Here is a 72,089-nt window from a genome sequence, read left to right as displayed (position 1 = left end):
GTCCGCGGATACCCTTTGGTCCGCCTTAGGGAGATATGGGGCGTCACACTCCAACCTTCCATCCGAGAGAAGCTTGAGAGAAAATAAAGAAATTTCTCTTGTTTGGCTTCCACTTCAGCCAAGAGCAACGAGAGAGAGAAAACTGAAAGGAAGCTTGTATCTTACTTCCATTTCCAGCTTGCTTGATCGAGTGGAAGGACCAAAACTAGGGAGTTAACTTCTAGCTTGTTTTAAAGGTAACATGATTTGGAACTTCAATTTCTTTCACATACTTTAGAGGGCTTTTGATGTATGTTAAATTTAAGCCAAAAGGTAGGAGTTTAGTGGAAGAAAAATATACTTTTCTAAGTTATAGGTTGCTGGAATTTTAATTTAGTGACATATGCTGATAGTTTTTATTTGCAGCTTTGTATTTGGAACTCTGATGGGTTACCTTACTGAGAACTCAGGTCATATGTTTCATCTTACGTTAAAATGATATATGGTGTATTATCCATGAAAATGAGTGAGAAATTAGTGGCTTGGATGAAAGAAAGTTTGAAGGAACCTGGTTGGAAAAAAATCTGTGGGCTGACTGATTGCATAAAGTTGGATATATCAGTTTTACTTTAAAGTTGGAGTAAAGTTTTGCAAAGATTTCATGTTTTATATCATGACAACCGTGTATATAGAACTTAGTATGCTTACATGGTTGAATAATAGTTGTATGTTCATTGATTTGGCTGAAAATTTGTCTAAGAGAGCTTGAGAAAAATTGGAGGAACTTTGTTCCATCCTTGTCACAGCTTGCTATCTCATCCCTTTGAGAAGTTTCTACTAGGAAGTCATGCTCTAAATGTTATATTTCTTATTTAGTATGCTATAGTATGTTGTTTTTGAATTGGGTAGCAAATTGCTAGCTTAAATGTGAGTTATTGGCAGCAATAAAGTTGGAATAACTCAAGTGAAAGGTTGAAATTTCGGGTGACAGTCACCCCTGGGCAGTTTTACTAAACGAATCATAATTTAGTGTAGAAAAATCAAAATTGAGTACCGTCAATTGCATTTGAAACTAGACTCATAGATCTTTCCAATGGTATAAAATTGGAGCTGTGGTTCGTTTTATATATGCACCAGAAAATCAGCAATTTTGCCTGAAAAATGGGTCCTGAACAAGTAAAAATTGGGATGCTGTGGTAACTTGTGACTCAATTTGGATTAACTTATGAACCAAATCTCCTTGAGATGTCTGCTAAAGATTGTTAGTATTTCAAGTCTAGTTTTAAACGAGATAATTTGTAAGAGTTTTTGACATTTATAACTTAAGTTATGATTTTTCTAAAGAAAGACTGCTTGCTGGAATTTTAGCTTTGATCGCTAAATTTTCAAGATGATTTTAAGCTCAATTTGTTCAAAACACCCTAGAAGACTTTAAACTACAAGTATGTGTTGGAAATGAACCAAAACCAGGGACCTTAAGTGGTTTAAACTCCATTTATTTCACTGTTATCAAGGCTGGAATTCTCCTTGAGGCTGACCGAAAGAGAGAGTGATTTTGTTTAGCTTTATTCTTGGTTTTGTGTGGTGAAATCAACTTGTTAATGTCCTAAACACGTGATTAAGCATTAACTTTGGTATGAGTAGTGAATTGGAGTAGAAAATGAAAAGTTTTGAGAGGTGAAAACTTCACTTTGACATGTTTCATGTCCCAAGCAATAAATTTCCCGTTTTAGTTAAGGAAAATGAAAATGAGTGTTAAAATTCTAACATCATGTTTACTATATATTTTAGCCATGTCATGTAATTTTTCCAACTTGCATATGTTCCATTAGTTTGCTTGTGGAAATTTAAGCTTGTGGAGTTGAACTTGCTTGACGGTCAGCCTTGGTATGGAGATATGTGAGCTGAATACTTGTCTATTTTTGGTGGATTTACGGTCTGAAATTAGTAGCTTGTATACCCTATCATTTGTGCTCTTGATTTGGATGGTTTGGCCATGAAATTTTGTATTGAATTTGGAAAGGAAAAAATAGGACAAAATAGGGGTTATGCTGTCCAAAATTTGGGACAGCTTACCACCTAGATTTTGGGCTGAATTAAGAAAAATAATGAAACCATAAATGACTGGAAAATAGCTAAATACAAAAGGCATGCTGCCTAAATTTTCACTCGAGTGTTAGGCATATGTACTCGCGATTTGAGCGACGATTTGAGGTCAAGTTGGACTCGGATCGCCTATGGTATTCGAGTTTTCTTTAGTCAAGATATATAAGCTAAATTTTGCCGGAACTCGTACCCTTGAAAGTGAAAGTAATGACCCTTTCAAAATATGATTTTTCCGGTCTTTGATACCAAGAACAACTTCTAAAGTCGAAATCACTTCGTGATCATAACTAAACGAGTGAGCATGAATTTTTCGAAATGTGTTAAGTATCGTGAATACTATTTAAATGAGTTGCATTTACTTGATTTTCTTGAAACGAAACCCCTATGTTTCGAACTCTAGAGAGTTTTACATTCGTAAATGATATTTTATCGCAAATTTGGACTCCAACCAAAGAGTTGGACCTGAATGTGATTTTTGAGAGGCACTAGACCTTTGGTGAGTACTTCCAAATACTTGATTGAACTGGACACTTGTTTTCAATACTTGACCAATGTGATTTAATGATGTGTAATTTGTTTGATCGGGTAAGAGTGTACTTTATCGCACTTACCCTAATATGATATATACTTGTTTATTGTTGCAATTGACTTGATATACTTGTACTTGACTTATAAGTGTTGAGCAGCAGCATGTACCACACTCAATGTGAGTGGGAGGTGCCTCTCATTCTTGTCTCCGTACTTTTATTTTGATTCAGTTGATTGGAGATGTTATCTCATCGACTTCTTATGGACTCAAATCCTACTAGCTAGTTAATCGAGTCAAGGCGACAAGGATTTGGTCGATTAGATAACGAACCATGGGTATCTAGTGTTGTCGAGTGGAGTGTTATCCCCTCGACTAATCAGTATACTCGAGTATTACCACCAATATTTTATCGTGGAGTTCGGGCCCAGTTAGGGGTTTGGTTGGTGGACGGAGATTGGAGTTAAGTGGTGTACTACTGAACTAGTTACTTTACTTGAAAGTTGACGGAGTGTCAACTAATACTTGATCAAGCTCTGGTGAAGAAATGGGAATTTTGCTCCTGATAGCCATCTGTATCCTTATACATTGATTGTAATTCGAAGTATTATTGTTCTTTTGGAAAACAAAAAGAGTTCTCACTCGCTCATTTTGATATTTGTTATTTGAAGTATTATTGCTCACTTTAATAAACTTGTTATGCTCGCTATTTTGCTACGTGATATTTGTACTTTTCAATAATGGTCAACTTGCTATATGGAACCTCATTGGATTTTTAGCTTATTCCATGCCATTTGCTTTCCTTACAGGGAGTACGAGCGAGGCGTGAGACTGGAACAGACTAGCGTAGTCTAGTAGATTTTGAATTTTACGATTGTACTCGCGCTAGTGCTCAATTAGGACTTAATGTATTTGAAACTCACATTTTTTGATATATGTGGGATTGTACGAATGTTTGAAATAGAAATGAATGTACATGTATGTTACAAGTTTGGAAACTGGTATTTCTTTTACTCTTGAGGTTACAACCTATTATATTTGAAGTGAATGGGTGAGTCCTGGCGAGAGTTGGGCAGGCGGTCCACTAAACCCTGGGGTACGCCCTAGGGAAAGGTGGGGTCACCACAGATGGTATCAGAGTTGCCTCGCATGGTCTCTGCGTGGGGTGAGTTTGGGCCAAGTTGTGTTATGGTCCTGATCTCGTGAATAAACGTAAAGGACTAAGTGCTCTTTTTGAGCATAAATTATGAATCATAAATGTTATAGGTGTCAAGCCTTTATCATGGTATTTGGAGACAATAGATATATATATCAGGTAGGAATCTGAAATATATATGATTTACTCTTGGGACTAGCCAGCTTGAGTTGTGAATTATTTTATTTTGGATTCTTGTACCCGAATACTAAAAAGATAAGAGCATTAGGATGAGAGTCGATTTCTTGATCAAATTTGAGTTAGGTTTGATGACAAAAGTCAAGGCACGGAGGATATTAATAGTTTGGACCTAGGGATGTATTGAAACTATTGGTGAGGCTTAGGATCCTTATCATTCAGTGTACATAACTAGTTGTACTTCTTTGAGTTTTAATTAAGTGTAGTTCTTGAAGGATTCCTTGTATTAGTGTCTAATAAGGTTATTTTCTTAGTTGTGTTAAGTAACTATAGTAGCCGATATGCGAGATACGAGAGTTCAATGATGAAGGGCCAATGGTGTATTTAGGTCATGATTACAGGAATTGTTTTTAGACTAGGAAGAGTAGATTGGCGAATTACTACATGATGTTTGCTACCTTGGATTGGCTTTACTAATGATAGATTTGAATTTGTCCACGTATTTGAAGAGTTTTGTACCTCGACTAATTTGAGAGGCCGATGATATATGATTTATGTGAGAAAGGATGAACATTAGGTGTTGCTCATTGGATTTTGGTTTGTAGATAGTAGCATAATAAGGGGAACTGTATATATTGCTAGAGCATGGGTTGACGCTAGATGATGAATCGAGTGGCATATTTTTATGGTTTAGGTTGTGCAACACAGATAAGGTACACTCAAGTACATGAGATGACTAGATGTGAGCCATGTTAATTTGGTAGTAATTCTTAGTTTGATCCAACTTGTGTCCTAGTGCAGACTAGTTTTTATGAATAAATTGGTGCCCTTGCACCGACAGAAAAAAAAAACTTAGAGATTACATGGCTTGACAGGAGATTGTATGGTTAGAGTGGTAATTTGTAATTTGATGGTCATTTATATTGTAGACACCAAATTTTTGGTGTAATTTCTTTTACTTTTTATTCTCATTTATCGTGGTTGCTTTTAGTTTTTTTTAGTTTCTAGTTTCTATTTTTATTTTTAAGTTTTAGCGTAGAAAAATCATGAAAAAAGAGAAAAAGGAAAATTGTTCACAAAATAGGTTTATTTCTTTTTAAATTCAATCTTTTGACTTTATTTATTTTTTGGTTAGGTTATTTCGAAAACAAAAGAAAAGTGAAAAATGAAAATGAAAAATGGAAATTTGCATTTTTTGTTGTTTTTAGTTTATTTTTATCTAATGTTAATTAAGTTGTTTTCATCATTAATTATTATTGTTTTATTATTATCATTTTTGTTGTTTAATTAATTAATTAAAAAATAAAAATAAAAATAACATTTCCATCTCTGCCGGAGTGCATTCCCTTCCCTCTACACACACACTCAACCTCCACTACCGCGAATCACTCCACTACCTCAGCCTCAACCACAAACACTCCATCTCCATTCTCCACCTCGTGATCATCGACGAGAGCAAGAGAGGGAGAACTCCTCGGATTGAGCAGGAGAAAGGTGAAGAGAGAGCGAGCCGCGAGCTGTATTTCTGTTCTGTCCGAGGAAGTCAAGCGAGAGAGAGAGCAAGAGGCAGTCGAGTGAGCTACTGATCATCACCATCTTCACCAGTTCCAATCGAAACACCACAGCTTCAACCATCCGCAACCAGGACCAACACATCCAACCGCGAGCGAGCCGAGAGGAGAGAAACATCAGCTTTCTGTCGTCTGAGTGAGCTTTCGGTGAGCTACAACAACACCCTCTACCTTGGAATCATCGAAGTGAGGAAACCAGCGAGGGAGAGGGAGCTGCCATTCCATTTTTCACCCTCAACTAGCCGTGATCAATTCAGTCACAACCATTACAGCTGCAACCACTGAATTCAGACTAACCATCCTCGCGTGCGTGAGCTGCCGAGAGGAAAAATTGCAGCTGCTGTCCGTGTGAGCTTTTCATCCATTTCCTTTCGTCTGTAAACTAGAAAGAGATTGGGAGCCATATTGTCTTCATACTGGTCGCAAGCTAGAGCAAGGGAGAAGGAGAGTTGCGGACTGAAATTCTGGACAGCCGAGAGTAGAGGATTTTTGCAGCTGCTAGTTGCGTGATTTGAGCCTTAAGCTGAGCTTGAGCTTGAGAAGAAAGTGCAGCAGTCTTCGGTTGCTAGAGTATGTGAAGTAATTGCAGAAACTTGTTTCATGGCTATTGCATAGAACTTGCATGTTTTTTCCTTCTAAATTTTCTACCTGTTGAGGCGATGGTAATGACATAGTTTGCAGCTTAGTTAAAGCTATGTATGTGAGCTTGAGATCTGTTTTTTTTTGGAAAATAAGATGTGAGTTTGAATTGGGTTTCGTTTGAGCAAACATGAGAGAAAATATTGCAGAAACTCACTTTGAATTTGATTTACCTGTTTGTTTGGTTGTTAGATTCATGCTTTAATGTGTTGGTTAGAAGATTTTTCGATCAAAATGGTGTTAAGGTTGAGAAAATGAAAGTCACGGTTGTCTTCTGGGTTGCCGAAAGCTTTCAGCAGAAATTTCTGCTGCAGAATGTTGTTTCTCATGTTGATTTTCACGTAGCTTGCATGGGTTTTGCATGAAATAATTTCTAAAAATTACATTTTTAACCCCCAAGTCCCCTCTTGACTCACTAGGGCCCAAGTAATTGGAACATTTAATCAATTTGATCCTTTTAAGTTTCTTTTTGTTCCACAAGAGCCCAAGCATGTTCTAGTATCTTGTAATTAAGTCCTAAAATCATTGCAACTTCAATCTTTGTTTGACTTTTCCTTTATTTTTAAGATCTTTGAAGTGCTTAAACGATTTATTTGGACTTGAATGTTCGAGTAATGCTTGTTTTGGGTCTTTAGTAGATGCTATATTTGGAAATTGAACGGGTTATTCCGTTTTCTTGGTCTTTAAGCATTTTTTGAGCTCATTCAAGTTGCAATTAGGTGGTTTTTGATGTTTTTGCTTATACTTTACTTTTAAATTGATGCCTTGACCCCTTTATTGTTTTGAAGCCATTTTCCTTCATTTGCTTACCATTAGGGGAAGGTATAACTTTCTTTTATCCTCTTTACTTCTCTCTTACGTGCTCCTACGTGTTACGTGAATTGCATGTCTACTTGGCTTTCTTAAGTTTTCTTTAATTCCTTTCATTTTTAAGTCTTTCTTTTATTTTATTTATGGGGTATGTGTACACCTCTTGGCTTGTAATAGATAGGGCATTGGAGAGCACTTTGTCCATTTTTCCCCCTTCCCCCATTTGTTTTAGTTAGCCCATGTAATAGTTTCATTTGCTTTTGGGGTATTATTTGGTTTGCTATGTGTTTAATTTGCTTTATTAAGCTATTGCATCTAGTCGAGCATGCTAAGTGTTATGTGCTACGTGTTATAAGTGATTTTGCATGTCTACTTGCTTTCTATATTTATAAATGAATGTGATGGATGAATGTACGTTTCCACTAGTCCAACGCTAGTCGGAATTCATAGAATGGGCTAGTCCAACGCTAGACCCTTAGGGACTTCCCCTCGTTAGTACATGTTTGCATGTTCATTACATGTCATGCATTTTTTTTTAATTTTATCATTTTGCATGCCCCTCGAACCCCTTTTCCCTCCATTTTAGGATTTTTGCATTTCATGCTAGTTATAGGGTTCATCTGCTTGAGGGTCCCCTTAAATATGGGATATAGACGAGTGTGGCTTTTTCTAAGCCTTAGCACGCTTGTATTCCCTCTATAAAAGGGCAAATTGAGTCACGATTTAGGTCTCCCCGTACCCAATATGCATGAATTCCCTAGGCTCATGCATTTTCAAATCCACTCTACCATTTTATACCCTCATCACACTTTCATTTTTCCTCCCATTTTGCACACGTGCACCTTTATTTTTCTTCACTTGCACACGAACACTTTTATCATCACTTGCACACATGCACTTCATATTATCATTTCACATACCGTACCTTGCCCACTCACGTGCACATTTTCATTTACATATTTATTGTTTTTTATTATTTTTTCAAACTCATGTCCTCACATTGCATACATGCATTTCATTCATTTGCATCTCACTCGCATTATTCGTGACCTCTCCAAAGGGTCATTATTGGGCTTCACAATTAATGTGATTGGCACCATTCAACCTTTGAAGAGAAATTTCCCCCAATACCCCTAGGTCTAGGGTTTGCATTCATATAGTACATCCAAATGTAATAAATTCTTTGGTTAAAATAAGAAAATATTTGATTAAATCACGCAACTAGCCTTGGCTAGGTCGAAGGGGTGCCTTGGATTTTTATCCTTGCCTTCCCCTTCGTCAAATGTGACTCCCGAACCTTTTTCGTTGGTTTACGTGGACTAGGAGTCGTTTAAAAGGGGTTTCTTAATATTTTTTCCTATTTTTCTTTAAAAATTCATTTTTAGGTGACTTGGTACACCTTAACTCATTACCAAGTGGCGACTCCGATTTTTTACTTCAAAAACCCTTTTTAAACTATAATTTTGGGTCAAATCGTCGCATTCTCAAGCCCCCATTTAGACCCATTTTTCTTTTAAATAACAATTCATTTTCCAATCACAAATTGAATCAAAAAATACATTTTCTCAAACCATTTATTTATTTATCAAAAAATGGGGCGCGACAGTTGGCGACTCCACTGGGGACTTGAGAGTCCGAGCAATCGATTTAGTCAAATTCTTTTCTTCTTTTAAACCTTTTTATTTATCACATTGGATGTTTAGGGTTGCATTTTTCCCTTTTCTAGGATTTTTGCATTTCGCGTATCAACTCACTTCCTCACACGTTTGCCTACGATTGTTTTGATGAATGGATGTTTGTATGTGATTCCGCGCTTTGCATTACATTTGGGAGGGGATTCTACCTTAGAGCCTCACGTGGGTTCTCGATCCCTCCCCTCCAAAACGTGCACTATCATACGTGCATACGCTTTGTTATTCATCCCTCTTTATTTTCTTTTTAGTGGCTTGTCACGCCACTCCACCCTTTTAGGATTAGGAGACCCACTTGGACGTGTGATCGTGTCACGACGTGTGCGTAGCACGATCCAATGGGTCACTCAATCTTCCGCTTTAAACTTTGGGTTACTAACCTTTAGTTTTTAGTCGAAGGTTGAGGATTTTTATAGATTCACTCAAACATGCGGCCGTGACACGACGTGTGCGTAGCGGTGTTTGAGGAATCGCTCGAGCCACCGACAAAGGGCCTTGGGAGTGATGACCTTTGGCCACAAGTCGGAAGGCTCGGGGACCTATGACTTATCGAGTCTAGATGCATTAGTGAACCCTAACCTCATGCATCCATTGTAGCTTGCCTAGGGTAGAGTCGGCCTTATCCTGAGCTAGGGACACTATTCACGAGGGGAGGGATCCCACCCCCTTTCCTTATATATCTTTGTTGCTTTTTAATTGTCCAACGTGTTATGTGATTATGTGTTATGAACTAACGTTTCCTTGTTTCTTATCTTTTGCATTCACAAACGTTAGGAAATAAGAGGTCTGGCATGACCTCCTTTTAGGACCTACCCTTGTAGATAGGCTATTGCACGTTTGAAAATTGTGGTATATTTTGTTCATAAATTAATAATGCCATACCATTTTAGGCCTACCCTGGCAAATAAAGGGTTCCTTAGGTCACGTTTCATTTCGAATTGCATATTTACATCGCTTTAATAAATGGCATCATGCATAAACCCTAGAAAGGGAATGCCACTTAGGGAATCCCGCGTTTAGGAATAAACCACCTTTGTGTCTCGGATACTTAATCCAGTGAGACTTGCACGTTTACATTTTGTACCATCCAAAGGGGTAGTGCACAAGGTAAGGTAGGATCCGATCATTTTCATAGAGTGATCTTTGGAATATGAGCATCTAATAATCACTTTTTGGCCATTTTATCAAAAATTGGTAAAAATCCCTTGCGTGAAGGACATTAATTTGAAGAAATTCACAAATGATTCCTCCTTTTGAGACGATAAATAAATTAAGACCAAAATTTGATTTTTAGAAGGTCATAGACTAATGCACTTCAATGATTTTGAAATAACCAATGGCCGGGCAATTCAACCAATCCATTTTGCCGATTCATTCAATAAATTGTCAATTCATTTGACCAATTTACCCTTTTTAGGGTCATCCGGTCAATTTTGAGTAAATCATCAATTCATTTGACCAATTTACCCTTTTTAGGGTCACCTGGTCGATTTTGAATAAATTGTCAATTTATTTGATCAATTTACCCTTTTTAGGGTCATTTGACCAATCTACCCTTTTTAGGGTCATCCGGTCGATTTTGAATAAATCGTCAATTCATTTGACCAATTTACCCTTTTTAGGGTCATTCGACCAATTTTTGAATAAATCACTAATTCAATTTCATTCATTTTGCCAATTTACCCATTTTTAGGGCAACCGAGCCGATTTTGAATAAATCAAGTTTCGTTCAATCTATTTGATCAATTTACCCTTTTTAGGGTGATCTGATTAATTTTGGATAAATTAAATTTCATTCAATTCATTTGACATGTTCCCCTTTTTAGGGTAATCTGGTCGATTTTAAATAAATGATCAATTTCATTCAACCCATTTGACCAATTAAGGTTTCAAGATCGAATTTCAAATTGGGAAACCTAGTCGGTTTTAAGAAAACCGTCCACTGCATCCAGCCATTTGATCAGTTGGGGTTTTGACCCGCGCTTTACTGAGGAAATTTTGTCAAACGAATTCCGGTCTCTTCGATAGGAAGTTTGTCAAGGTCAAACCTGTGCGTTTTTACAAATTCTTGTATCGATCAAAAGTGATCAATCCATTCGGACGTTGACCTCATTTTGACAAAGTGTCTCTCGTCACTCCAATTGGCCAAAATTTTCAAATTATTTTTCACTCCATAAGCTGATTGGATCCATCAGGTATGGTATACTGCCTACTCTAGAGGATTGCATCCTCATTCTAGGCCTACCCTTGGCGCAAAAAGGGTTCCCCCATAGGACATGCATCCGAATTTTCTGGATATCTACTAACTCTTGTTTTTTTTTCTTTTCTTTTTCTTTGTTTTTATTGGAATAACTAAGCAAGGGTTAAATCTAAAGGCAATTCCTTTCAAAATTCTCAGGTAATATTTAAATATAACTTCTCGTCGAAGCCCCATCATAACGCGATCCCGTAGTCAAGCCCAGAGGAGTCGTGTAAACATGAGTTCACAACCGGAACAGTCAGATAGGTCTGCTACTACCGCTCAACCCGAGACTGCAAGTTTGGGGATTCAGTTGACTGAGATGCTTACCAAGTTTGGAGAGATGGCGTCTGAGATGGCCGCCCAAAAGAAGTTGAATGATGAGCTAATTAGCAGCGGAGTTCAACCCGAACCTGTACCCGCCAGACAGCCTGAGCAAGAGCCGTTTGTCCTACCTTCGGCCCATGCCACTGTTACTCCATCATTTCCTATTGCACCCGAAGAAACTTTCACCTATCCCACCACAAATTTGCCATACACTTACCCTCCTCATCCTTCATTTTTTCTTACTCACACGCGAGGTCCACCACCCCAAATCACTTCAAATATACCACCTGAGCCACATACCTTTTATCACCCTGTTGCTGAGCCATTCCTACCAGACCATATTGTTCAAACCAAGGCAGAAATGGGGGAATCTTCTGCTCCCGTTGATATAAAGCTGCTCAAACGCCTTGACCGTTTTGATGAATTTATGAGGAAGAGTCAGGGGTTGAACAAGCAAGAAGTCCTAGATTACGATAAGCTTTGTTTCTTCCCAAATGTGCAATTGCCTGAGGGATTCAAAACCCCTAAGTTTAACAAGTACGATGGGACGGGTAATCCCAAGACACACCTCCGACTATTTGCTAACAAGTTGGGAAGGCCCATAGATGATGAGAACCTGCCTCTAAGGTTGTTCCCGGAAAGTCTGGAGGGGGATGCCCTCGACTGGTACTCAAATTTGAAGTCCGAAGAAGTAAAAACCTGGATTGACTTGTCCAATGCTTTTGTAAGGCAATACGAGTATAATTGCGAGCTGGCTCCAACACGAACCACATTGGAAGGGACAAAGAGGAAGCCATCTGAAGATCACAAGACTTATGCCAAGAGATGGAGAAAAATAGCTGCCAAAGTCGAGCCACCGATGACTGAGGACGAAATCATACGCACTTTCATTAAGGCACATGATCCTCCATATTTCGAAGAAATTTTTCGCATGACTGGATGCTCGTTCGCTGCTATTGTTAATAAGCTTGAGGAATTTGATGATTTCGTGAAAGCTGGGAAGATTGTTAATGTCTCTACCCTCAAGTCACAGTTGGATGCTTTGCAAGGTCAGGGGACTAGTGGGAAGAACCCGCAATTCCAAAAGAAAGAGGGAGAAACTGCCTTCACATGGAATCAAAACCCTGTCCCAAGACCCAGACCTCGACAATACCCTACCTACTCAAACCCTTACCATTCAAACCATCATCCCGTTTATCACACCAATATCACTCATCCTCGATCTCGCCCAAATTATGCCAACCCGCCTACAACCCCTTCCCAAATATCTCAACCAAGCTTTCAACAAGCTCGTCCTCGGCCTCCTTACCACCAAAGATTTTCCCCACCAAATAGACCCACCTACAACTATCCCCGACCCACTGAAACCTACAATCAAAGCCGTACCCGAACCTTCGCCAACCTAGGCAGACCTTTGGACCAATTGTATGAGCAATTGAAGGTTGCCAACAAAATAGGCGTGATTCCCCCTCCAACTTACCTTCATGGTATGCCTGTTGGGTACAATCCACATGCTATTTGTGCCTATCATTCGGGAGTACCTGGTCACTCAACCGTCGATTGCAGGGCACTCAAGCACAAAGTCCAAGACATGATCGAGGCAGGGGAAATAATGCTAAGGAAAAGAGGTGAACAAGGGCCGAGCATAAGTACAAATCCTTTCCCTGAACACAAGGACACCTTCGAAGCATCCACCTCCAATGACGAAATTTGAAAATCCTGAAGGAACTTTGCATAATTTGAATGGCCGAGTATCTTCCCTCTCGAAGGGAATTTCGGTAAATCTAGGGGTTGTTATTTACTAAGGTTCACGAAAACCATTTCTTGCATATGTGAATAGCTTAATGAAAACATCTTTTGCAACTAAGTTTTTGTCTTGTTTCCGTTTTGACTAGTTTTTCCATCAAATGCATAATTTGTTTTTTCTGTTTATTTGATTATTGTCCCGAATTTTTAATTCTTTTAGATGGCCAAAGATGGAATTATTTGACCATTTGAATATCACTGTTCTGGATTCCGATAATACCATTCATTCAAAAATTTCTTCGTGAAAAATTCCTTTGTTGAAAAGGGCAAAAATTCCTTTGTTGAAAAGGCCAAAAATCCCTTCGTTTGAAAAGGCCACAAATCCCTTCGTTTGAAAATGCCAAAAATCCCTTCGTTGAAAAATCCCTTCTTTGAGAAGGACAAAAACCTCTTCTTTGAGAGACCCCTTCATGAAAAATCCCTTCATTGAGAAAGTGTTCATTGAGAAATTCCTTCATTGAGAAAGTCTTCATTGAGGAATTCCTTCATTGAGAAAGCCTTCATTGAGAAATCCCTTTATTAAGAATTCGTTCATTGAGGAAGCCTTCATTGAAAAATCTCTTCATTGAGAAAATCCCTTCTTTGCCAAGTTCGAAGCTGATTGATTAAAGCAGCGTCACCGACAATTGATTTTGATGGATGAAAAGCAGCTGAACGCCATGTGCCATGGCTAATGTTATCAAAGTGCGTGGCCTGTGTTCATAACAAAAAGGTCCGCCTCCGAGCCTTTAGAGAAGGAGGACAAAGAGTTAAAGCGAGTTTTGCCAATGCAAGATGAAGTCAAAGACGAATTTGATCTAAACTGGTAAGGACATTTGTCATTCAAAAAGGTGCCACCGAGTGGAGCACTTATCCTTGAAGAGATGGATGGGTAAACATTCTCTCAACCTATCAAATCAGACATGTGTAAGAAGTCTTTATTTTTGATTATGCAAATTTCTTTTGGAAATCATGCAAGGGACGAGGTAAAAGTCAGGCCATCTTCCTTTTCAATCAAAACATTTCATCCCTAGTTATCCCTTTTGAGCCATCAGAGCAGTAATTTTCGTTTGGCAGCCCCTGAGAGTTGCAAACCCCACACTGGGGCCAAGTTATTTTGGAAAAGAGATGATCAAAAGAAAAGAAAACCCTACACTGGGGCAAATTTATTTTGAAAGAGAAAGAAAAAGCAGAAAACCCTACACTGGGGCAAATTTTTGAAAAAGTTCAAAAGAATGGCAAAAGGCCAAAAGACAAAAAAAAAAAAGATGAAAAGGAAAAGAGAACCCCATACTGGGGCAAATTTAGTTTTGAAGAAAAATGCAAAAAGTGAGGAAGATGCAATGGAAAAAGCAAAGAGAGAAAATTCAATCAAACTGGGGCAAATTTCCCTCAGTTTCGTTCGAAATTGAAGATGATTTCAAATGATGCAATCTCAGGTTATTTCACCTCTCATAAGAGCAAATTGTTTTTAAGCCTTAACTTTTCTTGACATATCCCACCTGACTCCATTACAAAAGCCCAAAGTCCTGACTTTCGTCACTTGCTATATTTCTATTGGAAAGTTTGCTAATCAACTGACAAGTGATGTCCATAATGCCTTCGCTTAATCTTACAAGGGAAGTGCATTTTACTGATGTCAGAAATCTTTAACTCATACTTCTGAGGCGATTATGGTTGAGCTCTTCCATTGCTTTCTTACGTAAAAACCCGAAAGGGCACCTCAAAAAGAAAAAAAAAAGGAAAAAAAGAAAAAAAGAAAAAAAGAGAAAAGACAAAACAAAACAAAAAAAAAAGGGGGTGGGGGCAACCTTGATGAAAACCCGAAAGGGCGCTAGGTAGGTTTCTTCAATGAGCAAACACGAGGAAGAACAGTTGATGACTTGGTTCATTTGGAATTTCTCTTCATAATACTTCTGCCAGTGTCGAATTGCAGAACAAAGATATTCAGGAACTCGAATATGACATCCGTTGGCCAAAACTGTGTCGTTTTGTAAAAATATTTCTTTAGCAAATTCATTCTTAGGAAGCTCATTTTTTCTCAATTGCTTGTATTCATGGCATTTTTGTAGGCTTTAAGCACAAATGGTTTGTGTTTGCATTCTTTCACATATTCATTTCTGCATGATAGGTGAAATTACTTTTTAATCATCGAATTTTGGTGAATGATAACCCCATGGTTTATTCAAAGCATACTTGGGTTCAGTCATCTTGCGAAAATGGTTGAAATTCAGCAAGGTCGGTTACGCAAGCTTCACAATATGGCAAAATGCACGCTCGGTTAGTCGGGAAAAATCAGAGACGTTTAGAAATGACAAATCCAACCAAGTCAGATGCCACGGTCAACTTTGACGAAGGCATCCAAAGACTCATGTTTACACGATTCTCAAGGACAAACGGATCAAATAATGGTGGCAATTCCTTTGTTTTTTCTCTTTTGCAGGAAATTTCATGCATGGATGAAAACAATCACACCTCGCACTGAAATCGGTGTCGGAAAGAGTTCTAATGAACAAAGGCAGATTGAAAATGTCGCAAGCAAATTTCATCAAAAAATGCAACAGCATGGCGATACAGAATCAACTCTGGACTCACATTGCAAAAATTCATCATACTGGGGCAAATTAATTTTTTGTAAAGATTTTGAAAAGTCAAAAAGAAGCAAAAATCATCAATCAAAAACCAAAATCGAATCAAATTTCGTCACGGCAGGATCGGGTTTAATCCCACTGACCGACGATCAAAAACATTTTCGGGTCAGTCCCTCGATCAAAAGCATTTTCGGGTCAGTCCCTCGATCAAAAGCTCATTCGGGTCAGTCCCTCGATCAAAAACATTTTCGGGTCAGTCCCTCGATCAAAAGCATTTTCGGGTCAGTCCCTCGATCAAAAGCTCATTCGGGTCAGTCCCTCGATCAAAAACATTTTCGGGTCAGTCCCTCGATCAAAAGCATTTTCGGGTCAGTCCCGTGATCAAGAGTTTATTCGGGTCAGTCCCATGATCAAAAGCATTTTCGGGTCAGTCCCGTGATCAAGAGTTTATTCGGGTCAGTCCCATGATCAAAAGCATATTCGGGTCAGTCCCGCGATCAAAAGCATTTTCGGGTCAGTCCCGCGATCAAGAGCATTTTCGGGTCAGTCCCACGATCAAGAGCTTTTCCGGGTCAGTCCCACGATCAAGAGCTTTTCCGGGTCAGTCCCATGATCAAAAACATTTTCGGGTTAGTCCCATGATCAAAAGCATTTTCGGATCAGTCCCATGATCAAAAGCTTATTCGGGTCAGTCCCACGATTCAAAGCTTATGCGGGTCAGTCCCACAATTCAAAGCCTGTTCGGGTCAGTCCCGCGATTCAAAGCTTATTCGGGTCAGTCCCGCGATTAAAGCTTGTTCGGGCCAGTCCCATGATTTGAATTTCCTTCTCTAATCAGTCCCTGTTTTAAATTCCTGTTCGGGTCAGTCCCGCTTTAAGTTCCTGTTTGGGCCAGTCCCGTCTTTAAATTCCGTTCGGGTCAATCCCGCTTTAAATCTCCTGTCTAAGTCAATTCCATTTCAAAAGTTTTGCCAAAAGAGGTCAGTCCTTATTTCTAAAACATCCACCGTTCGTGACGTTTGCCACAGAATAAAGCAGGTAAGTATTTGGTGTCTACTTCTTTGTCTCAAGTTTTTCCAAAACTTAGACAAAGAGGGGCAAACTGTAGACACCAAATTTTTGGTGTAATTTCTTTTACTTTTTATTCTCATTTATCGTGGTTGCTTTTAGTTTTTTTTAGTTTCTAGTTTCTATTTTTATTTTTAAGTTTTAGCGTAGAAAAATCATGAAAAAAGAGAAAAAGGAAAATTGTTCACAAAATAGGTTTATTTCTTTTTAAATTCAATCTTTTGACTTTATTTATTTTTTGGTTAGGTTATTTCGAAAACAAAAGAAAAGTGAAAAATGAAAATGAAAAATGGAAATTTGCATTTTTTGTTGTTTTTAGTTTATTTTTATCTAATGTTAATTAACTTGTTTTCATCATTAATTATTATTGTTTTATTATTATCATTTTTGTTGTTTAATTAATTAATTAAAAAATAAAAATAAAAATAACATTTCCATCTCTGCCGGAGTGCATTCCCTTCCCTCTACACACACACTCAACCTCCACTACCGCGAATCACTCCACTACCTCAGCCTCAACCACAAACACTCCATCTCCATTCTCCACCTCGTGATCATCGACGAGAGCAAGAGAGGGAGAACTCCTCGGATTGAGCAGGAGAAAGGTGAAGAGAGAGCGAGCCGCGAGCTGTATTTCTGTTCTGTCCGAGGAAGTCAAGCGAGAGAGAGAGCAAGAGGCAGTCGAGTGAGCTACTGATCATCACCATCTTCACCAGTTCCAATCGAAACACCACAGCTTCAACCATCCGCAACCAGGACCAACACATCCAACCGCGAGCGAGCCGAGAGGAGAGAAACATCAGCTTTCTGTCGTCTGAGTGAGCTTTCGGTGAGCTACAACAACACCCTCTACCTTGGAATCATCGAAGTGAGGAAACCAGCGAGGGAGAGGGAGCTGCCATTCCATTTTTCACCCTCAACTAGCCGTGATCAATTCAGTCACAACCATTACAGCTGCAACCACTGAATTCAGACTAACCATCCTCGCGTGCGTGAGCTGCCGAGAGGAAAAATTGCAGCTGCTGTCCGTGTGAGCTTTTCATCCATTTCCTTTCGTCTGTAAACTAGAAAGAGATTGGGAGCCATATTGTCTTCATACTGGTCGCAAGCTAGAGCAAGGGAGAAGGAGAGTTGCGGACTGAAATTCTGGACAGCCGAGAGTAGAGGATTTTTGCAGCTGCTAGTTGCGTGATTTGAGCCTTAAGCTGAGCTTGAGCTTGAGAAGAAAGTGCAGCAGTCTTCGGTTGCTAGAGTATGTGAAGTAATTGCAGAAACTTGTTTCATGGCTATTGCATAGAACTTGCATGTTTTTTCCTTCTAAATTTTCTACCTGTTGAGGCGATGGTAATGACATAGTTTGCAGCTTAGTTAAAGCTATGTATGTGAGCTTGAGATCTGTTTTTTTTTTTGGAAAATAAGATGTGAGTTTGAATTGGGTTTCGTTTGAGCAAACATGAGAGAAAATATTGCAGAAACTCACTTTGAATTTGATTTACCTGTTTGTTTGGTTGTTAGATTCATGCTTTAATGTGTTGGTTAGAAGATTTTTCGATCAAAATGGTGTTAAGGTTGAGAAAATGAAAGTCACGGTTGTCTTCTGGGTTGCCGAAAGCTTTCAGCAGAAATTTCTGCTGCAGAATGTTGTTTCTCATGTTGATTTTCACGTAGCTTGCATGGGTTTTGCATGAAATAATTTCTGAAAATTACATTTTTAACCCCCAAGTCCCCTCTTGACTCACTAGGGCCCAAGTAATTGGAACATTTAATCAATTTGATCCTTTTAAGTTTCTTTTTGTTCCACAAGAGCCCAAGCATGTTCTAGTATCTTGTAATTAAGTCCTAAAATCATTGCAACTTCAATCTTTGTTTGACTTTTCCTTTATTTTTAAGATCTTTGAAGTGCTTAAACGATTTATTTGGACTTGAATGTTCGAGTAATGCTTGTTTTGGGTCTTTAGTAGATGCTATATTTGGAAATTGAACGGGTTATTCCGTTTTCTTGGTCTTTAAGCATTTTTTGAGCTCATTCAAGTTGCAATTAGGTGGTTTTTGATGTTTTTGCTTATACTTTACTTTTAAATTGATGCCTTGACCCCTTTATTGTTTTGAAGCCATTTTCCTTCATTTGCTTACCATTAGGGGAAGGTATAACTTTCTTTTATCCTCTTTACTTCTCTCTTACGTGCTCCTACGTGTTACGTGAATTGCATGTCTACTTGGCTTTCTTAAGTTTTCTTTAATTCCTTTCATTTTTAAGTCTTTCTTTTATTTTATTTATGGGGTATGTGTACACCTCTTGGCTTGTAATAGATAGGGCACTGGAGAGCACTTTGTCCATTTTTCCCCCTTCCCCCATTTGTTTTAGTTAGCCCATGTAATAGTTTCATTTGCTTTTGGGGTATTATTTGGTTTGCTATGTGTTTAATTTGCTTTATTAAGCTATTGCATCTAGTCGAGCATGCTAAGTGTTATGTGCTACGTGTTATAAGTGATTTTGCATGTCTACTTGCTTTCTATATTTATAAATGAATGTGATGGATGAATGTACGTTTCCACTAGTCCAACGCTAGTCGGAATTCATAGAATGGGCTAGTCCAACGCTAGACCCTTAGGGACTTCCCCTCGTTAGTACATGTTTGCATGTTCATTACATGTCATGCATTTTTTTTAATTTTATCATTTTGCATGCCCCTCGAACCCCTTTTCCCTCCATTTTAGGATTTTTGCATTTCATGCTAGTTATAGGGTTCATCTGCTTGAGGGTCCCCTTAAATATGGGATATAGACGAGTGTGGCTTTTTCTAAGCCTTAGCACGCTTGTATTCCCTCTATAAAAGGGCAAATTGAGTCACGATTTAGGTCTCCCCGTACCCAATATGCATGAATTCCCTAGGCTCATGCATTTTCAAATCCACTCTACCATTTTATACCCTCATCACACTTTCATTTTTCCTCCCATTTTGCACACGTGCACCTTTATTTTTCTTCACTTGCACACGAACACTTTTATCATCACTTGCACACATGCACTTCATATTATCATTTCACATACCGTACCTTGCCCACTCACGTGCACATTTTCATTTACATATTTATTGTTTTTTATTACTTTTTCAAACTCATGTCCTCACATTGCATACATGCATTTCATTCATTTGCATCTCACTCGCATTATTCGTGACCTCTCCAAAGGGTCATTATTGGGCTTCACAATTAATGTGATTGGCACCATTCAACCTTTGAAGAGAAATTTCCCCCAATACCCCTAGGTCTAGGGTTTGCATTCATATAGTACATCCAAATGTAATAAATTCTTTGGTTAAAATAAGAAAATATTTGATTAAATCACGCAACTAGCCTTGGCTAGGTCGAAGGGGTGCCTTGGATTTTTATCCTTGCCTTCCCCTTCGTCAAATGTGACTCCCGAACCTTTTTCGTTGGTTTACGTGGACTAGGAGTCGTTTAAAAGGGGTTTCTTAATATTTTTTCCTATTTTTCTTTAAAAATTCATTTTTAGGTGACTTGGTACACCTTAACTCATTACTAAGTGGCGACTCCGATTTTTTACTTCAAAAACCCTTTTTAAACTATAATTTTGGGTCAAATCGTCGCATTCTCAAGCCCCCATTTAGACCCATTTTTCTTTTAAATAACAATTCATTTTCCAATCACAAATTGAATCAAAAAATACATTTTCTCAAACCATTTATTTATTTATCAAAAAATGGGGCGCGACATATATGGTTAAGTGAATCAATGAAATGAAGAATTTGGAAGTTATACATGAGGAAACAGGGATTTTTCGAAGGGCGGTAGAGCTCCCAAAAGAAATCAATTGAAACACGAAGATGTGGAAATAGCTGAACAAGTACATGGAAATGAAAAGGGAAGATGAAAAGATATTAATGGTGTGGTAATAGCAATTTGAAAGGGGTGCACTCGAACAAGACCCTCTTGGCAAGAAAGTTCAACATGGTAAAGAAAGTTTCATGATGCAAAAAGGAAATGCAAAGAGATGGATGGAGTCAAATTGGCAATTAAGGAGGAAGAAAAGAAAGAAGAGGTATATATCTTCTACTTGTGAATGTTGTAACTAAGATTGGAACGTGTTAGCAGATAACTGGTGTATATTATAGAAGTGGCAAGCTTAAACACCAAGTGAGGAGCTATTCAAAAACATTAGTTAGGCTATGATGATTCTACTATATTAGTTGCAGTGAACAACTAGCTGTGTCCTTGAAGGTGTATCGTGAATGCTTTACGTAATAGGATGTATCTACTTGATGAACACGGGACTTGATACTTGATGTTTTTCCCTAGTGATAGTCAATATTTGTCTTTGATTGGAGTTACATCTTGATATCTGATTAGATGTGTTGTGCATTACTATTCTTGAGTTTAAGTGAGGATTCTTTCTTTGTGGTCCGTAATGAATGAAATTCAATTAGAAAGGGGTAGTACACACATAGGGATTTAATTGTAGACATGATCAAAGATTTACATAACAAACTAGTTGCCAGTGTATAGTGTATGAAGCTAACATTTAGTAAACGTAGCAAACAAGTTTCGTAGCTATGGTTCCTTTTCATCGAGTTCTAATTTTATATCCTCGTAAATATTCTAAGCCATCTTAGCACTCCCTTAGAGCAATAGTTTAGCCATTACGTTCATATGACTATCCCACAAGTAAACTTTAGTAGAAGCATCTAGGGTAGTAGGAAGCTACTTTGGAGTTGAGAAAAAACCCTGTAGAACCAAGCTTTGTATAAGCAAAGGTTGGAATTTTGAGGACGAAATTCTTTTAAGGGGGGAAGATTGTGAGAACCCAAAAATTATATTTATGTTGATATTCTCAAAAATTGTATATATATAAATATATATATATATATATTTGTATTCTAATCTAATTGCCTTGAATCTTTGGTTAATCTAACGGTTGAATCGTGATTTTACTCTTATTGCCTCATTCAATTTATTGCATGTTGGTTTTCCTGGGGTGATATACCAATTCGTCCAACTAGCGAGGTAGGTGCAATAAATTTTGTGAACTAGAGGGAGATTTGTAAAAAAGGGGTTATTGTGCTGCAAGGTGTTTTCAAATCGTATTTGTTTTGAAATCTTCTACTTTGAATGAATTATATTTCTTAGTAATTGGAAAATGATTTATATATGATTTTATACCTTCTTGTTTCCGTCCAATAATTTTGAAAACATTTGCAAGGGTTTAATTGAAGTAGTCAAACTTATTTGGTTGTGCAAACTCTATTTGAGTGGAAATGAAGGGTTAATCTTGGCTAATTACTTTTAGAATTATTAGATTTTTTACTTTGATCAAGACTAGTTTTAGTCTTCACCTTGGAAGCAAAATGGACCAAGACATTTCATTTTTTTCTTACCTCTTGGCCGACCATGGAATGGAAATATTAAGCATAATCTTCTTCTCTTGGCCGAAAATTTTGACTAAGCAAGAGAGTAGAAAAAAAAATTAAGGGAAAGCTGCAGGATTGTTTTTTTTCTTGTCCTGCTCCAATTTTCCAATCGAGAGAGACATATTTCTCCATTGCCTCCATTTTTGACCAAGAAGCATGCAAGTTGACTAAGCCAAATTTACTTCCTCTTGTTTCTTTTCTTTAGCTCAACCACTGAGAGAGAAAAACAAAGACAAACAAGGATGGTCACTTATTTTGTCCTACTTTAGCCGAGAGAGAGAGTAGAGAGAGTTGAGAGGAAAGATTTGTGTCCTACTCCAACCTTCCATCCGAGAGAAGCTTTAGAGAAAATAAAGAAATTTCTCTTGTTTTGCTTCCACTTCAGCCAAGAGCAACGAGAGAGAGAAAACTGAAAGGAAGCTTGTGTCTTACTTCCATTTCCAGCTTGCTTGATCGAGTAGAAGGACCAAAACTAGGGAGTTAACTTCTAGCTTGTTTTAAAGGTAACATGATTTGGAACTTCAATTTCTTTCACATACTTTAGAGGGCTTTTGATGTATGTTAAATTTAAGCCAAAAGGTAGGAGTTTAGTGGAAGAAAAATATACTTTTCTAAGTTATAGGTTGCTGGAATTTTAATTTAGTGACTTATGCTGATAGTTTTTATTTGCAGCTTTGTATTTGGATCTCTGATGGGTTACCTTACTGAGAACTCAGGTCATATGTTTCATCTTACGTTAAAAATGATATATGGTGTGTTTTCCATGAAAATGAGTGAGAAATTAGTGGCTTGGATGAAAGAAAGTTTGAAGGAACCTGGTTGGAAAAAAATCTGTGGGCTAACCGATTGCATAAAGTTGGATATATCAGTTTTACTTTAAAGTTGGAGTGAAGTTTTGCTAAGATTTCATGTTTTCTATCATGACAACCGTGTATATAGAAGTTAGTATGTTTATATGGTTGAATAATAGTTGTATGTTCATTGATTTGGCTGTAAATTTGTCTAAGAGAGCTTGAGAAAAATTGGAGGAGCTTTGTTCCATCCTTGTCACAGCCTGCTATCTCATCCCTTTGAGAAGTTTCTACTAGGAAGTCATGCTCTAAATGTTATATTTCTTGTTTAGTATGCTATAGTATGTTGTCTTTGAATTGGGTAGCAAATTGCTATCTTAAATGTGAGTTATTGGCAGCAATAAAGTTGGAATAACTCAAGTGAAAGGTTGAAATTTCGGGTGACAGTCACCCCTGGGCGGTTTTAGTAAACGAATCATAACTTAGTGTAGAAAAATCGAAATTGAGTACCGTCAATTGCGTTTGAAACTAGACTCATAGATCTTTCCAATGGTATAAAATTGGAGCTGTGGTTCGTTTTATATATGCACCAGAAAATCAGCAATTTTACCTGAAAAATCGGTCCTGAACAAGTAAAAATTGGGATGCTGTGGTAACTTGTTACTCAATTTGGATTAACTTATGAACCAAATCACCTTGAGATGTCTGCTAAAGATTATTAGTATTTCAAGTCTAGTTTTAAACGAGATAATTTGGATGAGTTTTCGACATTTATAACTTAAGTTATGATTTTTCAAAAGAAAGAATGCTTGCTGGAATTTTAGCTTTGATCGCTAAATTTTCAAGATGATTTTAAGCTCAATTTGTTCAAAACACCCTAGAAGACTTTAAACTACAAGTATGTGTTGGAAATGAACCAAAACCATGGACCTTGAGTGGTTTAAACTCCATTTATTTCACTATTTTCTTGGCTGGAATTCTCCTTGAGGCTGACCGAAAGAGAGAGTGATTTTGTTTAGCTTTATTCATGGTTTTGTGTGATGAAATCAACTTGTTAATGTCCTAAACACGTGATTAAACATTAACTTTGGTATGAGTAGTGAATTGGAGTAGAAAATGAAAAGTTTTGGGAGGTGAAAACTTCACTTTGACATGTTTCATGTCCCAAGCAATAAATTTACCGTTTCAGTTAAGGAAAATGAAAATGAGTGTTAAAATGCTAACATCATGTTTACTATATATTTTAGCCATGTCATGTAATTTTTTCAGCTCGCATATGTTCCATTAGTTTGCTTATGGAAATTTAAGCTTGTGGAGTTAAACTTGCTTGACGGCCAGCCTTGGTATGGAGATATGTGAGCTGAATACTTGTCTATTTTTGGTGGATTTGCGGTCTGAAATTAGTAGCTTATCATTTGTGCTCTTGATTTGGATGGTTTGGCCATGAAATTTTGTATTGAATTTGGAAAGAAAAAAATAGGACAAAATAGGGGTTATGCTGTCCAAAATTTGGGACAGCTTACCACCTTGATTTTGGGCTAAATTAAGAAAAATAATGAAGCCATAAATGGCTGGAAAATAGCTAAATACAAAGGGCATGATGCCTAAATTTTCACTCGAGTGTTAGGCATATGTACTCACGATTTGAGCGACGATTTGAGGTCAAATTGGACTCGGATCGCGTATGGTATTCGAGTTTTCTTTAGTCAAGATATATAAGCTAAATTTTGCCGGAACTCGTACCCTTGAAAAGTGAAAGTAATGACCCTTTCAAAATATGATTTTTCCGGTCTTTGATACCAAGTACAACTTCTAAAGTCGAAACCACTTCGTGATCATAACTAAACGAGCGAGCATGAATTTTTTGAAATTTGTTAAGTATCTTGACTACTACTTAAACGAGTTGCATTTATTTGATTTTTTTGAAGCAAAACCCCTATGTTTCAAACTCTAGAGAGTTTTACATTCCTAAATGATATTTTATGGCAAATTTGGACCCCAACCAAAGAGTTGGACCTGAACGTGACTTTTGAGAGGCACTAAATCTTTGGTGAGTGCTTCCAAATGCCTGATTGAATTGGACACTTGTTTTCAATACTTGACCAATGTGATTTAATGATGTGTAATTTATTTGATCGGGTAAGAGTCTACTTTATCGCACTTGCTCTAATATGATATATATTTGTTTATTGTTGCAATTGACTTGATATACTTGTACTTGACTTATAAGTGCTAAGCGGCAGCATGTACCACACTCAATGTGAGTGGGAGGTGCCTCTCATTCCCGTCTCCGTACTTTTTTTTTTATTCAGTTGATTGGAGATGTTATCTCATCGACTTCTGTTGGATCCAAACCCCACTAGATAATTAATCGAGTCGAGCCGGCAAGGGTTTGGTCGATTAGATAATGAACCATGGGTATCTAGTGTTGTTGAGTGGAGTATTATCTCCTCGACTAATCGGTATAATTGAGTATTACCACCAGTGTTTATCGTGGAGTTCGGGCCCGGTAAGGGGTTTGGTTGGTGGACGGAGATTGGAGTTAAGTGGTGTACTACTGGACTAGTTACTTTACTCGAAAGTTGACGGAGTGTCAACTAATACTTGATCAAGTTCTGATGAAGAAATGAGAATTTGGCTCATGAGAGCCATCTGTATCCTTATACGTTGATTGTAATTCGAAGTGTTATTGTTCTTTTGGAAAACAAAAAGAGTTCTCACTCACTCGTTTTGACATATGCTATTTGAAGTATTATTACTCACTTTCATGAACTTGTTATACTCGCTATTTTGCTACGTGATATTTGTACTTTTCAATAATGGTCAACTTGCTCTAAGGAACCTCACTGGGCTTTTAACTCATTCCACGCTATTTGTTTTCCTTACAGGGGGTGCGAGCGAGGCGTGAGATTGGTACAGACTAGCGTAGTCTAGTAGTTTTTGAATTTTGCGTTTATACTCACGCTAGTGCTCAATTAGGACTCAATGTATCTGAAACTCACATCTTTTGATATATGTCGGATTGTACGAATGTTTGAAATAGAAATGAATGTACATATATGTTCCAAGTTTGGAAACTAGTATTTCTTTTACTCTTGAGGTTATAACCTATTATATTTGAAGTGAGTTAGTGAGTCATAACGAGAGCTAGGCAGGCGATCCACTAAACCCTGGGGTACGCCCTAAGAGGAGGTGGGACCGTCACAATAGAGCCCTAGAGAGATTTCAGAAGTTCTCTCCTCATAAGTTCTTGGGAGGACCGGACCCTGAGGGAGCGGAGAGATGGTTAGAAACCATGATCAATATATTCGCCGCTCTAAACTATAAGAGGATAGACAAGTGCAATTTGCTGTTTTTCAGTTTGAGGGTCCGGCTAGGCCTGGTGGAATGTAATTGGGGCTAAATAGGAAAGAGAGGGGACTGCATGGACTTGGGTGAATTTTGTGCGAGAATTTAATGAGAAATACCTTCCACCGATAGTCTAGGAGAAAAGGAAGGATGATTTTATTAGGTTTCATCAAGGAACCCTAAGTATATCTGAGTATGAGACTCAGTTCACGGAACTATCTAAGTTTGCTCTCGAATTGCTATCTACGGAGCAAAGGAGGGTAAGAAAGTTTGTCCAGGGACTAAATGTGAAAATACAGGATGCTTTGGCGGTGGCACAAATTAATACTTTTACGGAGATTTTAGAGAAAATCCAGAGAATAGAAATTGCTAGGGCACAAGTGAAGGCTTTTCATGCAAAAATGAGAGGTGCACCTAGTAGAAGTCACGGGTAGGGACAAGACGATCTAACTATGCCACCCTCTAAGGTTGGTCGAGGGGATGGTGGTAGGCAAATTTTGGGGACACCTAAGAAAATTACTCCAAGCGGAGCCTCCAGTGGAAAGGGACAAGCAAGAGGTGCCTCGCAAGGAGGTCAGACCTCAGCCTCTCGAGTATCTTGCGGGTACTGTGGGAAGACCAATCATACTGAGAATCATTGTTGGCCGGATTGTGGTTGGATTTTGAAAAAAAAATGGTTTTCCATTGCCTTGGATCCAGCCTGGAATCCGGCCGGAAATCCGGCCAGATTCCGGCCGGATTGTGACGTGTCACAAGCGGCAGCCAACTTTGACCGGCTGTTTTCTTTCATTCTTATCTTGCTTTTTGGCTAAAATATCTTCATTTCTTCACCTTGCTTGGCCGAGCTTCTTGAGAGAGAGAAAGAGAGCTTCATCTCGCACTTCAATTCCATGTTTCAATCTTGAGTTTCAACCATTAGTTTTTTAAATTAGTCCATAAAAGTGGATCTTTAAGGAAGCGTGAGGGGTTTTGTGGAGTTGTTTTGAAAAGGGAAGTACTAGTCTATCACTCTTTTTGGGGTTTTAAGGTATTTTACCAAGAACTTCCTCTTTACTCTAATTAATTGTTAAGTGGTGGTTTAGAGTTGTGAGTTGTGTGGTTTTATGGAAAAATTTCATGAAGGAAGTGGTGTTATGGAAAATTTCAGATTTTTGGTGATTTTTCTGTCCTTATTGGATGTGACGAATGGAAAAATTTTCTTATATTTTTTCTTAAAATTCCCTTTTATTTGAAAATTATTACTTTATAATAGCCTTACTACCCAATCACCCCACAATAAGTATAAATGAATATAGAAATAAGGGTTTTCGTTGTCCGTTTTCAAGTTAAAGCGAATTAGGGTTTTCACGTTTCAGCGTAGTGTGACTATTCGGTACGGAGTAAGGATCAAATTTGGTAGGTAAGAGTGACTTTTGGATGAGGAAATATTATATGATTAGAAGTGATAATAATAAGTTAGTGATTATAAGTTAAAACCCTAATATACGCGATTTAAGGAAAATCGACTCGAATCGACGGGTACCGCTTGTTACCAGGTAAACACACCACTTGACCCATACTTTATTACCTTAATCTTCTCATTTTATTTCAGTTAATTAACCCTCAAAATATCTCATACATCAGCCACAATATTTGACCAAGAAAACAAGAGAAAAGAAAAAAAAAATGAGATGGATTTTGGTGGTGACAAGTGGAGGCTATCCAAGCACTTTTGACCCAAACCAATACCAAGTCTTATAACCTTTCTTAACCTCCAATCTTCTCCATTTTTCCAGCTGAAAATTGTGAGCTTGAGGGAGAGAGGGAGCAAGAGAAAGAACTCCATGTCATCTTGAGTTTGATCCATTTGAGTGAGAAAGCAAGATTCTAAACCGATTAAATCCTTCTTTGAGCACTTGGAAAGCTTGGTGTGCAAAAGGATTACAAGAAGAGGTGGTGGATAACTCTTATAAGCATCTTTGAGAGGTATATTGGCTGTCCTTTATCTTTGGTTCTTTTATTTTTGCTTAAGTTGCTATACAACCCATGTTTTGATTAAATTAGTAGCTATTCAAGTAGTTGCGATGATTTTGGAGGGCATTAGTAAGGTAGGGTTTTGTATTGTTCAGCCCTATTTCTTATTGTGTGGATAGTATATGATGTATACAAGCTTGTATATGAGGTAGTAGTGATGGTTTTGAGCTGGAAATGTGAATTATACCTAAAGTGTAACAAAATTCCAGAAGTGAAAATCTTTAATGCCATGTTCTGCCCGATTTTAGTTCACCATGATAGAGACCGATTTAGGTTTAGCACAAAACATGAAAGTTATAGAGAATGATGTTTCATAGATTTCTGAAAAGACAAAAATACCCCCGACTGCCATAGGTAGAACGTGAGGGATAGTTTTGACATTTCACCAATCTGATCGCATTTGTTCACCCTGATCCGTACTAAATTAGCATTTGGCCAAAACATAGAAGTTGTAGTGCTATGTCTTAGATTTCCAACGGCACTAAAAACGCCTAAATCGGACTTCGGTAGCCTGAGTTTTTGTCATTTAACCATAGTGCGGTTAGCTAACCTATTTGTGAGATTCTGGTTTTGTACATTGAAATTTTGACCTAGCTACACTACGAACTGGATTGAGTGGTCTTCATCACAGTTGTAACCCTTTCTCTTAGCTTCGAAACGGTATAAGTTTCACCCCAATCCAATAAGCGTAGCCTCAGTTGTGTCCGTTACGCAAAACAACGTCAAAATCTGTCTTTTGTTACTTGAATCAAATTTCGTTTCCGCACATGTTCCTAACTTGGTTTTGTACTTGTATGACGTTGAGCCTATTGAACGGCTATTATAATGAGCTTACTTACATTGTGTATGACTTTGGGACTGATTGAGGAAAAAAAGCCATAAATGGCTGGAAAATAGGTAAATACAAAGGGTGTGCTGCCCAAATTTGCACTCGAGGGCTAGGTAGATGTACTCTTTTCACTTCCAAAACTATATTTATACTTTGTACAAGCAAATATTTGAATTTTCTTTGGTTCACCTAAATTTTGAGGGTTTACCTATAATATTTTCTCTTGGTTATTATTAGGGTTTGTTTAGCTTCCTTTTCATATGATTTTACCCAAGACACTTGTTATACGTTATTTCTTTGCATATGAGTTAGTTTCGGACCAAACGAAGAGCTTTATGAAAATTTGAACAACTGTCTTTTCATATCCGGCCGTATTTTGAAGTGGCACTATTAATTTATTTTCAATGAAATTTTCTAAAAACCTTTTTGGTATGGTTTTGTGTTTGATTTGGGAAAACTCTTAGTTACTAATGTCCTCTAATCTAAATATACACTTTTCACCTTAAAACTCATATTTATGTATTGCACTAGTACGTATTTGGATTCTTTTTGAATCACTTAGGTTTTTATGGTAGAAGCATAATGTGTTCTTTTGATTACTATTAGGGTTCCTTGGTGATTGAGGGTAATACCCGGAAGAATACTTTGGACGTTATTTCGCGTAAATAGATAAGTGTTCCTTATTTGCTATATTTTCCTTGACTTCATGGCTTGTATTATTGTTTGATAATGTGTTAAGTGTTTTCAAGGATTTTCAAAACGAGTTTTTTAGGCGAGTGTGTACTTTATCATACTCGACCTAAATGAAATGTGAAATTTTCAATGATTTAATTATTAAAACGTTACTTGTGCATGGATGTAAGTCTTTTGGCTGAACTGGACCCTACCCTTCATTACCAATCGACTCGAGCCAGAAGCGGACTCGGTCGGGCGATATGGTGACCCTGGGTGAATATTTGGTATACTCGAGTATTACCTTGTTGTCGGGTGGAGCCTGGCCAACGTCTGAGAGGGGGTGAGTGAAATGAATGAACGAACGAGGGTTTTATTTACAAAAATGCATTTTTAAATGATCGGAGGAATAAGGGGAATGACAAGAGAACGAATAAACGAACGAATAAATTGCTCCCTGCGAGCCCGTATCCCTTTAATGAATGTGTTATTATCACTTTCCATTGTAAATGTTTCTTGAATTATTGATACTCTATGTTTAATGTATTGGATTGATTGTTTAATTATGTGTTCGGAACCTCATTGAGCTTTTAACTCATCCCTTTAGTTTTGTTTTCCTTAACAGGGGAAGGCGAGCAAGGACGAGAGCTTTCTATAGACTAGCTTAGTCTAGATCTTTGAATTTTGTAATGGTTCTCGCCCTAGTGCTCGGCACGGGTTGGATGTATGATAAATTGAGAACTTTTATATATTCGATGGTTGTACTTCCTTTTGAGATAGAAATGTTTATAAGTTTTGCTTTAGATTCTGGATTGTTGCTATATTTATTCCTATGGTTCTATTCTGGTTTTGATTGAGGACTGAAGTGAACGACTGTGTCCCGACGAGAGTTAGGCAGGCAGTCCGCCGAACCCTTTGGTTCGCATTAAGGGGAGGTGGGGCTGTCACATTGGATGTTTAAGTATTTACCATGGATTGTTAGTTTTGTTGTGTGTAATATTGAGCTTATATGTGTTAGTTTCATTCACCTACAAGAAATTTCCAGCTTAGGTGTTTAAATTCCAGCTTTAGGTTTTATTTTGAGCTATTACTTGTTCTAATTGAAGGGTATTGTAACTCTAATTAAAGGTGTTTGATAACTTGTGATTTGTGGGTGCAATTGTAGTGGAATTGAGAAGTGATTGGTGTTGAGGTTTGGATGGATAAGTAAAGAAAAACAAAGGGAGGTGCTGTCAAAATTTTCGTAGGAACTTCTGTGCAGTCTCGGGAAATCTGCTATAATTTGAGGTAGAAATGTCAGAATCAAGTTTCATTTGCTGTGTTTGAAACTAGATTCATAGAACTATAAACTGTGAAAATTTCAGACCCTGGTTCTGTCTATGTGATTTATGGTGATTTTTCAAAGTTGACTGAAATTACATACCTGTTCTGTCTTCTACTGGATAAAGCAGCAATTTGAGACTCAAATTTGACTGAATTGTGTTCTGAATCTTACAATAGTGTCTTCTGGAAAGTTGTAGATATATGAGTTAACTATCTACCTGCAAAATTTTAGATTATTGGAGTAATTTAGCATGTGAAATTACCAAAATACCCTTGACTGCCCATAGGCCCTGTTTCATGGACAGTTTCCATTTTTCTATAAGATTCGATTTTTGACCCTGAAAATGTATGATTTGGTTTTGGAGGTCTTCATAAGAAATGTTGGTATATGTCTTAGTTTCGTAACGCCATAAGATTCATTTCAATCGGTTGGTGAGTGATCCCCAAACTATTTGCAAAGTTACTTTTCGACTTAATTCTTGCATTGGTTACTCGATTGCATATCATTTGTATTTGTGTGTGTGCCATGACATGATTTGGCTCCATTGGATTTTTGGAAATCTTGTGCTTAGAACCAACATCTCTCTACTGTTTATTTGGAGCACCGATGGCTCCCTTGTACTGTTTGCCTTACTGGATCTGTTTGAGCGTTGGAATTCTAAGTACAATGACTTCACTGGCTCATGAGAGCAAAATACGTACATTTGATCACTGATTCATCACATCATTTACATGCACTATTGTGAAGTTTATTTGATTTCTAGGTTTTACTGGACACTCACTGAGCTTCTAACTCACCCCACTAAACCCACTCTCAGATCGAATACTGCCTTGAAAAACGTATATTCGCTATTTCTTACTAAACGAACTTTCGAAATTTAAATTTGCTAACATCCGTAGTTTTCTAATGGTGTATATGCACCTTCTAATTTTAACTGAGTCATCTGTAGTGATTGATCAAAGTCGGCTGCCCTGTTCTGTAGGCCTATCCGAGAGAAAGGTAGAAGCTACAATTTTTGGCTCTATTTTCTCTCATTTGCAAACTGAATTTCAAAATGATGTGTTCAGATAAAATATAGCCTTATGATTCTAGTTTCCAACACCACTGACCATTCTCAATTTTGAATTGTATTGAGTGAGATATAGTCCAATTTCAGAACTGCGACAAAACTGGAAAACCCTCTTTTTGGCTAGCCTACTGAGTTGGTTGCTTGTGGGAGGTTTTATTTTGAAATTTTGATGTCAACCAACTATTAATTGCTTATGAAATGTTTCTTGGATCTTGGTTTCACAAATGGACCAAAATGGGATTGATTTCATGGTACAAAACATTTAAAAAGGGAAGGAAAGCAAGAAGACAGATTTGTCTTGAAAATTTCTTGAACTTTGGTAGTTTTATTAACTACCTTCCCGTACGAGTTTTCAAATGAAATTTGATAAGAGGATTAGCTCTCATATGGAAGTTGAATTGCACTAATTTTGGTGTCATTCTAAGATTGTTTTGTTATATAAATGGTGTGCCAAAGTTGTTCTTTAAATCTGGAAAATGGACCAACAGTCTTCATTTTTGGGCCAATTTTGAGCTACTATAATTTGACACTCAAAACTCTAAATTTAGTTCCACTTGTTGTGTTTAAAAACTTAGAACTCTTATCATAGTATGAATTTCAGAGACTAGTTCACTTTCTGTGAATTTTGCCGAATTTTCAAAATTTATCGAAAAACATGATCGAAACTATCTTGTGTGCTTATATCAGCCACTTTGGACTGAAATTTGAATGTCTTCCGTTTAGAATATTGGAAAGATGTCTTCTGGAAACTTTTAGTACTAAGATTCCAACGGTATAAAGTTTTCTAATTTTGGACCTACTGAGTACAAGATATGATTTTTCAAAGTTGACACTTAAAACTGAATTTTTCCAACTTGTTGGGAAATGAGATTTAGAAACTCTTCACTACCCCTCAATATTGATTGACCGTTTTAAACTTGATTTCATGAAGGAAATCAGTTTTTCCTTGTGTTATTAAACCCCTCTTTTAAGTCTCGATTTACGAGTGATTAAAGCTCTTTTTCATGACATTTTCTTAGTATTGTAGAAGTGTACAATCTTTCTTGTTAACAAGGGGTTATAAGTGATAGTATGTGATAGTCAAGTATTATTTGCTCAGGCGCTCAAGGGGACATTCAAGAGGATCTCGAAGCGGCCGCCTAAGAGTTATTTGAGCACTTACTCCCTATTTTGATTAGTGAGTGTCAAGTGCATGAATTGTTGATAAATACTTTAATTGTTAATTGAGTATTATGGAATTGTTGAGACGAGTGTGTACTTTACTGCACTCGCTCTCCCTTAAGTGATGTTACAATTGAATTGTGCTATATGAATTGATATTCGAATTGTGTGAAGTGAATTGCTATGTGAATTAAGTGAAGTGTTGCTTTTGCAAACCATATTTGTGTTGTGATGTCGAGTGGAGTGAACCTCCTCGACTTATGTGTATACTCGTGCGGATGCCCTCGTCCTCTCTTTTTTTTTTTTAATTATGCGATACTTGTCACTGGAATACATATGATCGGTAATTATTCATAAACATGTCTAACTCGTAAGCCCTGAACGGAGGCATGTACCACACCAATCTGGATGGGAGGTGCCTCTCATACCGTCTTAGTGCTATAATTGATTCCCTGAGTGATAGCATGTACCACACCAATTTGGGTGGAAGGTACTCTCATATCGACTCAAAACCCTAAACAAATAATCGGTTCTTTGAGCGATAGCATGTACCACACCAATTCGAGTAGGAGGTACCTCTCATGTCGACTCAAAACCCTAAACCATTCTCAGTCGATTGGAGCGATATTTCATCCACCACTGAGCGATAGTATGTACCACACCGATTCAGGTGAGAGGTACCTCTCATATTGACTCAGAACCATAAACAAAGTATAAGTCGATTGGAGCGATGTCTCATCGACCACTGAGTGATAGTATGTACCATACCGATTTAGGTAGGAGGTACCTCTCATGTCGACTCAGAACCATAAATGGAATAAGTGAAGTTCTACGGATTTAATTACCTACCTAGGTGATGGAATGTCATCACGAGGAGGTTTTGGATTGAACTTTGGCAAAGCAAGTGGAAACTATCTCTTGAGAGCCCCTATATCCTCATTGAATGTGTTTAATTGAAAATTTTGAATTGCTTGAATGTTACAGCTTTAATTCTTGTTTCAATGCTATCACCACCTGAATTATGCGTTTTGCATATTTTTTTGGCCTCACGAGCATCAGCTCACCCCATTAGTTTTATTTTCCTTAACAGGGTCGGATTGCAAGTTGGGGAGAAAAGCCGACTTGATCATTTTTGGTTAGAATCATGGGATGTAATTGGCTAGTCGAATGATAATGACTGTATATTTTGGGAATGTTGATGTACTTTTGAGAACTTGTGATGTAAGACTTGAAAGTTTATTTAAGGAAGTGATCTTTCTCTACTTGGACTTGTATTATCAGGTATTATCTTTAAGTTTGGATTTGAATTGTACCGAGTCCTGACGAGAGTTACGCAGACGTCCCGCTAATACCCCTTCGGTTTGCTTTAGGAAGAAGTGGGGGCGTCACAGAAATGTTCTGGGTAGAAAGCTAACTCAATTCCCTACAACTTTTATATTTTGAAAAAAAAAACTGATTTGCCCTTTATCATGGACGAATATGCAGGTTAGTTTGGATCCAAAAACAAGGCAGAATCACTACAAATGCTAGAATTCTTCTTGCTAAGCTGAAATTTGATGTTTCAATGCTTAGAAGTAACATTCATGCCTTTAATCACTACGCCAAGTCCATATCCAAACTCATCAATATCATATACTAGATAAACAACATTAATCAAAACTGAAAATTGCAAACCCTAGCTGAAAATTCCACCTTACCATCAAAAACTAGAAAATTAACCATAACAAGCCAAGATTAAGAACTTCTATACCAACTTTAGCAAGATTAAACAATAGAAAAGCAAGTTCAAGCCTTATATCTTCCAAAAGCTTCGTGCAAGTGAGAAACAAACCACTATCTTCCTAAAATTTCAGCACACCAAGCCTTCCAAGTACCAAGATGTAAGTTTAATCGGTCTGGTTTTGTTGATTTCAAAAAAAAAAAAAATCAAACAAGCTTGATTCAAAGTTGAAGTTGCAAGTTTTCTCTCTTGTTTTTTTCTCTCCTAAAGCTCGGCCAACCAAGGGAAAAATGAAGAAAAAATGAGGCCAATTTGAAGATAAGAAGGAAGGTAATTTGTTTGGTCAAAGTTGGTTGGATTTTCGCCAAGTGTCGCTTCAAGGTTAAATCTTTCTTGTTTCCTCTTTTCTTTTGGTCAAGATTTTCGGCCAGCTAAAGGATATTTTAGGGTTGATATTTTTGAAATAAAAGTAAAGAGATTAAGGTAATAAAGTTGTGTTCAAATGGTGTATTCAATCGGTAACAAATGGTGCACGTCGGTTGGAGCCATTTTTCCTTAACTCGCGCGTACTAGGGTTTTAACTTATGATTCACTAATTTATTATTGACACTTCTAATCACACATTTTCTCTTATCTAAAACTCACTCTTAATCACCAAATTTAGTACACACACCTCACCAATTAATCACACTACCAAAATACGCAGAAACCCTAGTTTACCCAAACTATAAAAGTAAACGTAAAACTCTCGATTCTATTATATATTACAACTATTGAGAGAGTAAATTAGTAGTAAACATATTATAAAGTAATTTATTCAAAATAAAAGAGAATTTTAAGAAAATATAAGCAAATTTTTAACTCGTCACAGTATGTGTGTGCACACATACGTGTATATTTAAAACTTTTAAAACTTTTATATTCTCTATGAAAGAAATTCTAATTTTGTCTACATGTGTGTAACAAATAATTGTTATTCTTGCTTTGCTATATTAAGACATTATTCATGTGACTAATTTCTACATTAAGAGATGATTTATTATTTACTACTTAATACTTATATATGCTTCAATTAAACATCTACCTTTGTTTCAATTGGACATTATTTATATTATATTTTAAGAAATCTACTTTATGATACATTTTCCCTTCATTTTACAAAAGGCTTCTTCCTTTTGTTTTCAATATAGACTTATAATGTTTATAAATTCCTACATTTCAAATAATCTGAAATTCATGTAAACTTAATACAGATATCATGTCTTTGAAGTTGCGGATATCATGCCTTTGAAATACCAGATAAATAATCACTTTCTTTTTATGACAATTTTGGACTTTACAAATTATTTTAATGATGAGACAACAGCATCATATCGTCTCTTCAATATAACAGACCACAGACTTGAATTTTTTTAAGAAGTTGAAAGTGAAATGTCAGTGTTAACTTTCTCTTTTTAGTTCATGAACACATTGAAAAATATGACATGTCCTATGCCAAATAATGAATCAACTTTTGGTTTCTGGGGAGTGCGAGGGGGAATGCAAGCTTTATACTAAAAGAAAGCTCGGAAAAATTGTAATCATACAAAGTAGTTTTGACCCAATGAACATATGGTTTCTTTTTTTTTGAAAAAAAAAAGAGCATATACTTTCAAAATTACTTATGAAGAAAGAAAAGTGAGGAAACGTTTTAACATAGAGAACAATGGCTAAAGTAGCATCTTTTAAGTATAAGCTTCACGGAAGGGGAAAAAAAAGCGTCTGGTTGCTCACTGAACTCCTAATGGATTTTTTTAAAACTCTATTTCTGCAATTGACATCTCATTGATCAAGATTTCTTTTTTTTTTTTTTTTTTTTGCAAATTCCTGTTATTAATTGTAGCTGAATAATCTAATATAGATTAGGAAAGTCCTAGTTGTCAATAACAAAAATTGTGTTTCAACATTATAGAAACAAACCATTAAAGCTTTTATCACATCAAAATAATGATATATTTAATTTTTTGTCAAAAAAATGTTTTTCCTTTTCTTGTTTATGGTGATGTATTTTATTACAACTTATAGGGCCTCTAAGTTATTTTCTTTAAAGAAAATGAACTCTTAATTGAAACAGAATTTTGCCAATAAACTCTTAATTGAAACGAAATTTTGCCTTGCTCTAAAAGAAAAACACCACTTTGATTGATATAAATGATTTTCCTTTTTTTTTGGGTCAAAAATTGCTTTTTCCTTTTTTTTTTTTGATAGTGATGCATTAACTAAAAAACTTATTAGGTCGCTTAATATAATTTGTTGAAAAAAATAAGCCTTTAATTTAAAATAGGAATTTGCTTTTTTTTTTTTGAAACATGAGTGAGAAAATTGGAGTTCAACACCTTTCACTTACACACTCTCTCCTAAATTACTCCAAGCAATTTGCAGTTTCTTAAAGGGATAATTTCAGAAATCTCTCTTGAGGTTTCTGACTATTTCACTAGCATCCTTCCAGGTTTCAAAAATTATATTAACCTTCCTTGAGGTTACTTATCCTGTAACATTTAGACCCAACCAATAATTAAAAAGTGATATTAAAGGAGAGAAGATAATATGATTCTATCATTGCCCCTCTTCTACTATATTATTTAATTAATTCAATACTGACACATTAAAGAAAAACACTAAAATTTACTGTTTATCATAAGGGATCAAATCACATATAGCATAAAAAATAGTATATCATTATATATTTTTCAATTAATATAATATTCAAATTACTCCTTTCAGTTATTTAACCATTATCAAACACGATCAATAACAAATAATAAAAAATTTGCAACCAAAATATTACAAAGAACAAACTTTAACATCATAAATATTCTTTTCAACATATTAAGGTTAGTTGTTGAGATTTTTAGGTATTAAAGTTCGATCTTTGTAATATTTTGGTTACAAATTTTTTTAATTACTTGTTGCTAATCTTGTATGACAATGGATTTGTAATTGAAAAGAGGAATTTAAATCTTACATTAAGTGAAATATATAAAATGATATATTATTTTGATGCCATATGTGATTTAATTCCTGATGATAAATAATAAATTCTAGTATTTTCTTTAATATTTGGAATGGTATTAGATTAATTAAACAATTTTATAGATGAGGGGCAATGATTGAATCATATTATTTCTCTCTCCTAATATCACTTTATAATTGTTGGTTAAATTTAAATATTACAAATAATAAACTTCAAGCGAGGTTAATGTAATTTTCAAAACTTGGGGAGAGGACAGTGAAATAGTTAGAAACTTCAGGGGAGGTTTCTGAAATTATCCCTTTTTAAAATTTTTCATTTTTCACGCACGAAAATTATAAGGGATTGAAATTCTTTTTCCGAGCCAGCAACTCAACTCCGTCCCTCTCCCTCTCCAACTCCGACAGCATATAGAAGGCAAAGGCGTGAAACTATCTATTGATATTCATCAGAACTTTTCCAATTGAGCTCCAAATTGCATCTCAAACACCCCATTATTCCCAGCAAACCAGCAAGAAAAAAGAAAAACAATTGAAACTTGATCCAAGAATTGGATTCCCAATGGACCAAAATCAGAAACCCACGAGCCTTCTCGACACAATTGGGGAAGAAATCATCAGAATACTAACACCAGTCTCAATCTGCATGTTTTTGGTGGTCATTTTGGTCTCAATATTGAATAATAGCTCAGATTCCTCGGGCCCCTCAATCACAACCATAGCCTCCATAGCCTACAGTGAGGACAGCTCAGATTCCATTTGGGACAAATTGAAAGGTGCCCTTTTGAACTCACTGGTGTTTGTTGCAGTTGTCACGGTGGTTACCTTTTTATTGGTGCTGCTATTCTATCTTAGATGCACTAAATTCCTGAAATACTATATGGGTTTCTCTGCTTTCCTTGTTTTGGGGTTCATTGGTGGTGAAATTGCTGTTTTTGTTATTAAAGACTTGAGCTTTCCTATTGATGCTGTGACATTTATGGTGGTTCTGTTCAATTTTACCGTGGTTGGTGTATTGGCTACTTTTATGGAGAATTTTGCTATCTTTATAAAACAAGGGTACTTGGTTGTTGTTGGGATGTTGGTTGCTTATTGGTTTACTCTTTTGCCTGAGTGGACTACTTGGGTACTTTTGGTTGCCATGGCATTGTATGACCTTGCTGCTGTACTCTTGCCTGGTGGCCCTTTGAGGCTTTTGGTGGAGCTTGCCATATCAAGGGATGAGGATATCCCTGCTTTGGTCTATGAGGCACGGCCAGTTACTGATCATGATTCAGTTCCATCCAATGGAGAGGTGCAGAGAAGGGTATGGAGGGAAAGAAGGCATATTGAATCTGATTTCATTGATAACGTAGAGGCAAGTTCTGAGTCAAATCCAGTTGGGAGTAATACTTCCAATGCAAGTCGTGTTAGTGGGATGTCATTGTCCTTGGAAACAAATGAGAGGGAGAGAAACTTGGTTGCTGCTGAAGAGGGTAGAGTTGCAACACTGGATTCAGAGCTCTCTGCTCCACTTATCCAACATAGGATTGATGTCCAGTTGAATTTGCAGGAAGGGCCAAGTGACAATTCTGCACTCGAGGGGATCGGCCTGGGCTCCTCAGGGGCAATCAAGCTTGGGCTTGGGGATTTTATATTCTACAGTGTATTAGTTGGTAGGGCTGCAATGTATGATTTCATGACAGTTTATGCCTGCTACCTGGCTATTATAGCTGGTCTAGGTATTACTCTGATGCTTCTTGCATTTTATCAGAAAGCTCTGCCAGCGCTTCCAGTATCTGTATTGCTGGGTGTGTTATTTTATCTATTGACCAGGCTTTTACTTGAAAATTTTGTTGTACAATGTTCTATAAACCTTCTGATGTTTTAGAAATCTTCCAGATGAAGTCTGCTTTTTCCATGCTGCTTCGCTTATCAGTGTAATTGCCATTGTTCCTTTTTTTTTTGGGCTTTTGTTCTTCTATGCTATGCTATATCTGTAGCTTCTTAGTCAGTCTTAGAATTCTGTTCATACCCCGATCTCAGCTAATTTTTACTAGGCATAAAACTCTTACATGACATACAGGTTTCTAGCTATGGAGACAGTTGGATTGCACAACAACTAAACAGTTTCAGGCAATTAGTAAATAAAATAGCAAGAGATAAAATTATTTTGGCTTCCAGTTCATGTGAAGATAGATGGCATCAATATTCAAATGGGGTATAGGAATAATCAGGATGTGCAAATTGTTAGCACATTGAAAAGCATTAAAGCGTAAGCAACTTAAGAAGGTGCTACTGGAAATTCAGAACTTGTCTGTGGGTCAGAGAATGATGTAGGTTGTTGGAGAACTGATAACAGCATATTGACGACATATTTGGTAAATGGAATGTGGTTTTTCATACATTCAATTAATAGCAAATATATTTGTGCCATTCATACTTTTTGTATATTTGTACTTTGTGATTGAATTGCTTTAGTAGCAGAGAAACATTAGGTATTGAACGTAACCCGAGGAGTTTGCTGGCATCACCCTAACCTTTTATTTGAAACTGCCCCTAACTTTTTCAGTTGAAAGTTGAAATCAATGAAAGTCTACTTCATATATCTAGTATTTTGTATAGTTTAGACTCTGCAATGTGAACCAATACCTAGGACATGCCATAAGAATGAGTGTTTGATAACATCATATTTATTAATCCTTATGTGATGGTCTAGGTGTTCTTGAATACTTAATATATAACAAAGAAAAGCAAACTTATTGGTACAGCTTCCCAGTTCGGCTTATTAGTAAAATCTTGTCTGCTCTTATTAAGTAGTCCAGTTTGAGGCTCTGTTGAAACATGGATTCTAACTTCAGGTATATTATCAACAGCACTTGACATTCTTTTGTGGATTTTCCTTTAACGTGTACCCTTCCCCTCTTGTTTGTTGTGATGCAATATTAAGTGCAGCTAATTGGCATGGATAAACTCATCAGCATCTTGAGATTTCTCTAGGATAGAAATGGAAGAAATTGATGAACAAATTCTAGATTTTTAAGCAGATATGTATTAACATTGAACTTTGGTTTTTAAATTGAAATTTTTTGTTACTAACTGTTGTGATCCTTCAGTCCATTCTATTCATTTTTTCTTTAACGCAAGGATTCTGATTTGTAAACCAAGGATCAAGACAATGTTTTGGCCATTATTGAAGTTTGTTTGTCCCCTTTTGGAAGGTTTGAATCTGCTTCCTGTTATCCAGTCACCTTTGAAGCCAAGCGCTTCCATGAGCTATTTATCAGAGTATAGCGTAACCAAAAAGGGTAGATAAGTACTTCATGAAGTACTTATGCTCAAACAAGTTTGTTCTCTCACTTTATATCTGCTAGTTCTATATAAATATTTGGAAGTTCTTTTTCTGATCTGTCATACTAGAGTTTCTTGAATTAGTGTGAATCTTATCATAAGGTAGGTGTTTTTACAGAACGAAACTTATAAAACAAAAAAAAGAGAAAAAGACAAAGAGAAGGATGCATCTACTAGTGACCTTTAGATGCTTTCTGCAAATAGCCATTTAGATTCCAACAGGACTGAGAATGGCAGAATTTCTTTTATAGTGACATGGAAAGGAGCTGTGCCTAAGAATGCAGCTGGCAGGGCAGTATGGACTAATCCTTCCCTGAAGGTTAAACAAGTCAAGGTTGAGTTTAGATGGTTTAATAGTTAATCCAGTAGGTGAATATTTAGAACAATGAAAGTCAGCTTTGTCTAACAAAAGGCATTCAATGTTGCTTAACAGGTTAGAATTATGAATATCATGGAAGGCTGCCAAATCTGAGACCAGCTAATAAAGAGGAAATAAATATTCTTTGATACATTTACCATTGAATATGAAATTGTTAATAATTTGTTCTTAGGCTAGAGAAGCAATTAAATAGATAATCTTATTGCAAAGAAAATTAGATTGTGCAAAACATAGTCACACTTGTGCATATGCTACGAGCCTTATTTTGGTTGCATCAAGAAGCTAGAATCCAGGATCAAGAACATGGAGAAAAATGCCTTCGTACCCAAGCATTCTGATTACTAGAAGTCTTGGAGTTTTACAATCTCTTGAATGCTCCTAAACTAATAGAAACTCTTCATGCTTTGCTACATTTATGCATTAGAAGCTATTATCATTTTCATTTTTTTTTCTTTCTTTTCTCTTTTATGTGGATGAGAAGTGTTTATATGTCTCTGTAACTGCTCTAGCAGAAACTATACTCACCAATAGGATCCTTCCAAATTCAATCATGCTTTCTAGTCTATTTAATCTCCTGCACAAGCAAAAGAATGAGACTGTCTGCAGCTATTTCGAAGAGTTTCATGACATGTTACAAGAGGATAATCTGGAATCATCTTCAGTACTTCGAAGATTGTGAAATTCAATTGACTGCATGGTTCTAGGCACAATTCTTCCTTAATGTGTTTGATCAATAAGGCTCTGCGTTGGACAGCATATAATGTCTATTTATGATTAAAAAGATGCTTATCATGTTATTTGTGCATTTCCTTTTCGCGCAACTGCCACAACTTGTGTATGGTATCTTTCCCTGGTTGAATTTCAGAGCAGTCTCTCTCGCACAATAGTGGGGGAAAAGAGGCTTCTTGTTAACAAGATTTACAACAAAGGTTAGATATTACAGAAGAAGAATAGTAATTCCCACAGAAACTTCTAGCTCCATGTCCTCCTGCTCTTTGGAAGGAACGTTAATCACACAAAGACAGATTCTAGGAACTGATTGACAAATAGGAAAATCTAGTTGATGCTAGATTCCAGCTTAGTTGATGCCAGGTTGCAGCTTAAATAGTCCAGCTTAATTGATGCCAGATTCCACTGTTCCATATGTTTTAATGGTCTAGTACTGTTTCATTAGCATTTAAATGCACAGTGGAATTGATTATTCGATTCTTGGGTCCCTTGAGGTGCCTCTGTTTCTTCAGGTTTTCATAAACAATCATGTTTCCTTGTATATGCGTGTAAATCATTGTCTGATCAAGTTGAAGAATAGGATTAATCTACCATGAGAGGAGCATTTAAAGCTTTTCAATACTCGATCTTTCTTATTCAGCTCTATTAAAAGAAAAAGATTGCCAATGAATGCCACCGCCGTAACATCATAAAAAGATGGTTGAGGCGTTTCTGCATATCCATTTTAGTTAACATTAGCACGTCTAGATGTAGGCGCATACATACATTTGATTATGCACTTTAACTTGTTTTAGAATTCTAAGATTATGATATTTTCATGTGAAATTTTGTTTTGCATTGACCAATAATTGGTCAAGTCTTATGCTCCAAATAAGCAGGATTCAGCTAAATATTGATTCAACGTAAGATGACATTGAATGAAGAAACCAGCTATTGGCTTTGCAAGCTGCAGTACATTGGATATTACCGCTCTGATTTGTCTAGAGGTAGTGGTCCCTTTGCAGGACCATAGTTAGTGGACCTCTAGTTGTCTTATGATTTGTTGTGTAGTTCTCATATTTACTTTTCTGCAGTCATTGAATGCTCTAGTCATCAGAAGATCTCTACCTTTCGTTCAAGGCATGAAGCGACGTCTTCGTAGGACCAAGTCATTTGAAAGAGTCTCTACTTGTGACATAGGATGGGTTGGAGAGGAAACGTCTGTACAATATTGATGCTTTTGAGCTTTTAGTGGAGCAGAAAGGTTTGCTTGCTGCTGAAACATGTAGTTCTCGTATTAAAGTAGGTACGGTAAAGAGTCATAAGCAGCCTAATTAAACTTCTGCATTTCGGCCGATTTATGATTTCTTGCAAAAGTTTCAGAATATTTCCAGATTCTGCGGACTTGGAAAAACTGGCATGCATCACAACGCACCTTTATTTCATACTTGTTTGCAGTAATTTGAAAGGGCAATTTGACGTCAAAAGATTAATGTTAGACATATCGAAATTGAGCATATTTTTTTAATTTTATACTAATGAATTGATTGTCTGATTCAACATTGAACAGGCAGTTCAGTTAAATATTGCACGATAATAGGTAAAGAATATAAGTACTTAGAGAGATACAGCACATTTGATCTCGTGTTCCAAACTTCAGACAAGGATTGTAAAGTTGATAAATATGATTGATCTGGCAAACAATTTTTTCTATTATGACATTGCACTTACAAAACAATTGGGAAAAAGGCACAAGAAGACTACTGGTGTCTTAAATGAGACCAAGTTCACCTCCTCTTTGCATGGTTCAGAGACTTGGGAGATCCCTCGAAAAGATCCCAAATATAATTCCCCAAGTCATCTTCAGTATACTTGATGTATTTGTCACTAATACAACACTTTGCTAACCTAGAAGCAAATGGCCTGTATGCATGGATAACTTTCTGTGAAGTTGAGATTCTCAACTCTTCTCGTAGTTGAGCATCTGGGATCTTCCATGCTGTCTGGCTTTTGTATACTTCCTCAAAAGCTGTATTAAATTTCCTGCATTTGTCTTTGAGCATCGCCTTCCCTTTGCTGCCATCATCTTTTAGCTGAGAAAGTATAGAACTCCATGTGATTCTTTCATAGCATGTCTCGTGCTGCCTGAATTTCCAAACATGTCTTCTGATCCATTCATCACCAAAGTACCACCTTAATTGTGAATTCTCAATCTTTTGGACCATGTAATGAATGTTATTCATCATAAAGATGTGCTTCAAAGATTCATCTCCATAAAGATCAGATTTGGTGTCCAGATTGGCTTCCAAAACTGAAGTAACAGACTTTAGGGTATGTGCCATGGGACTTGTATTATTCAAATTGATTATCTGGGAGACCTCTGCTTGAGAAAATTGATCTGTATTCTCCAGATTTTGTTCTTCTAGGAGTGAATTGAGGGTATCGCCATATTCTACCAGTAACATGATATAGTTCATCACATACCTGGTCAGATGGGTAATACTTCCACTAGTAAACGGTATTGTTGAAGTGTTTGAGGCAACATGGTTTCCAAATTCAAGGAAGATTTCCTTCGCAGAATTGCTTAATCTCTTCAGAAGCTCATGAAACTCAATCTCAACTAAAGAACCAGCCTCTTCTGCAAACAAATCACCTAAATCTGGGAGAAATTTTGACAGAGTTTCATACATATCTAGCAAACAAAAAAGTCTTTCTGGACGAGGGGGGCAAATTAGGACAGCCTGTCCAAAGTTCAAAAGGCACGATACAGAAGCCTTTGAAGTTTCAATAAAGCAAGACGAACTAGTGCTTCCAAATTCCCCCAGGATTTTGTCAAAGAGCCGTTTCTGACTTGCAAGATAGAAGCCAACAATTCTTCTGGTTGCACGGCACCAAATTCTGATTCTGTAGGTCAAGCGCTTCCAGTCCATCTTAAGAACATCATCGATGCTGAGTTGTTTTACATGGAGATTGATCAAGTAATCATCCAATGCCTGCTTCCAAAAGCTAATGAAAGTTTGGCAAAATTCCTTATCATAATTAGAAGCAAACATCAATTCTGCAATACATTTGATCAGAGGAATTGCACGTGGATGGACCAAATCCACTATATACTGCTCACAATCAGGGCCTCTTCTCCCCCTCTGAGATAGGATCTCAAACGATTCATCCTCGTTTGGTACTATCGATTCCTCCTCCAAAGAAGCCACCTGGCAAGACTCGAGTAAAACAAATTCATGCTCAAGGGGTTGCATATTCTTGGAAAGGATGTGAACCAGTTCTTCCTGGAGCCTTGCCATTGCCTTGTGCAGAATATTCTCAGCTTCATCCAGTAGCTGCTTTACTTTCCTAGTTTGGTTTGAGGGCATGTTCTGCAAAATTTCTGCCAACCTTCGAACTTGGTCAACTGCTTTTAAATATCCATAATCCTCGCCAGGACCTAAATCCCAAATCTTCAAGCTTCTTGACTGGAAACTCATGATCTTTCTCTGGGCAAACTTGAGCTTATTTTCCATCTCCCTGGTCCTGTCAGCCTCATTCTCCTGAACTTCAGTCATCTTGGACAATTGAACATCAAGATCGGTTAGAATTCTTTTCATGTCATTGTTCAAGGTCTTACTAGCCCCAAGTGCCTTCACAATATGATAGGCAGCAGCAATCAGATGCTGTTCACTTTCAGCGGCTGCTGTTTCGGATTCACAGTACTCCATAGCCAAGCGATCAGAGTAATATTCTGGACAGCTCTATCGACTAGAAATTACGAAAGAAGCAGGAAAAAAAGGGTCCAACCAAAAAAAAAACTCCAGGCTTCTTCCTTTTAGAAGTTTTCATGTCCATTGGCATGAGATTCACTGAAGTCTATCACGATTCAAGGTTCATACACAAGACAATTCAGTTTATGCTGATCATAGATGTCACAGGAACTTGTGAACTATGATGAAACACAGAAAGAGAAAGAACTGGAGAAAAAATGGGAAGCCGGGACAAAGACTAATATTGCTGATAAGTTGGAAGCAAATGTCTTGTTTGTTTCTTGAAATTTGTAGACTAACAAGCTAACAAGCTAAGGCGTGGAAATATCTAAGTAAGCAATTCAGAAATTGCAAAAGATCTTGGAGTACAAGATATTAGCAACCAATTACGCGTTATTTTGGGAAACCAAAAAAAAAAGTGTTCAACCAGAAAGGGATGGTGGGCTGTGGCCTCAAGTGCCTCAACAAAGTCTTCCTATGGTTCCTTTTCAAATATGATTGAGACATTTAAGACATTACGAGGTTAAAAAATGAAATTCAAATGCTAATAGTAAAAGTTAACAACAGAAGTCGGGAAATGAATGCTTTTCTAGGCAACTTCTTCTGCCTGCCACAGAAATAACAAAACAAAACATATATATATCTATATATATATATATAGAATTGTTGATAATAAATAGGATGTAGTCGTAGAATTGAGGGATCAACATCAAAGGCTTTTCTGGGCAATTTCTGCTGCCTGCCACACAAATAACAAAAAGAATTGATAATAAATAGGATGTACGTGTAGGGTATAACTCACGATATCATCATCTGCTTATGACAGCCTTAACTAGACCTGAGCAATAAACTGTCTTGGAATGGTAGTTCGAATTTTACCTCTGTTGTTTGTTTGCGTTGAACAAATAATTATATAGTATATTAACCAGTTTAAGGTACATGTGATTAAAAAAATAGTTCCTACTTGAACTCACAAATTCATACATATCTCTCTCTCTCTAAAGGTTGGAGTCTTTCTTTAATAGCAAATAGAAAATGTAAGGTCCGAAAACAACCCTTTTCTAGCCGACCACACAATGGAGCAGTTGATAAGAAAGCACAAGTGCTTGTGAGTAGAAGAGATAAACAATTTAAAGATCATAAATGTAACAATAAGTAAAAGGAAAGAATTGCAAACCAATTAACTACTCAGCTCCTCTTGAGCTTCAAACAAGTTACTTCAAATTGATGAATTACAATCACTTTTGTGTACAAAGGAAGGTTCACCTCCTCCTTGCCCCGAACTCCCTCGGTCAAGCCAGGACGTTTTACTATCCCTCAGGACAACCATCACAGCTACACTCATGAAGTATTCACTCACAAATGAAAAGCTTACAATGAATCTCACACCACTAAGACTACAAATCTTCTTTGAAGAGTATTTTCTCACTAAAATCTCTCTAGATCTTTTGTATCTTCAGTGTGCCAAAGTTGTTTGAAGTGTCCGACCAACCACTATTTATATAGGACCAACAAAGTGCCTGATTAATGTTTCCAACGGATAGGAAGTAGTTGAACAGTCAACTAGCCGTTGGTAGTGTCGGACGTCCGATAGCCCTGTTTTAAGCGTCCGACAGCAGGCAGTGAGTTTGAGAAATTTTCTTCAATTCTTTCGGATGTCCAATAGGCTGGTTTTCTGCGTCCGAAGGTATGATGTAAAATTGAAAATTTTTCTTCATTTCCTTAGGACGTCCGATAGGCTGGTTTTCTGCGTCCGAAGATACTCAATGGTTGTCGGACGTCCGATGCAGTCTTTTTGAGCGTCCGACAGTTTCAGCATACTTTGTCTTCTTTCAATTGCACTTGTTCATGGAATCAAATAACTTCATAACTGAAAATATATCTTGAAGAAATATCAGTATCATCCATTTGTTTTGTAAGTATCAAAAGATAGGGATCAAGATCAACATTCTCCCCCTTTTTGATGATGACAAAATAATGGATGGAAGGAAGGAAAAAGATTGAGCATAAACTCCCCCCTCACTCATGGCAACCAAACTTATAATTTCAGAATAACTCCCTCTAACACATAGCATCCATTTCTCCCCCTTTTTGTCATCATAAGATGAGAGTAAAAATCAGCTACAAAAAACCAGCAACAGTAACAGAGAATCCAATAATCCAAATAAAAACAGAGAAATGACAGCAATCACAGCAATTACCAACATATCACAGAAAGATTAACAAAGCAAATCATCGTTAAATCAGAATAGTTCTTTTCTCTCCCTTTTTGATATCATACAGATTCAGTAGTATTCAAAAATATCAGCGAAAACTCAGATCAAAGTATAAGAAATATCAAAAAATTATGAACAAGAATCATTGCAATGATTAACAAAATCTCCTACTTGTTAAAGTTAGTATCATGTCTAACTATCCACATGTATTTCATGCCTCTTCTCATATTCTTTTTCACATAACAATCATTTTTCATGTGACCTTTTTGACAACAAAAATTACACATAACCAAAGAGTTATTTACATGAACAGGTTTAATAAATTTTACTTGTCTTCTCTTACAAATAGCAAATTCATTAGAATTCAACCTATTCTTTTGAAAACAGACTTGTTTCTTGTGTTCAAGTAACTCATTTAGACCATCCATTCTTCTTTTCAAATCACCTTGTTCCTTTTTGAACAATTTACAAAACTTTATTTTTCTATCAAGCTCAAAATATAAAGCAGTCTCACTCTTTTTGAAGTAATCATTTTCAACTTTCAACTTTTTATTTTGTTGAAAAAGATTTGCATTATTTCGAAACAAAAAACTAATTTTCTGTTTTAATTTCTTGTTTCTAGCATAGGATTCTTTCAAACTATCATGCAATTTTATAAGGAAAGATTCAAGATCATCATCAGTTTCATCATCATTTTCAAATTGAGAGATAGAAGATGTTACCTCATCATCTCTAATGGCCATAAAAGCCAATTGGGCAGATTCTTCATCCTCTTCAATTTCACCATCGGAGTTGCACTCATTCCATGTGAATTGAAATTTTTTGAATCTTGGTTTTCTTCCTTCTTTCTTCTTCATCATTGGACACTCACTTGCATAGTGTCCAGGTTGGCCGCATTCAAAGCACTTATCAGTTTGCTTTTTGTTAAACTCTAGCTTCCCTTTGTTTCTCAGGTTGTTGAACTGATTTGGGAGTGAATTGTTAGGTTCATCTTTTCTGAATCTCCTCTTGTTAAGTATTCGTTTGAAACTTCTTGTGATGAGTGCGATATCATTGTCATCACCTTCTGCATCATCTTCATCTAGGGAGGCAAAATCATCTTCATCTTGAGATGTCTTTAGAGCAATGCTCCTTCTTACTTTCACATCCTCATCCTCTTGCATTTTAGACTTAAGCTTCAGCTCATAAGATGTTAGAGAATTAATAAGAGATTCAATAGGCATAGTATTCAAATCTTTAGCTTCCTCAATAGCAGTCACTTTATTTTCTCAATCATTAGACAAGGCATTCAGGATTTTTCTATTTTTCTCACCAAGAAAATATTCTTTTTCCAGCACCTCTAAATCCTTAATGAGGTCATTGAATTTACAATACATCTCATCAATGTTTTCATGAGGTTGCATCTTGAAGGATTCATACTTTGTAACTAAAATGGATTTCTTTTGTTCTCTAACATTCTCACTACCTTCATGAATTTCTCTCAGTTTATCCCAAATTTCCTTGGCTGACTTGCAGCATTTGACTCTAATAGATTCATTTGAGTCTAAAGCACAATATAACACATTCATGCCTTTTGCATTTAATGTGAGATGAGCTCTATCCGCAGCAGTCAGTTCACTTCTTGTTTTTGGTCTAGATCTCTGAGTATTTTCATCTATAAGAGAGGCATCATAAGCACCTTCACTAATAATAAACCACAATTCAATATCAATAGATTGCAAAAAGATAATCATTCTTTCTTTCCAACTCACATAATTTGACCCATTAAACATAGGTGGTCTAATCACAGAATGTCCTTCAAAAAACATAGCATTGTTGGTTGTCATCTTTACTCCAAAGCCGATTGAGCTTAATCTCTAGGAGACCAAGCTCTGATACCAATTGTAAGGCCCGAAAACAACCCTTTTCTAGGCGATCACACAATGGAGCAGTTGATAAGAAAACACAAGTGCTTGTGAGTAGAAGAGATAAACAATTTAAAGATCATAAATGTAACAATAAGTAAAAGGAAAGAATTGCAAACCAATTAATTACTCAACTCCTCTTGAGCTTCAAACAAGCTACTTCAAATTGATGAATTACAATCACTCTTGTGTACAAAGGAAGGTTCACCTCCTCCTTGCTCCGACCTCCCTCGGTCAAACCAGGACGTTTTACTATCCCTCAAGACAACCATCACAGAACTACACTCATGAAGTATTCACTCACAAATGAAAAGTTTACAATGAATCTCACACCACTAAGACTACAAATCTTCTTTGAAGAGTATTTTCTCACTAAAATCTCTCTAGATCTTTTGTATCTTCAGTGTGCCAAAGTTGTTTGAAGTGTCCGACCAACCACTATTTATATAGGACCAACAAAGTGCCTGATTAATGTTTCCAACGGATAGGAAGTAGCTGAACAGTCAACTAGCCGTTGGTAGTGTCGGACGTCCGATAGCCCTGTTTTAAGCGTCCGACAGCAGGCAGTGAGTTTGAGAAATTTTCTTCAATTCTTTCGGACGTCCGATAGGCTGGTTTTCTGCGTCCGAAGGTATGATGTAAAATTGAAAATTTTTCTTCATTTCCTTAGGACGTCCGATAGGCTGGTTTTCTGCGTCCGAAGATACTCAATGGTTGTCGGACGTCCGATGCAGTCTTTTTGAGCGTCCGACAACTTCAGCATACTTTGTCTTCTTTCAATTGCACTTGTTCATGGAATCAAATAATTTCATAACTGAAAATATATCTTGAAAAAATATCAGTATCATCCATTTGTTTTGTAAATATCAAAAGATAGGGATCAAAATCAATAGAAAAAAAAAATCAAAACCAATATCAATGCCGTGACAAAAATTTAAAAAATGGGGTTTTTTTTTGGGGTGGAGGGGGAGGAGGACTTGGTAATGTACTTGTATAGGATTTAAAATGGATTATTCATGTGTCTCCGCATTCTATCTCTATACCCAATTAGTATCAACAATTCCACAATCGGTGAATTATTCTTTTTTGTGTCTAACGATATGCATTTCATATTATTACAATTTAACATTCGAGAATACTTTGATTAAGAGTATGCATGTCTATTCATATCTTCTGAAAGTGTAGTCCATCTCTAGCAGTCCATTTCTCTGTGTGTAGTCTAGAGAGATGCACTGATAACTCAGAGTGCTAGACATTATTAATCTAATGCAGCTATTTGTGTTGTGAATCGGGTTTTATGAGTCGATTTTTGATAAGTTCAAACTCAACTCAAAAGTTATTAGGCTATTGGGCTTAATTCAGGCTCAATCCAAACCAACAATTAATTTATAATTATATATAATTGTATATAACATTATTATACTATTTTACAATCATATATAAATTATAAAACACACAATTATGAAATAATTTACATAATTATATGTTAAAAATATATATTTATACAGCTAATTGTATGGGTTGGACTTTAATTAGGTCGAACTTAATGAAATTCGAATTCGGCTTACAATTCAATTGAGTCAAATATTCATATCTAAAGTCAACCCAACTCAATACTATACAAATCCTTGGCTCTAATTTTTAGGGCCAGTCTTGGGCTAGCCTGGTCCATTGATAATCCTAGGAATTATCAAGCTCCTTTTTTTTTATTATAATGATAGGGAAATAAAAAGTTCATTAAATTTGTCTAACGCGTGTCGAATGGAAAAAATTTGTCATGATAATTGTTGGAAACAATTCATGATTGAAATCTATCTACACCCATTATAATAATTTTGTATCATGTGATTAAAAGGAGTCGATAGTAGTGGAACACCTACAGGCAAAAGATAATTTAAGAACATAATCCACATTAGCAGGATGAAGAGTAATATTTAGTTGGATAAAACTCACATTTTGTAACACTCGACCTAGAACCTCTAATAATAATTTATTATTTTAGTGTCTATATTTATCAAGTCGTTTTTGCTATTACTATTTTAGTATTTCTTTTAATCATTTGTTTTCTTGTTTCTACACAAAATACCCTCATGACAAACTTATGACTTCAGTAACTACCCATGTCTCCCTTGTGGAGGTTGATTTCCCACATCGGGGTTTAGGGGGTTTGGGGTAGAGTAGATAAGTCTCCTGTGAGACCCTCAAAAGTTGTCGGCTTTTGGGGGCCTTCACGGAGTTTAGGTTTGTCAAAATATCAAAAGTCCTTTGGGCTTGGAAAAAAAAGACATCAGCTTCGTCACTGGGGGGGGGGGGTATGGGGTTTCTTTAGGTCTGGCAGGCTCCCTCATGGAGGTTGATTTCCCACGTCGGGGTTTAGGCGGTTTGGGGTAGAGTAGATAAGTTTTCTGTGAGACCCTCAAAAGTTACCGGCTTTTGTGGGATTTCATGGGATTTAGGTTTGTCAAAATATCAAAAGTCCTTTGGGCTTAGAAGAAAAAAAAAAAAAAAACTACCCATGTCATAAAATAACTTCCACAATGTTCCACAAATACTTTTTTTGTATTCTCATCTTTATGCTTAAAATCTTTATTTAGTAAAATAAATCAATAGAGTGTGTCTTAAGCACTAGTGTCAATTTACCTTTTAAGGCCCATTTGGCATTGCAGTAACTTATTGAAAAGCACTTTTCTAATAGAGTTTTTAATAAAAGTGCTTATTATGTGTTCAAATGCTTTTAAGTATATTGTTTGGAAACATAATTCAATAAGTAATTATTGTATTGGATAATGTGTAATTTAAATTTTTTAAAAATGTATTTATCTCTTTATTTAGTTGATAATATAGGATAAAATGATTAAATTTAATGTTTTATTTTTTAATTCACAAATGTTACTCTAAAAGCACCAAATTTGAGTTTTTGCTGAAACTGCTTTTAACACAAAAAACTTCACTCTTAATTTTATAAAATGATATTCACCAAACGCTTTAAAAGTATTTTTAATACCTAGAGTACTTTTTTATAAAAAAAAAACACCGCAACCCAAACGAGACTTTAGTGTCTGTCTAGTAGGACTGTCAACGGGGCTGGACTAGCCCGAGCTCCGCTCGTTCAGCCCGACAGAAAGCCCAATGAGCGCGATCATTTAGTGAGTCGGTCTAAGGTTGAGCCTAAAAATTAGGCCCGAATTAAATGTGAGCCGAGTTTGGCCCTTATTAGGCTCAAACCTGATATAGGTCCGACCCTTTAATTACCTATATATATAATATTTATATTTTGATATTATGTATAATTATATATCCAAATATATTTTTACTAAATACTAAATATATATATAAATTACAAAACACAAAAATACATCTAAAGACTCTTTCATGAGCTTTCTTGAGAGCCAATATTAGTAATGCATAACTAAATCTCTAATTTTTCTTATTCGTTGAGTAAATTTTTGTATTGGCATATTATTGGTTGATTTTTTTTTTTGTCTACAAACACAAAAATCATCAAGCATATTTGGATTTAAATCATAAGATTATAAAAAAAGTTTCAACTTTTAAAGATGCATTGGCTTATGATCGCATGTTTTATTACTATTTTTCATGCATTTTAAACGGATTAAATATAAATATTGTTGAAAAATTTTTGGTTTATATACTTTTTAAGAACTATTATTTGTTTATGTTTAGTTTTAATATTATAATCTTGTAAATGTTAAATTAGTTTTACAACTTAATAGTTATAGTAATTATATTAAGAAAATTAAGGAGTAATAAGTGAACTTGGGCTAAACCCGATTAAGGCTCACAATCCGAATATTATGTGAGTTGAGTATGAGTTTCACATTTACGGACCCGAAGTTCATAGTCTGAAACCCGAAAATGTTTCAAATTAAATGAGTTGAGATTGAACTTATCAAATCCCGACTCATTAGGCCCGATTGACAGTCCTACTGTCTAGTAATGTATAGATTACTAGAATCATTGCTGAGAACCTTTAAAAAAAAAAAAAAAAAAACATTTCTGAGAACACTAATCAACCATCCCTGTTACCTAGCTAACCCGTTAGACACAATACTTATATTTTATCTCTTCACGCCTTTTTGACTCTGACTTTAAAAGAACCTTGACACGTGCCTGTTATTTAATTTTGAGTCTCTTTCTTGTGTTTTCCTGTTTCTTGGAAATAACTATCATGAATTCTAGCATTCTATGTAGTCAAAACTTCTGAATGTCGTGCTGAAAAGTATAAGAATATTAGAATATTTCTTTACAGTAAAAAAAAATTCTTTACCGTCTCTATTATTTACAAAAATGATTTTTCCGTTTTACAAAAGTTATTGGCTCGCTGCAGAATAAAAATTGTTGGACGAAAAAGAAAAGGAAAGAAGGAACTATGAAATGTCTAATGTCTTGAAATCAATTTTATCAGATGCAGTTTCATGATTATTTAATGTCTCCTAGTTCTCTCCTCAAAATGGAATAAAAAAAAGACGTTAAACTTTCATATAGGCTTCATAAAAGTGTTCTTTTATTTTTTTTCAAAGAGAAAAGCTGTTTTTCATTAGTGCTCGTGTAAATTATGTGATTATACTCAATATTAATCTAATTGCGTTTTTAAATAAGGCCAAATCAAATTTTATTTAAGGTTTATTGGATTTTTGAATATGGTATTACTGATTTTACATGTCCAAACACATGCCTTAAAAACACGTGTCTGTAGTTAAGCACTGGCTTATTTATCTAAAATAAATTTTATTTCTTGTGTACGGCAATATCAGATGTTTTGAACTTGCCTTTTTTGTGTAACGTTGTTATCAAGAAATTAGATTACTATACCTAAATTAAGCAGTTAACCAAACCAAATTAACCTTAAGAACACAGTATGGACCAATCACATTTTTAGAAAACAAATGGTGGCTAGAAAAAAAAAGAAAAATGCCCTGAAAAAACCCAACAGATGAATTTCTGTCAAAGAAAAAAGAAATAAGAGTTCTTAAGATTATTGTACCTAATTTAATCAGTTAACCAAAAGAACCTTGGGAAAACTGCATGTATGGACTAATCAATTTATTAGGAAACAAAAGTGGCTGGCAAAAAGAAAAATGCCCCAAAAAAAAACCAACATTTGGATATTTGTCAAAGCAAATTGTACCAATTTCCTTTTTTTTTTTTAACAAAAAAAATGTACCAACCCATTAAAACATGGATCGGTCATTTTGCGGCGGCGGACTTACCAGGAAATGGTCTTAGCATGTACCCAAAGAAGTACGGCAATGTACCCAAATCACACAAGCCAATGCAAGACTAGTGAATAACTAGTCGGCTTTGACTCAATGGTCGCCAAAAATTCCAGTCAGAGTTGCTGGTCAAAGGTTCGAACATTATAAAAAAAAATTCAAATGAGTTGTCAAATCACTCTTTTGATCTAATTAAATCTGTATATTTACTAGTCTCTTATATAGACACTTTAGGCTCTCCATCCTTGAGAATAGATTATATTATAGGAATATTACTGTTATGAAAAAAAAATGCAAGACTAGTGAATGGTGGTACCAATTTTCTCTATCCATAATTTCCAATTACACACTCTTAGATCAAACCTAGGAGTAGATGTAACATAACATTGAAATAGTTTTGAAATTAATTCTTTAAACAGCATTTATTCATTAATTGGGGATGTCAATTTCTTGATTGGGGACATTAAATTAGGGCATTTATTAACATTCTGATAATCTTTGGTTTTGAGAACAATTGAAAAATCTTCAAAAGGACTGGTGACAGTTGATTGAATTTTTTTTTTTTGGTTGATTGAGAAGTTGAAATAATGTGAGTATATTTTGTAATTGTTGATATTATGTTTTATGGGCCCGACTATGAACCTATTTTCTTTCAGTAAAGTGAATAAAAATCATGAATCTCTAGAAATGTTAGGTAAGCCAGATGCCTTTCGTCAATAAGAAGATATATTTTCTTTCACTTTTCGAACTTTCTATCCATTATGAATTGTGTTTGGAGAATAACTGATGATATGTTAATTGCTACAGCAAGTTTTTTTCTTTTTTAATCTCAAGACCATTGACAATAGTTTTAAAAATAGGAACTTAGCAAAAAACCTTCAAAACCCTATGCTTATTTTTCAACTTCCTTTAATATGATTATATTTTCTAGTAGTTATTAATTGAAAAGTCGTTTTTAGCAGACTCGCAAATAAATTTCAATATTCTAGAGAAACTTTGCATTGTAAAGCTTTAAGCTAACAATTGCCTACGGATGAGAGTAGACTTAGACTAATTAACTTGAAGTGAAATAACGTTTCCATGCATCATATGTCAAATGGCACGTGAAAAATTAGCGAGTAGGCCAGGTCCAGCGCTCAGCTGATTTAACAAAAGTTGACCATTAAAACTGATTGATTAAGGTGGTTTCACCAAACATGAACATACCCCGTTATAGTTGTAGAGGAAATGAAGATCATTTGGGAAAAAAATTATCTATTGCAACGTTTTTGGTGATGTAATAATAGTCTATGTGACATGTAAAAGTGGTTGGAAATTTGAAAAGCTAATACACAATGGGTTAAGCCAACCTCCTAATCTTTTTTTTTTTTTTAAATAATTCCTTTTCAACGGGTATGGTTGTCTACGAGATTATTAATGATAAATTTATTTTTTTTGTATAATTGCAAGAAAAATCGTCCTACTCCAGCATGATTTCAAAAGGAACTCAATTAGATTTAGGAGTCAAATTCTATCTCCAACCCTTTTTTTTATATTATTTTTCTCTTTTAAAAAGAAAATTAATAATAGCTCTCCACTTATCTTTTTGATAATTCGAATCTATAATCTGTTACACACGAAACGTCTTACTATCTCTAATTTATAGCAATCCACTTTTTAATACCTTTTTGTCCTCTCTAGATTTGACTATGTGGATTTTGGTTTCGAACTCTCAACTTTTTAGCCATGAGGAGAGTTTTTAAAACCTGTGCCATGACCAAGTAAACTAGACCACTTAATAATTAACAAATAGATTAGCGGGATCAACAGTATTAGATGAGTAATTTTTTACTCCTTAATCAGTTCAAACTTCAAAATAAACCATCTTTAACGCAATGGACCGGAAGAGGGACACGAAAGTAAACAAAATAGAGCAAGGCAGCAAGCATTCTTTGAAAATCTAGCTAAAAAATAAAAAATCTTTGAAATTTTAAACACATATGCAGCTTTCTGTCCTTTTATGTGCATGGCACTGGACTACTAGTCTTTCTTCTAGAGGGGTTTTACTTGTTGAATTGATTTCTTAATATGTCCTTCTCATATGGGATATTCAAGCTGCTTTTATGGTGGAAAGTCGGATCAACTTTGCACAGAAGATAGGACGATTGCAAAGATGACAACTCAGCATAGGCATCTTTCTCTATTTTGTTTGGAGCTGAAAGGTAACTGGCAATGGTTATATTACCCGAAATGGCGGACAGTAAATATCAATATAAATTGGCTGGATCATTAAATAAATTAGTCAAACTATAGATGCTAATTTTTTGAAGCTTAATATTATGAGAGAATGAAAAATGGATCAATAATTGATAAACTATAAGCACAAAATAAAAATAAATAAGTAAAAGCACAAAAGTCAAAAACCACTCAAATTCGTACTAATGCTGCCTTAAGTTATCCTATATATGTACACGTAAATAATTTTATGGTCATTGAAAAATGCATTTTTTTATGAAAATTGGTTTATAACTTTGAAATTTATTTTGCAAAGAATTTTTATGATATGGTGATTTTTTGTATGGTAGTTACTAATTTGCTAATTACTAACATTAATCGAAATTTTACAAATGAAGTGCTTAAAAAAAAGAAGGGCGCTTAAAAAAAGGAGGCGAGTAATTGGCAAATAATTGATTAAAAAAATTACTCAAGAAACCATAACTTTTATATATGCGAGGATAAATTAGATACTCTTAATAGTAGAGTACTAAAAGAATTTAAAAAATGAAAAATGTGTATTAACAACACTTAGCATGCTCCCAAATATTGGATGGATGGTATAAAAAAGATTAATCTAAATTAAATTGATAGTGTATACACTAGCTACCAGATGCATGCTCTATATGCAAAACTTAAAATCAAAATTTAATGTCGAATTATTTGTCACATTTGTCGGCCACTAGTATATACACTATAAATGAAGGAAAAGATTAATCTATACAAAGAAAAAACCTATTTTATAAAATGTGACAAGTTAAAATGTGAGCAAAAAAACTCATCTTTATAATGTGAATTTATACTACAGAAATAATGATTCATATTGCTCCTCCTCTGTGTCATTATAGAATTCTTCTTTGTCTAGCAGACGAACATTTTATTGGTTTTTATATTATGTTTAAAATGAGAATTTTTCTATAGAAAGAAGCAATTATTTGATTCCCGCTATTGTAAGAAGCGATATTTGATTCCATGAGTTTAAAATGTATCAGTATTATCCTGATTTGGAGCTTTCTAGACATCTAATGACTTTTAGACATCTTTACACCCCATATTATCCGTCTAGAACACCTATTGGTCTTTTTTTTTTTTTTTTTTTGTTTCAAGATAGTAATTTGGACTACAATTTCCTTCTTGCCGTTCCTTACTGTTATGTTGGACATCTCTTTGCTGCCAACCACTTTTATATTTCTTTTTGCTGCGGTCCATATATCTGCTGGAGATTTCCCAAAAAATATCTCCAACTGTTGGCCCATTTTGCAATGATCCAATTTCGAGGAGGGGGCTTCTTTTTTAATCTTAAGATTTAAGAGTTTCTACTAGCACGTCATTAGCTACCTGCTTTGATCCGCCAAGACAAATCTTTTGATGCCCTCCTCTCTGCGGCCCAAGACAAATCTTTTGTATTTCCTCAAAACTCCTTCAAAGTAGAGAATTAGTTATGCTTTGCACAATGACATGAATCATTTTTGCCCATTCGCTATCTCACATTTGGTCAGCTAAAAGTTTTACAGCTACTACTAACCTATCCAAGCTATAAAAGAAAACTTATCAATCTCACTATGAAAAACTTTTTCAATCGGGTAAGAAATAAAAAGCCCTCTGTAATAAATTTAATATACAGAAAAGCTCCCCGTGGTTAAAAACGTATAATGCAATATCTCATGTTTTGAATTAAATTGTAAATATAACGAAATCTGTTAAATTTAACGGAAATGACTTATTGGAACTTAACAAAATTTTTTATACCTAATTTTTTAATAAATATACCCGTTCTACCCCTTAACCCTCAATTTTCTCTCTTTAGAAAATAAAACAAATGATTTTGTTGAACTGTCTTTTGTTTAATTATATCAGGGCATTTTTGTTATTTAGTCCATTTTCATTAGTGTTATTGATACTTGAACTGAACGTTCGCTCACCCCATTAGTTTTGTTTTCCTTAACAGGACTTGAAATGGAAAGAATTTTAGAAAAGCTGATTTAAGTACTTTTGATTAATATTTTTGGGATGTAATTGATTAGCCGACTTCTGGTGGTTGTATTTTGGAAAAAATTGATGTACTTTTGATAACTTATGATGTAAGATTTGAAAGTTTATTTAATGAAGTGACTTTTCTTATTTCGACTATTATTCTGTGGTTGTGTATCTTTAAGCTTGAATTGAAATTGTATCAAGTCCTGGCGAGAGATGGGCAGGCGTTACGCAGATACCTTTGGGTTCGCCTTTGGGAGAAATGGGAGCGTCACAGTTGGTATGTGAGTTTAGATTTCAAATATCTGTAGTGTATCTTAGACTAAAAGTTTAGGATGCCGGACTGTAGGACTAGTTTGAAACTTAAGTGATTGCTTGTAGGGATGAAAAATTAGAGTTTAGATTTAGAGATTTATTTAGGAGATATATTGGAGACATTACACTTGAAAATAGAAATAAGATAATTTAGTTATATCTTAAGTGATGTTTGAGTGAGTTAGCAACTTTAAGTTTCTAATCTAAAATTTGTGGTTGTTTTGTAGAGATGGACAATGGTAACGGAGGTCACGCTGCTAATGGTAATAGGCACGCTAATGGTCATGTGGGGTCTCTTAAACCTATTCGATATAGAGTGCATGGAGGAGGATCTCGTATCCGATACTCACCATCTTCGAGGATTCTCCATTGTCGCTGTAGAATGACGTACGCCTACCCTAATGAGTTGGTGTTGTCCCTTGACGATGAGTGCCAGCAGTTGGTGAATACCAACAGAGTCTTACTTCAAGAGATCAAGGAACTAAATGCTATGATAGATGCCTAAGGTGCTAGGATCATAGAGCTCGCGGGGACGGTAGTAGATGAGAGAACTAGAGTCGAGGTTGCTGGTGTTGAGATTCAGGGGACTAGAGTTCGATTAACTAGGATAGTAGAGGAGGTCCGTGATCGGGCAGCCGAGATCTTAGCTGACATGACGATGTTGATTGAGAAGGTGATAGAGGCTGTCGATAGCCCGGTTCATGAGGACACTCTTTAGGAGGAGCCTTTCGAGGAAGGCTCGGAGGAGGACGTTCAGGCTAGCGTTTCGAATGCAAACTAGATTTGGATGTTGACTTTTTTGACTTTTGTGACTAGAACTAGTTGAGGTGAAGCTTGTAAAGCTCTTGACATCTATTGCATGACTAATTGCACTTTTGTGGCACCTATGTGCTATATTTTTGTAAATGCCCCATGATTTGCTGATCTTGTATGGATCTTTAATTGTTAATATATGTCAATTATTGTTAGTTTAAATGCTTTTCACATTGGTTTGTATTTCAAATAAATTTTCTCGCGTAATTATTTTATTTCTTGCATTTAGGTATAATTAGAATCATGGATGGATGAAGGAGAGGTAGAGGTCGGGGGCGTGGGACTAGACAAACCCAACCTCAAGGGGATGATCAAGGATCGGCAACTGGGCCGACCCAAGGACAAGAGAGTGTAGAGGGTGACCAGGTGGCTACTGTCATCAACCACATGACAGATATTTTAGACCAATTAGTAGAGCGAGAAGGTCTAGAACTTAATAACCAACTTGGGGATCTGGATAGAGGGGATGATAGGGTTTTAGAGAGATTTTTGAAATTTGCTAGCCTAAATTTATTGGAGAATCTGATCCTAAATTAGCGGAGAACTGGTTGGAGAGAATGACCAATATATTTGCCGTCCTAAACTATACTGAAGAGGAACGAGTGAACTTTGCTGTCTTTCAATTTGAGGGTGTAACACGTGCTCAGTGGGATATGATTAGGGGAAAATGAGAAAGAACGCAGACCCCTTGGATCTGGAAAAACTTTATCCGAGAGTTTAATGAGAAATTTCTCCCGCCCTTAAATCAAGAAAAAATGGAGGACAAATTCATAAAGTTGAGGTAGGAAACTTTTAGTGTTGCGGAATATGAAGGGAAATTCACTAAACTTTCTAAATACGCCCCGAAATTGGTGACTAATGAACGGAAAAGAATAAGACGATTTGTACAAGGATTTAATGTGGAGATTCATGAGCGGTTGGTGGCAGTCCAAATCTCTACGTTCACTGAAGCCTTGGAGAAAGCACAGAGAGTGTGACGGCCCCACCTCCCCCTAAGGCGAACCAGAGGGTTCGGCGGGCCACCTGCCCGACTCTCGCCGGGACTCAGTCATTCACTAAAGTCCTCAAATGAATTACAAGAATAAACCTCAAATATACATCACATGGTCCACAAATATACATCCAAATCTCCAATAATTACATGTCACAAATGCAGCGGAAACTAATTCCCAACTATACATGAAATGATTCCAAATCCAAAACTGTACAAGATATAGGCCATCCATTCACGTGAATAAGCACAACAAGTCCTGCTTTCGCCTTGAGCCTTGTGGAGGGGAATAAAATATTTTTGGGGTGAGTTAGAAGCTCAGCGAGTAACCAGAAAATCAGTAATCAAATCGGTTTAACAATATTTCTTTTCAATGATGTCATAAATCAAATGATAAGTCCAGAAACGATTACAGCATTTACAAAACATTAAATATGGAGTATCAATAATTCAAGAAACATGTACAATGGAAAGAGAGAGTAACATTCATGAAAAGAATACGTTCATTTCTTTATAAATAATCCCTCGTTCATCTTTTTATTCGTTCATCTTTTTTTTTTCCGGACGTTGGCCGGTCTCCACCCATCCGGACGTAGCCGGACTCCACCCATCCGGACGTAGCCGGACTACAAGGTAATACTCGAGTATACCAAATTCACCCAGAGTCACCATATCGCCCGACCGAGTCCGCTTCTGGCTCGAGTCGATCGGTAACGAAGGGTAGTGGCCAGTTCAGCCCAAAGGCTTACATCATGCGCAACTAGCATTTAATCATTAATCATTGAAAATTTCATATTTATTTAGGTCGAGTGCGATAAAGTACACACTCGCCTAGAAAACTCGTTTTAACAATCATCGAAAGCACTTAACACATTATCAATCAATAATAACAAGCCAATAAGTTAAGAATTACAGCAAACAAGGAACACTCATATGCAAGCACGCATGATATGCAAGAAAACAGTTCAAAAGTAACTTTGGAAACAGTTTAAAAGTAAATAATGCAGGAAACGGTTCATAAAGAATTTCAGAAATAGTTTGAGGTCACTCACCTCCATGGCTCAGAAACCATCCATCATAGATCATTTGCTTTGCTCAAATCCAAATCTTAGATCACAAACTCAATGCAAACAAGTCCTTTAAAAGTTCGGACAGCACTTCCCCTAAATTTGCTTACTTTTCCAGCCCTCATGGCTTCATTATTTCCTCAGCCAGTCCCAAAGGTACATACACAACAACAAGTTCATCCAATAGTCATTCAGCAAGCTCCAAGTAGTACTAGTACAAGTCAAGCTAGGGAAAAGTTCGGAAATGAAAGTTAAGCTCAAAACCAGAAAAATAGCTTTGACGTCATTTTGCGGTAATGGTACCAAAGGCGCTACGATTATCGGATGAAGGTGCAAGACCCACAATTTCGAAGTTAAGAGATAGGGGTACAATATTACAGAAGGTCACTCAACCCAGTTTCGAGTGTAACCAGGTCAAAAATGCAAGATACTACATCGGAATCACAAAAACAGATTCACCAAAACGCATTCTAGAGGAAACATCATAACTCAGGCTCTCCAAGTCAAAATCTAGAAATTCCAAAACCATCTGAAAGATAAGAAACAGGGCTAAATTTCATTAGAAGGCCTCAACAACCAATTCTAAAGCAAGTCCAGCCAAAACAACCAATTACAGGCGCAATTCTTACATTCGGGTAAAACCAGAACAGCAATAGTAATTTCGACTTTTCTCATTCTACACTACTCCGATTGACCTGAAATTTTGTAGGCACCTCTAAAATATCATTCCCTACAACTTTCATGTTTTAAGCAAAGGCCAATTCGGCCTCTATCTAGGACCTAAAAATTCGGACAGAATGTTCATCACAAAATCCTCACTTTTCAATTTTTGGTCCAAAACAGAAATTGGTTGCAATTAATCACTTTTTCCACCTCCTAGAGTCATTAAACATCATTTCCAATCATCATATATAACCACACAACCATGTTCATATTAAAACAGAAAAATCCCCAAAAATTATAAAACTTCATCAAGTCCACCACAACTCAAGATATAATCCATCAAACCATCTCTTTAGCCATCACAAGTTACTAATTCACCATTATTGGAAACAAACAATGAATCTTTACACACCATACCTTGATACCTCACAAAAGATAGTAGCTTAGTGGTTCCTTCTCCAAAATAACTCCACCAAAACCTTGGAATTTCCTTAGTAACCAACTTTTATGGAGTGATTTGCAAATCCATCGGTTAAAACTCAAGATTGAAGTAAGAAATTGGAGTGAAAGATGAAGGTTTTTCTCTCTCTCTTGCTCTCCAAGTTTCAGCCATGAGAAGGAAGAAATGGCTTGATTTTTGGTCAAATTTTGGTTTTAGTAAAGTTAAGGTAAGATGGTCAAAAGTCCAAGAGTGAATAGGATAGTGACACTTGTCACCTTTAGGTGTAAAACTTATCTTTTTGTCTCTCCAATACAAATATCTTAACACATTGTAAAATAATATCACTTAATACAAAATTCCAACAAGTTGTCAAAAATATAATGCATTTACCGCACTTGCGGGTCCCACGTTCAAAATACGCTCTTAATTTCTCAAAAACTAACCGATACTAGAAAAATCATTTTAAAACTATTTTTACTCATAAACTTTATTTGGGGAATTTTTCTAATCAAGAAAATGTAGAAAAGGCGGGCGTTAAAAAAAATAAACCCTAGAAAATTAGAAAATTTCCGGGTTCTCAAACTCATTTTTTTTCGGGGCGTCACAGAGAGTCGAAAGTGTCAGGCTGCAAGTTAGGGATTTTCATACTAAGAAAAGGAACACTCCTAATTACACTTGTGGACAAGTAAGTAAAAGTGCCCCATCTTCTAACAAGGAAAAAGGAACGGAAAGAGTAGAAACATCTAGTACACCAAAAGGGACTCAATTAAGAGGAGGCCACAATAGACGAGATGAATTGAAAGGGACACCTTCTGGTGGTCAGGCCGTGACACTTCAAGTTAGTTGTGGCTACTGTGGCAAGTCCAATCATGTAGAAAATGATTGTTGGAGGAAATCAGGAAAGTATTTGTACTGTGGTAGTGTCGAGTATCAGCTCGCAAGTTGTCCAATAGTGTCGAAAGTAGGAGGTAGTACTCAAAGGCCAGAAAAGTCGGCATCTAAACAAACTAGTGTTGAAGGAAGTCGATCTAAAACGACGGCTAGAGTTTATGCATTAGACCATCAACAGGTTTCGAATTCCATAAGGTCGTTGAAGGTATGATTCTTGTTTTTATTGTTTAGCTAAGGTCTAAGTGACCTTGATACCACACACTCATTTGCAAACCCTAGATTTATGAGTGGGGTGGACGTGAGATCGATTAAATTATCCTATGACTTAGAAGTAAAGCGCCTATTGGGGAAATCAAAGTTTGATTGCTAATTAGATGAATAGAAATTGTGAGATATGGGTTGGAGAGTGTAAATTGTTGATCGATTTGACAAGCCTAACTATTAAGGGAATGATATTATTTTAGGTGTGCATTATGCGAACGAAATTTCTTTTAAGGAGGGAAGGATGTGAGGACTCGAATTTTACTTACTTTTAATCTTATTTTATTGGCTTATTTAAATATTTATCCACCTGTTTTTTCCGAATAATTTATTTCAACCATTTTAAATCCATTTACATGGAACAATGTCTCACTTATATTTTTAAAACATCCCGTTAGCAAATTTAATTTTTCGGAGACTTGTTCAATAAGTAATAGCGAGTATACGTTTCTCGAGATAATATTCGAACCGAGAGTGCAATAATCTTGGAGAATTAAGAATAATTAATAGTAGACTAAGAAAAGTTAATTGAGGGATTATAGGTGAGTGAATTCAAAAATTTCGTTTTATCCCGCGCGAGTTGAAAGTTGGCGCATTTCGCATCAGAACGACTAAGTGAAGATTTGAAAAATTAATACTAGACTCGTAAGAGTGAGTAATTACAGTGTTAAAGGAATTACATTCGAGAATTAGTGCATGAGTGTATTAAACCCGAGAGAAAACGGTGGTACAAAACCCGCGCGCGACAACTATTCAAAGTTGACATTTACTAAACTTAACCCTTACTTTTCCCTCCAATCTTCCAAAACAAGTTTCACACACACGAACACTCATCTCTCTTCTCTCTTTGGTAGGCCGAAACAAGAAAGAAAAAGGGAGGAAGAAAGCTCCACAAATCTTGCTCCAATCTTGCTCCAAATCTCCATCTAACTTCCAAACACTTTGAAGATTAGTTTTATTTTGGGACAAGAAGCACTCTTGTGGATTTTTTTGGGAGTTATTGGTCGAAAAATCTGATTTCATCTAGGGTTTAAAGAGGTAACTTTCAACTCCTTTGATCTTTCCAATTTCTTCAAGAATGAAGTTTAGTTTTCATGGGTTTACAACCCTAAGCAAGAAACTAGGTTAGAGAACTTGAGAAAACCATTTATTTCGCTTCAATCTCTAGGCTAGCGGTTTTGAGGAGGCTTGTAGGTAGCTGACTTGAGAATTTGTTGCTTGGTTAATATTGTTTGTGTGATGAATGAGAGGATTACAGTTAGAAAATGGAGAGAAAGTTAGAAAATTTTGGAGAGAGAGCTGGATGAAAATTCTGTCCATATTGCTCTATTTTAATTTGAAAATTTGATGCTTGTTTGGTTATGAAATTGATGGTTATATGTTATATATTGTGTGTAAAACTCTTTACCAAGTACACGACAGATAGGCCCCTCAAGGTGCACATGGTCTGTAGGTATGGGCTGAGATGACCCAACACCCCCAGTCGCATCTTTACCTTCCATAACATACATTACAATTAATATTGCAAAAGTAAGCAAGTTAAACATATAAATCGAGGCTAAAGGTCTATTCTCAAGTGTCAAACCCTAACTTATCATAATCAAGTTATAACCAAGGAATATCAAGTATAAATCACTCAATCTACCCAAATCAATTCAAACCTAGACTTTGATACCACATGTGACGACCCCACCTCCCCTTAGGGTTTAGCGAGTCATCTGCCCAGTTCTCGTCAGGACTCACTCACTTTAAACTCGAGAAAATAACGTACATCCATAGAAAATAAGTAACACAACAAGTTCAAACTTAAGATATACATTGATACACAACCCAGATACAAGGCTCTACACACCAAAATACTTTAAACTATTTACAATTCAAGTACAAACAACTCTAGTTGGGTGATAGCGCGAGTACAACTTCAAAATTCAAAACAACTAGACAATGCTAGTCTTTACAAATCTCGCGCCTCATTCGTACCCCCTACAAGGAAAACAAAACTAACGGAGTGAGAAAAAATTCAGTGATGTTCCAAATAGCAAATTGACCATTAATTAACAATAACTGAATCATAATAGTGAAATAGCAAGCATAACAAGTCAGGAAAATGAGCAATACACTTTGTATAGCCAAAATTCTATATTTAGTATTTCACGCAAAAGGATACAATTACTTTCGTAAACCAGTTCCACCGTAACTTGATCATATAGTAGTTGACACTCCGTCAACTTTCAAGTAACGTAACTAGTCCAGTAGTACACCACTTAACTCCAATCTCCGTCCACCAACCAAACCCCTTACCGGTCCCGATTTCCAAGGTAAACACTGGTGGTAATACTCGAGTATACCGATTAGTCGAGGAGATAACACTCCACTCGACAACACTAACTACCCAACGCTCGTTATCTAATCGACCAGGCCCTTGCCAACTTGACTTGATTAACTAGCCACAGGGCTTCTGGAATTCCAACAAGATATAATTCATATGCATGTATATCAATTCAATTGAAATCAATGACCAAGAACAATTCACATTAGGGCAAGTGCGATAAAGTATGCACTTGCCCTATCAATCCACTCATATATCATGTAATCACATTGTTCAAGTATTAAACACAAGTGTCAAGTGCAATCAGGTATTTGGAAGCACTTACCAAAGATGTAGTGCTTTTACGGGTCACGTTCGGGTATTACTCCGTGTTTGAAGTCCAAATCTGCGATAAAACATTGTTTAAGAGTTTTGAAAATTAATTAAGATTCGAAACTTAAACGTTTCGTTTAACTAGAATCAAGTAATTGAAACTCATTTAGAGAATATCGTAAAACTTTTGCTCGCTTTTCAAAATGTGAAACTTTGAAACAATTATACTTTGAAATACCATTTGAGTCGAAAAAACGAGAAAAACGTATTTTTATTAGTCGTTAATTTCATTTTTTCAAGGGTACAAGTTTCGGCCGAATTCTAACTTATATATCTTTATGAAAGAAGACTTGAATATCCTAAATGATTCAAGTGATATTCGTTTTCAAATCCTTACTCAAGTCGCACTTACATCTACCTAGCTCTCGAGTGCAAATTTGGGTAGCACACCCTTAGTGTTTACCTATTTTCTAGCCATTTATGATTTCATTATTTTTCTTAATTCAACCCCAAAATCATACACAAATAATCTAACCACAATAGCCTTTCAATAGACTCAATGTCATTCAATTACAAATCAATGCTAGAAAATGGACCAGAACTAATGTTTAAGACAATTAACAAAATCACAGGTTTAACGTCTCTTAGCATTTTGGTCACCATCGAAGCTACACTTATCAGATTGGAGTGCACCTTATACCGTTTCAAATCTAAGACAAAGGGTTACAACTTTCATGAAGACAATTCAACCCAGTTCACATTTGATCTAGGTTGCAAATTATAAAACCAGAATTCATTATCAGTCTGGTTATAAGCATTGGATTTAAATCGCAATAACTCAAACTACAAAATTCCGATTGAGGCGTTTTCAGATGCGTTGGAAAACTGAAACAGAGGGTTAAAATTTCATGTTTTGGTCAAAGGCTGATTTGATACTGATCAAAGTGAAAAACGAAGCCAAACCTGTGAAATCTCAAAACTGCTTGCTGAAAAGAACATTTGGCAGTCAATGGTATTTTAGACATTTCACATGATACAGTACTCCGATTGAGTTGAAATTTTACAGGAAGCTATATAACATCATTTCCTACTAAGCCTAATTCGACCTCTAACATGGACGAATGGAGTTGGTGAGAAGCAGGGCAGTTCAATGCTTAAAACTGGAATTTAATGCATTCAAGGTATAAAGTTCTTATTCATATCTTGAACCACTACTCCAACTTCCTATCTAAGCTTATTAACATCATATGCTATATAATCAACAAGAAACACAATTGAACAACTCAAACCCTACCTCAAAAATCCACCATAACCATCAAAACTATTTAAACAACTATCATTAGCCTAGAATATAAGTTGCTATACAAACTTAAGCAAGATTAAGGGAAAGAAATAGGAAGGACAGCCATAATACCTCACTAAGATGCTTGCAAGAGAAATCTACCACCTTTCCTTGTAAAACTTTTGCACACAAAGCTTTCTAGGTTTCTAAGTAAGTGTTTAATCGGTTTGGTTTTTGGATTTTTACTCAAATTAAGCTAAAACTCAAGATTGAAATGAAGTAGTTTCCTCTCTTTTCTTTCCCTTAAGTCTCGGCCACAATGGAGCAAAATGAGGCAGAAATGGAGCTCCAAGAAAGGATAAGAAGCTAAGACTTGGCTTGGGTAAAAAATAGTTGGATAACCTCCAAGTGTCACTCCATGATCATTCCTCAAAAGTTATGCTTTTCCTTGGTTTTTATTAGTCAAAATTTTTGCCATTAGGAGCTAAGTAGGGCTGATATTTATACACTAATAACAATGATATTAAGTTAATGAAGTAGTGGTCAAGTGGTGTGTTCAATCGGTAGTGAACGGTACACGTCGATTCACACTGTTTTTCCTTAACTCGCATGTACTAGGGTTTTTACTTACCATTCACTAACTTATTATTATTACTTCTAATCACACATTTAATATCATCTAAAACTCACTCGTGATCACTAAATTTAGTACACTCTCCATACCAATTACTCAAACTACGAAAAGACGTGGAAACCCTAGTTTACCTTGACAATAAAAGTAAAGGGGAAACTCTTGGTTCTATGATTAATTGTAACTATTAGGGATGTGAATGAGTAGTAAAGTTATTGTAAAGTAATAATTTCCAAATTAAAGGGAATATTAAGAAAAATATAAGGAATTTCGACTTCGAAATTCATACTTTAAGTTGCAAACAACTCTGGATACTTTTCTTGCATGTCTTTCTCCAGTTCCCAGATTGCTTCCTCCATCTCATGGTGTTTCTATAGAACCTTAACCAGTGGAATTTGTTTGTTTCTCAAGTCCTTCACCTTCCTATCCAGTACTCGAATGGGTCATTCCTCATAGGTTAAAGACTTGTCCAGTTCAATATCTTCTGGTGGCAAAATGTGAGTTGGATCCGGATGATATTTCTTAAGCAAAGAAACATGAAAAACATCATGGATTCGAGACAAACTAACTGGTAACTCAAGTCGATAAGCCACCTTTCCTATTCGCTAGAGTATACTGAAAGGTCCTATGTACTTGGTTGCAACTTTTTCCTTTTTCCTCCTTTAATCTTTCCTTTCAGTGGAGTAACCCTAAGAAACACTTTGTCTCCTATCTCAAATTCCAAATCCTTCCTCCGATGATCGGCATAACTCTTTTGTCGGTTTTGGGCTATTTGAAGCCTCTGATGAATCACCTTTAGCCTTTTGTAAGCTTTCTCAATCCATGGTATTTTAGTCGGATCTATAATCTTCCTCGCTCCTACTTCATCCTATTGGATTGGTGATCGACACCTTCGTCCATACAATGTTTCATATGGGGCAATTTGAATAGAAGAGTGATAACTATTATTATATGCGAACTCAACCAGGGTTAAATATTGGCTCCAACTCCCTCCAAATCTACAATACAGGCTCTCAGCATATGTTCAAGAGTTTGAATGGTTCTCTCAGATTGTCCATCGGTTTGAGAATGATACGCTGTACTATAGTTCAACTTAGTTTCTAGAGCCTCTTACAGCTTTTGCCAAAATTGAGATACAAACTTGGGGTCTCTATCGGATACGATGCTCACTAGTACTCCATGTAATCTCACTACTTCATCCATATAGAGTTTGACAAGTTTTTTCAAAGAATATTTCATATTAATTGGCAGGAAATGTGCAGTCTTAGTTAATCAATTGACTGTCACCCAAATCGCATCATGCCCTTTTTGAATTCATGGTAACCCTGATACAAAATTCATCGTTTTATGCTCCCATTTCTATTCAGGGATCTCTAAAGATTGTAATAGATTCGACGGTTTTTGATACTCAGTTTTCACTTGTTGATATGTAAGACACTTTTGTATAAATTGGGCAATCTCCGTTTTCATATTATCCCACTAATACAAACTTTTGATATTCTGGTACATTTTACCACTATTTGGATGCACCGTGTACCTAGAACGGTGAGATTTCTCCAAAATTCCTTCTTCAGTTCTTCATCTTTAGGTACAACAACGCAATTTCGAAACTTTAAAATCCCATCAGGACCTAGGTTACAATCAGGCAATTCTCCTTTCTTCACTTTTTCCACCCACTTTTGTACCGTTGGTTCTTTCATTGGGCCCTCTTTAATCCGATCCAATAGTGTTGACTTCACCTCAATATTTCCAAAATAATTTTCCGTGGCTCTAGACAAGGGTTCCATTTACATACATCCTCTAACAAGCTCCACTCTCCCACCATTGAATTTGTTAGTTGAGCCATTCGACTTAGAGCATCTGCTACAACGTTGTCCTTTTCCGGATGGTAATTAATCATACCATCATAATTTTCTAAAAACTCTACTCACCGATGTTGTCTCAGATTTAGCTCTTTCTGAAAAAATAAGTATTTAAGGCTCTTATGATCCATGTATACCTTAGATGTCACCCCGTATAAATAATGTCGCCATTTCTTCAAAACAAACATAATCGCTGCAAGCTCTAAATCATGCATTGGATAGTTTTGCTCATGAGACTTTAACTTTAGAGATGCGTAGGCAATCACATTCCTATTTTGCATTAAAACACACGCTAACCCTTCTCTCGAAGCATCGGTATAAACTGTATAGCTATACTTCCCATTTGGCAAAGCTAACACTGGAGCCATGATCAATTGCTTCTTAAGTTCTTGGAAACTTTTTCACACTTAACATCCCAAATGTACTTTCCTTGTTTCTTTGTCAACTTAG

The 72,089-nt window shown here is 36.1% G+C and overlaps 2 protein-coding genes and 1 long non-coding RNA gene across 3 annotated transcripts; 2 read left to right on the top strand and 1 right to left on the bottom strand.

The window, feature by feature from the left end:
* The first annotated feature begins 38,386 nt into the window (after positions 1–38,386).
* Positions 38,387–39,930, top strand: LOC113738598 (presenilin-like protein At2g29900). The gene has a single exon (XM_027265842.2). It carries the CDS (start codon positions 38,593–38,595, stop codon positions 39,898–39,900), a length of 1,308 nt encoding a protein of 435 aa, XP_027121643.1. The 5' UTR covers positions 38,387–38,592; the 3' UTR covers positions 39,901–39,930.
* Positions 39,931–43,242: 3,312 nt separating this feature from the next.
* On the top strand, positions 43,243–43,840 carry LOC140005322 (uncharacterized). The gene is made up of 2 exons (XR_011813141.1): positions 43,243–43,454; positions 43,542–43,840. It is a non-coding gene; the product is annotated as an uncharacterized lncRNA (long non-coding RNA).
* Positions 43,841–44,234: 394 nt separating this feature from the next.
* Positions 44,235–46,157, bottom strand: LOC113739084 (exocyst complex component EXO70E2-like). Its single transcript, XM_027266330.1, has one exon. The coding sequence runs from the start codon at positions 46,155–46,157 to the stop codon at positions 44,235–44,237; it is 1,923 nt and encodes a 640-aa protein (XP_027122131.1).
* Positions 46,158–72,089: the final 25,932 nt, after the last annotated feature.

Source organism: Coffea arabica, chromosome 4c (genome assembly GCF_036785885.1).
Source record: "Coffea arabica cultivar ET-39 chromosome 4c, Coffea Arabica ET-39 HiFi, whole genome shotgun sequence".
In the NCBI taxonomy this organism is placed as follows: domain Eukaryota; kingdom Viridiplantae; phylum Streptophyta; class Magnoliopsida; order Gentianales; family Rubiaceae; genus Coffea; species Coffea arabica.
This window is presented reverse-complemented; position numbering and strand designations above follow the sequence as displayed.

Bases quoted from the DNA above. Each gene is read 5' to 3' on its own strand.
- LOC113739084 (XM_027266330.1), bottom strand. From the start codon at position 46,157: ATGGAGTACTGTGAATCCGAAACAGCAGCCGCTGAAAGTGAACAGCAT.
- LOC113738598 (XM_027265842.2), top strand. From the start codon at position 38,593: ATGGACCAAAATCAGAAACCCACGAGCCTTCTCGACACAATTGGGGAA.